The sequence below is a fragment of the Humulus lupulus genome, chromosome 7 (assembly GCF_963169125.1).
Source record: "Humulus lupulus chromosome 7, drHumLupu1.1, whole genome shotgun sequence".
NCBI classification, from domain to species: domain Eukaryota; kingdom Viridiplantae; phylum Streptophyta; class Magnoliopsida; order Rosales; family Cannabaceae; genus Humulus; species Humulus lupulus.
The window spans coordinates 38,487,358-38,559,446 of NC_084799.1; the positions used below are offsets into that span (position 1 = coordinate 38,487,358).

General features: G+C 38.3%; 2 protein-coding genes and 1 non-coding gene across 4 annotated transcripts; 2 read left to right on the top strand and 1 right to left on the bottom strand.

Moving 5' to 3' along the window:
* The first annotated feature begins 26,080 nt into the window (after positions 1–26,080).
* LOC133791193 (uncharacterized) lies at positions 26,081–43,273 on the top strand. 2 transcript variants are annotated; one of them, XM_062229114.1, is made up of 3 exons: positions 26,109–26,302; positions 42,121–42,564; positions 42,689–43,273. In XM_062229114.1, the coding sequence occupies exons 2-3, from the start codon at positions 42,244–42,246 to the stop codon at positions 42,851–42,853; spliced, it is 486 nt and encodes a 161-aa protein (XP_062085098.1). In that variant the 5' UTR covers positions 26,109–26,302; positions 42,121–42,243; the 3' UTR covers positions 42,854–43,273. The 2 variants fall into 2 exon arrangements, 1 of the variants encoding a protein (XP_062085098.1); XR_009874140.1 differs by lacking the exons at positions 42,121–42,564; positions 42,689–43,273 and adding an exon at positions 40,919–41,222 and having other exon boundaries at positions 26,081–26,302.
* Positions 43,274–47,190: 3,917 nt separating this feature from the next.
* LOC133793129 (small nucleolar RNA R71) lies at positions 47,191–47,297 on the bottom strand. Its single transcript, XR_009874589.1, has one exon. It is a non-coding gene; the product is annotated as a small nucleolar RNA R71 (small nucleolar RNA).
* A 7,740-nt stretch (positions 47,298–55,037) lies between these two features.
* LOC133791192 (uncharacterized) lies at positions 55,038–56,681 on the top strand. Its single transcript, XM_062229113.1, has 3 exons — positions 55,038–55,327; positions 55,430–56,155; positions 56,468–56,681. The coding sequence occupies exons 1-3, from the start codon at positions 55,130–55,132 to the stop codon at positions 56,528–56,530; spliced, it is 987 nt and encodes a 328-aa protein (XP_062085097.1). The 5' UTR covers positions 55,038–55,129; the 3' UTR covers positions 56,531–56,681.
* Positions 56,682–72,089: the final 15,408 nt, after the last annotated feature.

A 72,089-nucleotide genomic window follows, 5' to 3' on the forward strand; every position in this document is an offset into this window, starting at 1 on the left:
TTACATAATCATAATTAGCATGGCTAGAAGTAATTACCCTACTCATGTATGCATTCAATCCATATAAGTGACTATAGAGTCACACCGGAGCCAGTTGCCCTATGATAAGTGATTGTAGGGTCACCCTAGGGCCCATTTCCCTATCCTCTATATAACCAGCCTTAGAGCTGGCCAAGCGTACATGGCGCTTGATTTTATAAGTGACCATAGGGTCAGCCAAGCGTATACCACACTCCTGGATAGGCCTAACCATATCGGCTAGCGCTCAGGGTGCTATTGCCACCCTTGACTCATAAGTCAAGCCTTTTAATCAAGTAAAATTGATAAGCATACATTATATATTAAAAGTATGCACAACACAGTTAACATGTCTAATAAAATAGTCCAAGCATGGTCATAATCATGTTCAATAACTCGACCAAGCCCTAATCACATACTGGGTGTAATTTTCTTACCTCGGTTCCAAAGCACTAGATAAAAAAAAACGACCCTCGAGCATGATCCTGTTTTGAGCCCAGCAGTAACCTAGTCACAACCATAAATAATATCCTCATTATTGTAAATATGGAATTTTTTCCTTGTGGATTCTATTCACAAGTGAAGCTCTATGTTACGAGACATCCTGAAAGGGCATCACATGATGGTGAAGGAGTTGGGGTAAGAGAGTCACCCTCACTAGGCGAGGGACTTTGGCCACTCGCCGATCCAAACTTCACCCTCGCTATGCGCCCCATTCCAGCAGGCATCAAGCCTCGTCAACACTCGGAGGAAGAGCGTCAGCCTCGCTATGCGAAGGACCCTCGCTATGCGAGGGTGAGGGCTATGTGGAGGTGTCCGTGCTCCTAGCCTCGCGACGCCGCACCTCGGAGGAAGAACATCAGCCTCGCTATGCGAGGGACCCTCGCTATGCGAGGGTGAGGGCTGCGTTGAGGTATCCGTGTTCCTAGCCTCGCGACGCTATGCTCGGAAGGAGGAGAGGCAGCCTCGCTATGCGAGGGACCCTCGCTATGCGAGGGTGAGGGGTGTGTTGAGGTACCCGTGCTCCTAGCCTCGTGTCTATGCGATCCGCATAGGCCGGCCCTGACCCTCGGCACCTCGACTTCTCAAGAGCCTCCTTGGCACAGGCATGGGATCACTTAGGGGAATCTTGTTGATAGGCCAAACGAACGTGGAGCATTTAACGGGAATTGATGAGGACCACCGAGTACGGAACACGTGCGCTGACACGGGGTGTACGGTTATGGAGAGAACAGAGGCACGACCCTATGATCTGCATCTGAGGAGTAGTGGCGGTACGGACCTGTACGAAGAGTGGTGAGACCACTGGGACACCCTCGACCATGCGCCAGAGCCGACAATACTATGTCCAAGGCCACGACTCTGACACCATCAGGGTAGACTCCACTACGCCCTGAGCCACTACTTTATCAGAGTACCTATGTACCTCCCAGTGGTCTGGGACTCGTTTGTATCCTGGGCCAATAGAGCCTCCCCTATAAATAGGCTCCAACCCCTCAGGCTAAGGGGTTGGAAAACTGAATGTAAAAACGAGACTTATGAAATATATGCTTCTGGTTCTCATGCTTGCCTGAGTTTTCTCCTGTTGTTTAGAGTTCTTTCCATCTAACTCATAGCTTCCTATAGGATAGAGATTGTAGTTTTCTAACCATCAATCGTTGACGAGTTCTTACCGTCAACAGTTTGGCGCCGTCTGTGGGAACGTAAGCACCAAGCTACTGTTCTGCCATTACTTCTGGCAAGGAAAAATGCCGAGACGTTCGAAGCGTCTCAAGGAGCCTCGAGAGGTGGAGGTCCACCTTACCGGAGTCCAGCTGAAGGCCTCCATGAAGGATCCACCTCCACCCCGAGACATAGACCCCCCAAGGGACCCTGAGGTTCACCAGAATGACAAGGAGGCCTCGTCTCCGGCCATCCCGCCCGGTGAAAATCCTCCAAGGACAACTACTGCACCACACGGGAACGCCAACGAGTTCCCTCCTCCCAAACCACCGAAGGTACCGAACTCCGGCCGGCAAGACCCGGGCCCCTCAACGCACAGACGCGATAAACAACCCCGGGTCCATTCCGTGAGCTCATGTTCTAAATCTCGTTTCTATGAAGAGGAGATTCGTGAACTGCACCGTAAAAACCAAAGACTGGAGACTACCCTGGAGAACATGCAGGAGGTGCTGAATGGCCTGTTACAAGGTAAGTCGAACATGACCCTGCCCAAGAGGAAAGAGAAGGGTCGGGAAACCACTGTCCCAGTAGACGACGGAAGGACCAGACACTCCACCAGTAACACCCCCAGGGAAAAGCCACAAGAGCATCCTAGACCATCGAGGCCACCCCAGGAGCCAAAGCAAGGGAACAATGGTGGCTCTCGCAACGACGTCGAGGTCACCTCAAAGAGGACGCCCTCAGACCTACGAGAGGAGCTCAACAAGAAAAGGGCGAATAAGAGAACTACCCCTCCTACTGTCCCCTGGGACGGCAAAGGAAAGGAAGATGTCAACCCGTCCATGTTGAGGGACTCCCTGAAGAAGAGGAGGCAAGACCTCGATACGGAGATGAAGAGCCTGCGGAGTAAGATTGTCACCGTGTCTGGAGGGCAGAGCCTTGAGGAAGAGTTCGACTATGAATCGCCTTTCACCAAAGAGATCCAAGCCATTCGACTCCCAGCCAACTTCAAGGAGCCTCATATGACCCCGTATGAAGGAAGCACCGACCCCAAGTACCATCTAGACGCATTCAATGACTTAATGAAGCTGAGGGGGATAAGTAGCGGGGCTAGATGCCACTGTTTCGCAGTCACGTTGAAAGGGCCCGCATACAAATGGTTTAAGAGACTTCGACCGGGGTCCGTCAGGTCTTGGCAACAATTTTCAGACGAATTTCTCCAGCAGCATCATGCCGTGCGTGATTATACAATGCCAGGGACTAGCCTAGCCAATGTAAAACAGGGCGAAAATGAGAGCCTAAAAAACTATATCCATAGGTTCAATATGGAAGCAGCCAAAGTGGGGAGCCTGACCCGCAGAGAGTTAAAAATGGCCATCACCGCCGGGGTGCTTCCGGGAAGCAAGTTGTGGGATAATATGCTCAAGAGGGAAGTCACAGATCTAGATGACTTCTACGAGAGAGCACAGAAGTATATTCGTGTAGAGGACGGTCACGCGAACTTAAAGGCGGGAATGGTCGAGTCCCCTGCACAGCCCCCAACCAATGAAGGGTCGAATGGTGCGAAGAAGAAGAGGGCATACGAAGGATCGAGGGATGATCAACATAGAAAACCCAAGCGGGGAAGCGACCATAGGCAAACGGCTTATACTTTCTATACGGACCTGACGGATACAAGGGAGCATATCTACATCACCAACGAGAAGCGGGTTCCCTTCAAGAAGCCTCCACCAATGAGGAAGGATCGGTCCCAGAGGGATCCCAATAGGTACTGCCAATACCACAAGGATATTGGTCACACCACAGCAGAATGTATCCACCTGAAAGAAGAAATTGAGGAACTCATCCGCAGGGGGCACCTAGGTCGGTATGTCAGGAAGGAAAGGCTGAAAACGGAGGACGAACCAGTGCTATCTAGGACGCATAGAGAAGCTCCAGAGATACAGGGGGAAGTGAGAACTATTTTCGGAGGTCCAGGGCTTGGGGGAGATTCCTGGAAAGGACGAGATCGGTATGCTAGAGAAGCCAGGCGAAGTCCACCACCCTGCATTATGAGCTTGGAACAACGACCCCCAAAGAGCTTCAAGGGAGAAAATGACTCGATCACTTTCACCGAGGAGGACGCGCGGGGGGTACACTTCCCCCACAATGATCCGCTGGTGTTGACAGTTCAGTTGGTCAACCGGCGGGTGCATCGAGTCCTCGTAGACAATGGAAGTTCTGTGGACATCTTATATCGCCCCGCCCTGGAAAAGATGGGTTTGGGCATCAGGCACTTGAAGCCGTGTCAATCCTCCCTATACGGGTTCGCAGGGGACTCGATACAACCTCTAGGGGTGATCGAATTAGCACTCACTATGGGTGAACAACCCCGACAAACCACGATCATAGCAAACTTCGTCGTAGTAGATTGCGCCTCTGCTTTCAATGCGGTATTGGGGAGACCATCCCTAAGAGAATTGAAAACAATCACTTCAATATACCACCTCACCGTCAAGTTCCCAAATCCTGGTGGGGTAGCGAGTATGAAGGGAGAACAAAGAGAGGCAAGGGAGTGTTATAACACCTCCCTTCACAAGTCAGAGAAGCCATCAGAACCAACAGCGATGGTGATGCACGGAGGTACAGACCCATAGGGACAAGACCCCAGAATCACGAAAGGCCCAACCAGGTAATACTAGCAATGAGACTCCCGCGCCTGGTACAAGTAGTAGCTATGCTTAGTTTGTTGCAGGTTATGCTATTTTAGTAGATAAGAATCAAAGAGGTTACCTAGATAACCTCCCAAGTAGATGTAATCCTTTTACCTATCTATATATCGTTGTAATCCGACTACCATGAATGAAACTGTCTTCCACTTCGTGTGTAACTTACTTCTTTATGCGAATATCAACTAAAGTCCCCGCCGAGATAAATCTCACCAGGTACTTGTGGGGCAGGACGACAAAAGTAAACAAAAAAAAAAATTGTCTCTTATATTCACAAGGATTAGCTACCCTTATGAATATCAAGGGATTGGTTCAAAAGGATGACCCCCGACGAAAGGCCGACACCCCAAGAGGTGAGGCTGTAAGGAGGGAATCACCCAATAAGTCTAGACCGGCCATTAAGCCGGCTAGCCCAAAAAGGGTCTTACAAGGGACCCTTGGAAAAAAAATAGTACTATGTATAAGGACGAGAAGGACGCTTCTCGCAAAAAGTAACAAGCGCGCGCAAAGAATATAAAGGGACCCCAACAGCCCAACGGGTTAAAGTGTCCTTACAAGCATAACCAAGGTGCACCAGAAAGGTTATCTCCATCAAATAAATAAAAAAAAAAAAATGTAATCCACGAACAACAGTGATAAGAGGGACTCATCAGAGCCCCTTAAGCTTGACAAAAAAAAAAAAGAAAGAAGAAAGGGTACAAGGGATTACATAACAAAAGCATACATAGACAGAGTACAAGGGGATCTACGAATCTCCACCGTGATCTTTCCACTCAGAAATCTTCTCGACGGCATGGTCCCTGAAAGGAGATAGGTCAACGGTGGGGTTAGTCCTCCAAACAGCATGCAACGTTTTCCCGATTATGTGATCCTCCACGTTCACAAGCTCAGCCTCAAGCACAGCGATCCTCCCGTTCAGAGTTTGGATGGTAGCCTCCAACTGAATGTTGCTCTGAGAGGTTGAGGCAGCCCGGGCCAAGGCGGTATCCCTCTGGCATACCATCTCGGCCAGTTGGCTGGACAAGGCATCCTTCGCAGTCTGGGCCACCGAAAGGTTCCTCAGTGCCTCCTCAAGCTCGTGTTGCAACCGTTGAGCCGATGAAGAGTGGGAGGCAAGCAGCCGATGGTTCAAAATAGAGGCCTGATTGAGGACGAAGATATGAAACAAAGCCTTAGGGGTCAGATGATACACCATAAGTAATATAAAAGGTATTTATGTGGCTATCATAAATTAATAAACCAAATATCGCGACAGTTACCTGCAAGGAGGCTCGCATATAGGCATTCTCTAGCTCAGCCTCGGGAACATCGTGCAGCGTCCCCCATTCACCCTTAGGAAAGTTTCCCAAGTGATGGCTCATGGCTTCCCCATATTGGCTCGCCAGGGGATGATCTTCGGGAATAGAAACATGAGCTGAGCCGGGGGAGGCGCGAGTGCTTGTCGAGGCCCGTTTTGGCAAGGATGGGGACCAAGAAGGCCCTGACCCGTCCACAGTAGTGCGAGGAGCAGAAGAGTGCGGGGTCGCCTCCTGGGGTAAAGAGACGCCTGTGGATGCCCACCTGGAATGCCCCCTCGGGGGTGAAGGAACCCCATCAAAAGAGGGAATGACAAAATTCCTCCTAGGCATAGGGGGGCAAGGGGCAGGGGCGTCAAAGGCAAACTCACCGCCAGGCGCTAACGGCGACATCCGAGAGGTAGCACCGCTAGTATGACCGTCATCGGCTACACCCTTAGCAACAGAGTACAAGCAGGAGTAGTTCTCAGACACCACAGTCTCCTCAACATCCATATGGTCACCCGGGGAATAGACGTAATCCCTATCGGCTGCTTCATCGTAATTCCTTTCATCGTGACCATATACCCACGGACTCTCAAGTACGGGTGCCACTGGGGGTAAATCAACAGAGTCGGGTGACGTGGGGCGTGGATCCTCAGATTCAGGGGAAATGGAGCATAAGGTAACTTTCTGATCCGGGGTCAGCAGCCCACATAAGTGGAGATTGCTCTCCGTGAAAAGGGCGCTGGCTTGTTTGCGTTCCTTCGGCATAGCCAGGATTTGTATTACCCGGTCATGAGCTGCCCGTTTCAGATTAGGACCGACAACCCCTAAGAGACCTGCCATCGAACGAAAGGAAATTACCACAGTTACAAGAACTATAAAAAAAAAGAGGTCGATTAATAAGAGAAATTTCCGGTATATGGGATCAAAGTGATGATAGCCTTACGTGGGGCATTGAAGTTAGAGTATCGGGTCTGCCCACTATAAGTATAGAAGTAGTCTGACTTCCAAGCCCCCCTATTGGAAATAGATCCCTCCAAGAGGGAACTCCCTTTAAGGGCCGCGGCTTTCTGGAGCTGGTAGAACCCGGGGGCTGATGTATTCTCCCTCAGGGTGAAGAAGTAATGAACCTCACTTATGGAAGGCCCCCTGGAGTACACCTGATGGTACAACACATACAAACAGCTGAGCATCACCCAGGAATTGGGGGACAATTGTAGTGGCGCCAATTCAAAGTAGTCCAGCACTTTGATGAAGAAAGAGTGGAGTGGCAGAGCTCCACCAGATCGGATTATGGCATCGCTAAACGCCACGAATCCCTTTTGCGGTGCAGATGCGCGTTCCTTGCGCTCTGGTATAACAAACTTGAGGTTCAGGGGTAACTTATGGGCTTTCAGCATGTTGCCCAATTTCTTCAGGGTAACGGTAGACCTTCCAACTTCATCAGAAGTGTCCAAAACTCTCTTCGGCATCTCGGGTACCTGGACAAAGTAAGGAAATTTATGAGCAACCGACTTTCTAAGGGTCCTAGAAGATCCCCCACATGTCCTATGTCTACCAGCTTTTTGCTTAACCCTAGGGCGCAAGACAGGGGACAGGAGAGGGAACGCGGGCGGCACCATGGAAAGGAACTCCGGCTCAACCAATTCATGTCCACCTCCTTCAAAGGAGGAATCCACGTAATCGGGAGACTCGTCATGACAGAAGGAAAAGGGCTCGGGGGGCAAGTTTTCTTCTAGGCAGGCAATTTCGGAAAGGCAATCCTGGAGGGTGGATTGTAGCTGGGAAATGTAAGTCGCTTGCCGGGGGAAGAGATCAGAACCCGCGTCCCCGGGATGGGATTCTAGCTCCCTCTCTAGACAGTCCGCCTTATGTCTAAGGTAAGATAATCTCCTGAGGTAGAGCGCCCGCACACCCCCGCGGTTAGAAGGTTTACATGCGTCGACCTCCGATTCGGAGGAGGACAACTCAATAAATTCGACATTAGACGGACCTTCGGGACATCGCCTAGACGCCATGGACAAGCTAAGACTTGAGGGCGTGTGCGCATAAGGGCGACTCAATATCTACAACACGAGTGTGAGGGTATAAGAAAAGGGCCGGTGTATGGGTACTGGAAAGGCTATGCGAAGAAAATGCTAAACTCTGAAGGTTGAATGTCATGCAACCATCAATCTTACTCTCGTATAATCAATGCAAAACGAAAGGGAGAAGAGATGAAAGAGACATACCTGCGGGGATACGAAACTGAGGGGACGCAAGGACAGACTTACAAAGGAGCAGGAGCAAGATCGTAGGAGCGAGGTAATGCCCAGCTTTGCCACGAAGCTAAAAAGAAAAAAAAAATTTAAAACAAAAAAAAGAAAAGAAAGAAGAATGGAAATAAAAGAAGGGATACCTCAAAAATGCTTCTATTGAGAATAGAACCTTGGAGCTCTTGGAAGAGGCTTAGAGGGAATACCACTAGGCTAAGCAAGTTTTTGTGTAGAGAAGTGGTTTCAAGCCTTGGAGTATTTATAGGGAAAGTCAATGCTCCCTAGCCCTTGGATCTATTTCCCTATAAATGGTGGAGATCAAGAGTATGGGTAACCTTGGGATCCGCGATGGAGGATGATTGGTCCTTATGCAATCTTAGGATCTCTCATGGATGCCCTCAAGTGTTGGGTGACTTTTGTGTTTCTTTGAACGCTCAAAAAAAAGAAACACAACCCCAAGCCTCACCTCATGCTTCTTCAAGAGGCGTTGGAAAAATTGCCAAGGCAAAATCCCCCAAGATTGGCCGTGCATATCAAACAAGAGAAGTGGAGAGAGTCTACAAACACACTTAAAAGTGCACTTATAGACTCGGGGGGAAGTGTAAATATGGAATTTTTTCCTTGTGGATTCTATTCACAAGTGAAGCTCTATGTTACGAGACGTCCTGAAAGGGCATCACATGATGGTGAAGGAGTTGGGGTAAGAGAGTCACCCTCGCTAGGCGAGGGACTTTGGCCACTCGCCGATCCAAACTTCACCCTCGCTATGCGCCCCATTCCAGCAGGCATCAAGCCTCGTCCACACTCGGAGGAAGAGCGTCAGCCTCGCTATGCGAGGGACCCTCGCTATGCGAGGGTGAGGGCTATGTGGAGGTGTCCGTGCTCCTAGCCTCGCGACGCCGCACCTCGGAGGAAGAACATCAGCCTCGCTATCCGAGGGACCCTCGCTATGCGAGGGTGAGGGCTGCGTTGAGGTATCCGTGTTCCTAGCCTCGCGACGCTATGCTCGGAAGGAGGAGAGGGACCCTCGCTATGCGAGGGACCCTCGCTATGCGAGGGTGAGGGGTGTGTTGAGGTACCCGTGCTCCTAGCCTCGTGTCTATGCGATCCGCATAGGCCGGCCCTGACCCTCGGCACCTCGACTTCTCAAGAGCCTCCTTGGCACAGGCATGGGATCACTTAGGGGAATCTTGTTGATAGGCCAAACGAACGTGGAGCATTTAACGGGAATTGATGAGGACCACCGAGTACGGAACACGTGCGCTGACACGGGGTGTACGGTTATGGAGAGAACAGAGGCACGACCCTATGATCTGCGTCTGAGGAGTAGTGGCGGTACGGACCTGTACGAAGAGTGGTGAGACCACTGGGACACCCTCGACCATGCGCCAGAGCTGACAATACTATGTCCAAGGCCACGACTCTGACACCATCAGGGTAGACACCACTACGCCCTGAGCCACTACTTTATCAGAGTACCTATGTACGTCCCAGTGGTCTGGGACTCGTTTGTATCCTGGGCCAATAGAGCCTCCCCTATAAATAGGCTCCAACCCCTCAGGCTAAGGGGTTGGAAAACTGAATGTAAAAACGAGACTTATGAAATATATGCTTTTGGTTCTCATGCTTGCCTGAGTTTTCTCCTGTTGTTTAGAGTTCTTTCCATCTAACTCATAGCTTCCTATAGGATAGAGATTGAAGTTTTCTAACCATCAATCGTTGACGAGTTCTTACCGTCAACAATTATGATTCAATCCCATAAAAAAAACTCCGGGACCAACCTCGTGCCTTCGGGACCTCCAATCGTCCCTCGAGCCCTCAAGTTCTTCCAAAGCTCTAAAAATGAGGATTGTTGAAATTGACATAGGGCAGGGGCGCCCAAAGAAAGGGAAGGAGAGCCCAACCAAGTCAGATAGTTCCCAGGAACTCCACTGCATAGCGCAGGGGCGCCCAAGCAAGTCAGAGAGCCCCCAATCCCTTCCCTCCATAGCGCAGGGGCGCCCAAACCTAGGTCAGGGGCACTACAACGCGAATCCTGAATTCTTAGTTCCATTTTCTGTGATTCCTCCTACCTAAACTCGTCAAAATCTGACCTAAGACCCCCAAGAGTCATCAAACCACGCTTCTAACGAAACCTTGACCCCTAAGTAGGTTATCCAAGTGCTCAAGCACCCTCAAACAACCTCAAAGCACTCATAAAACCAGAAATGCCAACCTTTAAACAACACTAAGGGCACCAATTACGAATTTGAAAAAAATAAAAAAACCTACCTATACTCAAGAACATCAAGAAACCCCCAAGAACAACACTCAAGAACCATTAAAGGCTTACCTCAAAGGTGGAGTCCTAATTCCCTAAGAGTTAAGGTGGATTAGAAGTTGCTAACTCTCCCACTTGCAGCTCAATTCCTCAATTACTTCAATCTCCAAGCATTGTTTGCTACCCTCCACCAAATGGTCTTCAAGATAGTTCCAAAGGAGAAGAAAAGAAAACTTAGTGTATAGGTAATGACCCAAAAACGTGGCTGCCAAAGCGTAATCAAAATTTCCTACCATTTGCTCGAAAGACCAATTTGCCCTCACCCAAAGCCAATATCCCTTTAACCAAACCAAGGGCATTTTGGTCTTTTCCCGAGATTCCCACTAATCTCAAATATTACTCCAATTTCCCAGTTAATTCCAATATTCCCAAATGATGACCAAACAATTCCCATTACCCGATAAATCCTGGTAATGTACTAAATTATTAAAATACCCCTAGGCTCACCCCGAACTGGGTATTTAATCACATTGTGACCTTTCCGCTAATTTGCTCACTAAGATCGTCTCGTGCCGAGTAACCCAAATATATCCACAAAATAAAGTGGTCTCAATCACAAATCACATATATTTACAAATATACAATCAACTGGGTCAAAATTATGAAAATATCAATCTAATAAGAAACGGGCCCACACACATATTTAATACACTTAAACATGCATAAATAGTCATATCATAATATAACTCATATAGTTCACATAATCATACATATATAATCACAAAGTCACATAATATCCATTTATGCCCTCCTGGCACACTAATCAAGGCACTAAGCATGATTAGCAAATTCGGGATGTTACCGGTACTATCTTGGATAACGATAAGTCTAAAGACACTACTAATGGAAAACATGATCTGAAGAATATGGGAGTTAGGGACGCATTGTGGATATATCAACATCACAATAAAAAGTTAATGAAACTACATGCTTCTTACGTGTTGACTCTTGAAGATAGGAGATAATTTCCTCAATTTCTAAAAGGTGTTAAACAACCAGATAGTTTTTGTTCAAACTTGAAGATGAAAGTGACTAATAACAACTCAAGTATCATTGGGTTGAAGTCACAATACTGTTATGTGATAATGCAGTGATTACTTCCAGTGGGTATCCGCAAGTTTCTACCAGAATCTATATCAGGCGCCATAATGGAACTATGCAATTTCTTCAGACAATTATGTTCGCGAACTTTGAATGAAAATGATATGAATAAAGCTCAAAGGGAGGTCATTCACATCTTAAAAACAGGAAAAGTTGAAGTCAACTTGTAATGTCCCAAATTTGCTATTAAGGTCAGGTGCCTTGATTACTGTGCTTAGAGAGCATAATCGATATCATAGGTGGGATTACTGGAACATATGTATGATAATGCAATATAAATGATTTACATGGTAATGGAATATATATGCATGTTTAGGTGAATTAAATATGCACGTGGGCCCGTTTCTATTAATTGGGACGTGTTTGCAATCTTTGGCCCGTTGAGGGCATAAATATAATTGTTTATGTGTTGTGAGTGAGACCCCAGTGTTATGGGGATATATTTGAGATGTGTGGTCCAAGACAATCCTAGTGGGAAGATTAGCGGAATAGTCACAACGGGGTCAAATACCCGGCTCGAGGTGAGCCTAGGGGTATTTGGGGAATGTACTATGTATTTGAGGTTGAGCGGGAAATGGTTAATTATTTAACGATTATTTGGGTATGTCGGGATTAATTGAGAATTTATAGGACTACTTGAGGATTAGCGGGAAAATGGTGGCAAAAGATGATTTTTCCCTTGGTGGTGTTAGACATGCTAAGGATAAGTTAGGGGCATTTTGGTCTTTTGTATTAAGGGATATACTTAGGAAAATACATAGGAAGTGACCATAAACCACTTAGAGCAGTCTCAAACACTCAATCGCTCTTTCTCTCTCTCCATCACTCTCGTTTCTCTCTCTCTCTAGAGCTTTGGGAGATATTTGGAAACTTTGGTGAATTCTTGGGGAAATTGGCTGAAGATTTGAGGAGCTTGAAGCCTGTAATAATTGGGGTTCATCTCAGGGTTGGATCATCAACTGAGGTAAGGATTTTGGTGTTGAATTGTTAAGTTTTTCTACTGTGATTTAGAGGTTTTGTTTAGGTTCAAACTTAGAGTTTGATTTTGAGTTTTGATGAGTTTATGGGATAAGTTTTGGGGTGTTTATACTGTTGATGTTGCCTTGACATGAATTCTAGATTAAATTATGGGTTTATGGATTGATTTGGGTAGGCATTGGTGATGTTAGCTTGAGAAAATGCAAGGGATTTCTGGGTTCACAGGCCCAAGTTGCGGCCCTGTTCTTCAGGCGTCGCGACCCGTATGAACAAGGAGGCTAGGGAGCATCTAAAATCGTCCAGGCGCCGCGACACAGGCTGAGGTGCGTCGCGGCTCGTGTTCCCCAGAAGAGAGCCCCAAGGCTCTCTAACTTGTAGCGTGGTGTGGCCCTAAGGGGCTGGGCTACGACTCAAATAGAGAATAATGGGCAAAACAGGGTTTTAAGCTCGGGGACTCAAATCTAAGGGCTCGGGAAGGATTCTACTACCCGGTTTAGTAGAATTCGCGGTCGCGGAGGCTAGAATATTATTTAGAAGATTTTAAATTGGTTTAGATTTTAATGGTTATTCCTTATTGCGTTGTGACTAGGTTTTACCGCTCAGGCTCGGGTTTAGGGGATCGTGCTCGAGATCGCACTATTCGGTCAGCTCGGGACTCAGGTAAGAAAACGGTTTGTGCCCATAGAGCTATATTGTGCTTAGTGTTGTGTGTATTGTTTGTAACTATTACATCATACATGTGCATGTGACGGAATGGCAAAGGTCGGGAACGACGAAGGCTGGGAACGCCAAAGGATGGGAACGCCAAAGGCTGGGAATGGCAAAGGACGAGAGCGACAAAGGTCAGTTGCCACATTAAGCATGTTGAATTCAAGCCGTCACGGCAGGTCCCTATAAGGGTGTTGTACCCGCTCGCTTGGTTAAGACCGTAAACTTGGTGCCTGGTAGTGCACCCTGATTGGCGTAGGGCGATGTCGTGAACTTTGATAGGAACTTGTAGATTGTTTAACATATTTGATTAATTATGCATTTTTTGAAACACATTATTATATGTTGTGAAGTTTTCTTGCTGGGATTTGGCTCACAGGTGCTCTATGATGCAGGTAAGGGCAAAGGAAATGCCGACCAAGCATGAGTTAGAGGGCATGGAGCGGTGCGTACATGTTTGGCCTACTTGGCCGCCACGACTGGGGTAATTTTGAGGAACGTGTTTTAAATGTTTTATTTTGTCACCTAGGTCGGTTGTAAAGTAACTTTTGGAGTTGTAAATATGTTTTAAGAGATATTTTGGGATCCCAACGTAGCACTTTTATGATTTAGATGAATGCTCGACCTTTTATACTAAAATCTTATTTAAATAAGTCTTCATTTTAATTAATCACGCTTTTGGGCCTAAAACCTCGATTAACAAGTTAATTACACATTTTAAAATCACGTGGTAATGGCTCTAGGGTAGTAGGGCATTACAACTTAGTATTAGAGCGAGCCAAGGTTTATGGTTCTTGGAGATTGACTGAACATGTATGGTCGTTGCCAGAGACAAGCTTGTCTCAGGGTTGGTTAGTAGTAAGTGAAATACTTGTTAGCTGCTTATCTGAATTGCCTTATTTGCTTGTTAGTATAAGGACCATGAGCATTATACACTTGTGTCGTGGTACGCTTATTGTATGTGGCTATTGTGTTGTTTGGCCTTGCTAGTTGAGTAGTTTCGGATATGCGTATCATGCCTGATAGATTATGTCATTGACTAAAGAAAGATTCAGAAGCTATGTATCCAAGGCAGTCAACAGGACCATGCATTGTTAATAGTGGGGTTGTGGATGACAGTCGAGGCCAGAATCCTACATCTACCCTTGAGATTGGCAGCAGATGTTTGCTGGCATGCAAGCTAGATTGCAAAAGTAGGAGGACGAGATTAGGTGGTTGAGATAGCGAGTTCCATCAGGGAACGCTGCCTTGTGTGTTTTGGAAATAATGGCACAAATTTTGGCTCAACCTGAGGGAAGGAACATATGAGAATTACTGTATGAAAGCTTGCATGAGCATTATCCTCCAGTTTTCGAGGGAGAGTTGGACCCGTTCAGAGCTGAACGATGGATGGGCATGATTAGCTCCATCCTTGACTATATGGGAGTGGTAGACAATGATAGGGTAGCTTGTTCCACGTACATGCTGCGGGAGGATGCCTGAACATGGTGGGAAGTTGTATCCCAGACATGGAATGTTGTTATGATGGGTTGGGAGGAATTCAGAAAATTGTTCAACGAGAGGTACTACTATGACGCAGTTCGAATTGCGAAGACTAATGAGTTTATGAATTTGGTTCAAGGCAGTAAGACAGTGAAAAAATATGTCAACGAAATTGATGGGTTGGCCAAATTCACTTTTGATTTGGTACCAATGGATGTGGCTCAGAAGGAATGATTTATTCAAGGGCTGAACTCTGGGATAGCCTAGAGAGTTAGGATCGCTCCAGTCCATGAGATTTCTACCTACGCTCAGGAGGTAGGGAGGGCCCTCGCTATAGAGGACGTAGGAGGTGAGATATGGAGCGAGAGTGCTGTGGGGTAGGAAACTCAAACAATGGTACCCCCATTTGTGGGGGAAGGTAGGGGCGGAAGCCCCAATAACCAGAAAAGAAAGACCCCTGATAGTTCTACTACTCTTGGTCCTGACAGGAGGAGTCATAGTATTCAGGGTGGCCGCTAGCGCGACAACGAGGTCTAGAGAAGTTATCCAATGTGCGCCAGGTGCAGAAGAGGCAATCTCGGAGAATTCTGAGTGAAGGCATGTCTTTTGTGTGGAATAGTTGGGCACTTCAAGAGGGATTTCCCGAGATCGTGGAGGGGAGAACCAAGGAGTGCGGATAGCCCGACTCCGGTTTGAGTGTCCATCTTAACGAGGCTGGTTCCTCAGAGACGATAGGTTGGCTTTCTAGTTCTTGTTCTTTTATGCTGTGTTGATTGAGTCTGGCGCTACGTATCTCTTAGTGGAGACATAGATATGTGGTACATATTGTACAATTATACGTTATGGGGCTTGAGACCTTGTGTCTACTAGGGAAAGTTGGTAATTTCTAGGAAGTGGGCCAGAGTATTATGAGTAGGAAGTTAGCAGTGATAATTGATTGAGATGGTTATATGAGGATCTTGGTATGATCATAAGAATGGATTAGTTTTCTAATAAGGGACAACCATAGACTATAAGAGAGAATGGTGACTTCCGGGTTTAAATGGAAAGGACCCGACTGTGATTACGGGATGCCTAACCATTGTGGTAGGTACCACTAGGGTTATGTCAGATGGGTTTATAAGGATTCGCCGGGATTATTGTTGCGACTAGGAAATTTAGTGTGTTATGGGAATAAGGCATGAATAGAACTAGTATCAGAGACATCGTGAAGAATGATGCTAGCTGAGCAGACAACAATAAAGGTTCAGTCAAAGGAGTTACTTGACTTAAGGGTGATAAGACGGAGCATATTACCATGTGACATGTTGACGCCATGGGTTAAGGAGAAGGCCAAGTCTGCGAGAGTGCGTACTGTATATGGATAGCCAAATAAGGTAATCGTTAAGAATAGATATCCATTGCCAAGAATGAAGGATTTACCTGCTCGATTGCAAAGTAGGATAATGTTCTCAAGAATTGACCCTCGATCTGGTTATTACCAGCTGAGGATCAAGGAAAGAGACATCTCAAGATGTGATGTGATGGGTTATCAACAAAGGCTCTTGAACTGACCATGCTTTAGCGGCCAACGTGAATTCAACAAGTAGAGAATACAGGGATGATTTGGACAAGTGATATCTAGCTCAATCAAGAGTGTTTTGGACTACTTCAGGTTAAGAACAGAATATGAGTAATACCTGTATTGATACTACTAAGGTTGAGGAAGCGGGGATTACAGGTAAGGCTCTAGAACATATAAGTTTTGATTTCTCCATATGATTTTCAAGGTCACATTTTGGGAAGTGATTAGATTACATATGATTCAATTAAGATAGAAGCCACAAGGCAATTGTTAAATGAACACCTTAGGGGGTTAGAAACATGGTAAGACTAGTGAGACACCTCGACTTTTACTTGAAGCATCTTCGGGAATTGTTATACCACTGATTAAAGTAACATAGAAACTTAAAGTTTGTCTAAATGGATAGTTGGGTGCCTGATTCTCAGAGGTTGAAATAAGGGTTGATTCACACGCTATGGTATTATGATATTCATGTGATGGACTGGAACAAGAGGACAGTGCAATGCGCATTGTCCTTGCTTAGAACATGGGGTATTAGTGCGGTGCGTCAAGGATTAGGGTGCGCCAAGGTGGTTGTCTGTGCTTCATGATGGATAGAGAAATAAGCATAGATGCTCTGCATGGGACTTTAAGTTAACAATAATGGCTGCGGTAAAGCTAGGTGGGGTAACGACCGTGATTGGTGTGGAACCTGTGAAAGATAATTGACAACTATATCTCTATGAAGAATGAAACACAGACAAAAGATCTTGTAGGAATTGTTAAGAATCCTACCACTTTGGTATGGGTAGGTTAAGATATGCATATTGGATGAGTGATCCGATGGATCCTGGTGTCGAGGGGGAGATTCGGGGAGAGTCTTAGGTTACCCCTTATAATTGTTGTGTCCAGGAAGATTGATTGGGTGTTACAGCCAAAAATTTGTATACCGGGAGGCGCATTGCCTAACCTTTTAATAAGTGAGAAATGATAAACAAAAGCCAGAAGGGCTATTATGACTCTAAGGTATCCTAGAGTTAGTATGGACGGATATGATTATGGACCGTGGGTGGATCACCTCAGATTGCAGATGAGATGAATGGATGCGAAAAGTTGTGACTTGACATATTGGGTTAACACACTATGGTTTGTATGAGTGAGATATCAAAAGAGGGAGTGTGTACGAAAGGAGACCGTACTTCTCCACTGGACACCAAAATCAATAGTGTTTGATTGAGACCCTTAGGTTTTTGGCATCTGAAAAAGGGTCATAGAGGGCGATGAATATAAGATTGAGATTTGAAATTAATGATTACCTTCAAACAGACCGACAACTTGAAAGAACAACTCAGACTCTAAGTATTTTACCTCGAATGTGTAAGTTTTTGAGATATTGAGGTAGATACGATCCCTGGAGTGGATTGTCATGGTCATGAATACTGGTCGATGTCCAGAGTCACTCTGGATAAGATATTGTGAAATTAAAAATGAGAATTACTTATTCCGGGGAAATGATATGAGAGACAGGAAGTATCCTGGTTCAAAATCGGTTTGAAGGACCAATGAAATTATTAAGGATTGTTAAGGCATGAGTGTCAGCTTTATTGAAGGACATAAGCGTTAGCAAATTTAAGTATGAGAATGTAGGGTTCCAGGGTTGGAGACTTTGTACTTCTCCGAATATTGTGGACTAAGAAGAGTAAAAGAGTTTGGGAAAGAAAGAAGGAATATTGTACCCTAGATTTGGATAGATATGAAAGATCCTAATAACGATTAGGCCAAGGGACTATAGTTTAGCCTTACCCAAGCATGGGTAGAGGCTCATGAGGTGTTACTGATGCCAATGTTAAGGGAAGAACTGTTGAGTACTGTTGATAGTGAGAACTCGTCAACGATAGACAATAGGAAAACTTAAAGTGTGTTACAAAAACTATGTAGAAGGAAGATAGAAAGAACTTGAAGGAGAAAGATGTAGAACTGTAATGAAGTAAAAATCGTATCTTTCTTAATTGTTTGAGCATAAAAAGAATTTTCCAACCCCTTGGTTTGAGGGGTCGAAGCCTATTTATAGATGGGCTCTAATGGCCTCTGATACAAGGTGGTCCCAAGGGACAAGCTCGTACATAGGTACCTTGTTAGTATAGTGGTGCATGGTGTAGTGGAGGAGAGGGTCGTGGTGTCGATTGTTGTTACATGGTCAGAGATAGGCAGATCATGCCACCACTCCTCTTACAAATTTGTACCACTACTACTTGTCGGATATTGATGTCAGAATCACGCCTCTGCCTCCCTCAGGGTCGTACACCTCATACTTGTTCACGCGCCTAATGGTTCTTCTCACATTTCTAAAATATATCTTAGCTCATAGATTTCTAATATTTTGCTAAGTGCGGGACATCCTTTCTAATTCTCCTCGTATACTTGGGAGGCCTGGCATGGATAGTACGTGAGAGGCAATGAAGTCCTCATTAAGCGGGGCTCTCCTCAATGCCACGACACCAGGGCCACAAGGCCCTCGCATGGTCTTGTGCATAGGCGAGGTAGTTGCATTCGGAGCAACACGATGAGGTGTTGGGGCTCTGCGTGGTGCCTGGAGGTGTGTGAGCCTTCACTAAGCGAGCCTTCAATGGACTGAGCCTTCAACGTGCTGCCTAGCCTCGCTATGCGAGGCTCTCCCTCACCATGTGAGGCTCTTCCTCGCCATGCGAGGCTCTCTGCATGTTGCGACACTAAGGAATCAAGGCCCTCACATGGTCTTCCACATGGGCGTAATGTCCTCGGCACACAGCTTCGTGCATGGGCGGCGTAGCTACGTGAGGAGCTTGGACTCCGCGAGGCGCTACGCGAGGCCCTTATTCTCAGATGCTCTCCTTCTTCGGCATAAGGGATTTGACACATGGTTGGCATACGGCATGTTGGGCCTTGCTATGCAAGGCCCTTGGACTTTGCGAGGCGCTACGCGAGGCCCTCTACATAGCGAGGCCCTCTTCTCGGGTGCCTTACTTCTTTAACGATTTTCCCATATTCACAAGTGCTACCCCTGATTAGGCGAACAAGCCCTGGAATTTTCGTGGAGTTTATTATGCAAGGAAAAGCGAGTGGAATTCTGGAAAAATGAGATAAAGTCTTATGGAATAAGACTCACTCTAGTGATGGTGTTACAAATAGATAGAAAGGTAAAGGACTAGACTCTGAAGCTACAATCAGGTATGCGGGATTAGTATCCCGAGATGTTTGAATAAATTTCGATGATGAAATTTCTGTAAGGAAAGGATAGTTGTAACGTCTCGAATTTGCTATTAAGGCTGGGTGCCTTGATTACTCTGCCTGGAGGGCATAATCAGAATCATAGGTGGGATTAATGGAACATATGTGTGATTATGCGGTATAAATGATTTATACAGTAATGTGAATATATATATGCATGTTTAGGTGAGTTAAATATGCATGTGGGCCTGTTTCTGTTAATTGGGGCGTGTTTGCAATTTTGGCTCGTTGAGGGCATAAATGTAATTGTTTATGTGTTGTGAGTGAGACCCCAGTGTTATGGGGATATATTTGAGATTTTTGGTCCGAGACGATCCTAGTGGGCAGATTAGCGGAATAGTCACAACGGGGTCAAATACCAAGCTCGGGGTGAGCTTAGGGGTATGTAGTATGTATTTGAGGTTGAACGGGTAACGAGTAATTATTTAACGATTATTTGGGTATGTTGGGATTGATTGGGAATTTATAGGACTACATGAGGATTAGCGGGAAAATGGTGGCAAAAGACGATTTTGCCCTTGGTGGTGTTAGAAAGGCTAAGGATAAGTTAGGGGCATTTTGGTCTTTTGTATTAAGAGATATACTTAGGAAAATACATAGGAAGTGACCAGAAACCACTTAGATCATTCTCAAACACCCAGTTGCTCTTTCTCTCTCTCTCTCTCTCTCTCTCTCTCTCCACCACTCTCGTTTCTCTCTCTCTAGAGCTTTGGGAGATATTTTGAAACTTTGGTGAATTCTTGGGGAAATTGGCTCATGATTTGAGGAACTTGAAGCCTGTAGTAATTGGGGTTTAGCTCAGGGTTGGATCATCAACTGAGGTAAGGATTTTGGTGCTGAATTGTTAAGTTTTTCTGCTATGATTTAGAGGTTTTGTTTAAGTTCAAACTTAGGGTCTCATTTTGAGTTTTGATGAGTTTATGGGATAAGTTTTGGGGTGTTTATATTGCTGATGTTGCCTACACATGAATTCTAGATTAAATTCCAGGTTTAGGGATTGATTTAAGTAGGAATTAGTGATGTTAGCATGAGAAAATGTAGGGGATTTCTGGGTTCGCAGGCCCGAGCTGCGACCCTATTCTTCAGGCACCGCAATACCTATGAACTAGGAGGCTTGGGAGCCTCTGAAATCGTCTATGCGTCGCGGCACAGGCTGAAGTGCGTTGCGATCCATGTCCCCCAGAAGAGAGCCCCAAGACTCTCTGACTTGTAGCGCGCCGCGACCCTAAGGGGCTGGGTCACGACTGAAATAGAGAATAATGGGCAAAATAGGGTTTTAAGCTCGGGGACTCAAATCTAAGGGCTCAGGAAGGATTCTACTACCCAGTTTAGTAGAATTCGCGGTCGCGGAGGCTAGAATATTATTTAGAAGATTTTAAATTGGTTTAGATCTTAATGGTTATTCCTTATTGCGTTGTGACTAGGTTTTACCGCTCAGGCTCGGGTTTAGGGGATCGTGCTCGAGATCGCACTATTCGGTCAGCTCGGGACTCAGGTAAGAAAACGGTTTGTGCCCATAGAGCTATATTGTGCTTAGTGTTGTGTGTATTTTTTGTAACTATTACATCATACATGTGCATGTGACGGAATGGCAAAGGTCGGGAACGACGAAGGGCGAGATCGATGAAGGTAGGGAGCGACAAAGGCCAGGATCAGATTTAAGCATGTTGAATGCAGACCTTCAGGGAAGGTCCCTCTAAGGGTGTTGTACATGCCTGCTCAATTAAGACCGTAAACTTGGTGCTTTGTAGTGCACCCTGACTGGTGTAGGCAGCTGTTGTGAATTCTGATAGGAACTTGTAGATTGTTTGATGTATTTGATTAATTATGCATTTGTTGAAATACATTATTATATGCTGTGAAGTTTTCTTGTTGGGCTTTGGCTCATGGGTGCTCTATGATGCAGGTAAGTGCAAAGGAAATGTTGACCAAGCAGGAGTTAGAGGGCATGGAGCGACGCGTACATGTTTGGCCTACCTGGCCGCCATAGCTGGGGTAATTTTGAGGAACATGTTGTAAATGTTTGATTTTGTCACCTAGGTTGATTGTAAAGTAACTTTTGGAGTTGTAAATATATTTTAAACAATATTTTGGGATCCCAACGTAACATTTTTATGATTTAAATGAATGCCCGACCTTTTATACTCAAATATTATTTAAATGAGTCTTCATTTTAATTAATCATGCTTTTGGGACTAAGACCTCGATTATCGAATTAATTGCACATTTTAAAATCACGTGGTAACGACTCTATGGTAGTAGGGTGTTACACAACTCTTCAAGCACAGACTCAGCAGACAATTGAATCTGGTACCGATGATTCTTCCTCGGTAGATCAAATGAAGATACTATGTCAAGTTCTTGGTGAAAGGCAGGGCAACCAGTGAGGAGTTGGCCGCAAATTAAAGGGTAAAACGTCAACTCGTCCCTCTCAAAACACTCAGTCTCAGGCACCACCTCACCAGTCGACTGAGGATATACATGAATTGTTTGATATGGTGAAGACCATGAGTGGGAAGCTTCAGTACGTGTATCAACAACTTCCACCTAAAAAATGTCAATCAACAAACATGGAGATGCATAATACATGTCAACAATTTTACTAGAAGTATGTAGATTCGTCATCAAAACCTCAGACTCCTCACATGTCTCAAGGTTCAGCTTCTCAGCCTTCACCAGGCCATCCAGACATGCCTGCACCTGTGGCCATCTCAACCTCCGGCCCAGCCATATATGTATTAAAAGTCAATGCCTCCGTGCCCTCAGGCTTATCCTCCTCATATAAGTGGACCTTCGTCCCAACCCCCGCCTCCTCATATGAGTTGACTATCGTCTCAATATCTGCCCTATCCTTATCCATACATGTATGGACCTGGAGGATCATCGTTACATCCACAGCATCCATGGCCACCACAGACTTTGCAGGCACCGCAACCACCGCAAACACCAGAAGAAGGGGACGATACGAAGGACGCCCAGGGTTGAGATATTTTATATATTATTGTATTAAACAATAACTTTAAATTAATATACTATTGTATGCATATTTAATTTGGATAATATTGTATTAGTTGTCTAATTTGAACACATTATCAATTTATGCATATTTTATTTTGATATTATTATTTGTATGCATATTTAGTTTTGTTATTATGATATTTTTTATTTTAATAAATATTTTTTATTTTTTTAATTACATCAAACTATTAGCGACGACAAAAGAATAATATAAAGGTCGCCGCTAATATTATATATTAGGGTTGACTTTTTATTATTAGGGACAAAATTTGATCCAGGAGTCACGATTATTAGGGGCGACGTTCAATTTATTAGGGGCGAAACTATCATCGCTAATATTAATTATTAGGGATGGCTTTTTCGTCGCCGCTAATAATCAACATTAACGTCAAAATATCAGCGACGACTTTGGGTAGTCGCCCCTTAAATCCCTATATGTTGTAGTGTACTATATCCTCATTTTCTCTCTCATCACTTTCTTTCTCCTCACTTCTCTCTCTTCGCTTTATTTTTCATCACTTTCTCACTCATTTTTTCTTGCATCAGTTTCTCTCATCTCAATTTCCATTTCTTCAAATTTTATTTCCTTACTTTCTCACTTCTTATTTTTTTCATCATTTTTTCTTTCATATTACTTTATCTCATTATTTATTACAAAATCTTAAAATATTTTTCTCTTTGTAAATATATTTATTTATTTATTAAAAAAATAAAAATAAAACTAAAATATTATTTTTAGAAAACATTAACCAAACACTTCTTGTTTTTTTGAAAACTACAAAAACGAGTTAGGAAACACAACTTTGAAAAGAAAAAATAGAAAACAATGTCAAACAGACCCCAATATTTTTAAAGCCCCAATTCTTTTGATTTCATCAAGATCACAATTTTTATTTAGAGTAAATAACACTTGGAGTCCTCATACTTTACCAACTGTATCACTTAGGTCCCAACCCATTATTTTGTAGCAATTAAATCCCCAACATTTGCTTTATGGCTCACATAGGTCCCCAAAGTTATATTTTATTAAATAAATCCTAATTTATAAGGGTAAAATTAGATTTTTTTTTAAAAATAACACCTTTTTTTTTTTTTTTAATCTTTAAACCCTTCTTTATTACCAAATATTTTATTTTTTTGTAATTGACCTAAATATTCTCTTGAAATATTAAGAAATAATATAATTTTTTTTTCTATCATACCTTTAAAATATTTAATATATTACTTATATATTAATTAGTTTACTATTTTTAATAAAAACGTTTATATACTTTAAATTTTACAAACATGAAAATTATTAAGGGTGTCTCTATCTATATCTTGATTTTTTCTCACCACACACATTTCTATTTAAACTCCTCATAAATTGTTAAAAATTATTTACACCTTTATAATTTATTGTTTAATTTTTTTATTTGTGTGAAAAGATTTTTTTAACAATTTATGAGGAATTTAAATATGTATTTAGTGAGAAAAAAAGATGTTATAGATATAAGCACCTTTAATAAATTTCATGCTTCTAAATTTAAAGTATGCAAATTTTATTTATTAAAAATGATAAAATAATTAATATATAATTGATATATTATATATTTTAGAGGTATAATAGAAATTATTTTTATTATTATTTCTTAATATTTCAAAAGAATATTTAAGTCAATTACAAAAAATAATATAGTTTATAATAATTAATTAATAAAGAATGGTTTGAAGAAAAAAAATGTTTTTTTTTGTTAAAATCCTATTTTACCCTTACAAATTAAGATTTGTTTAATAAAATATAACTTTGGAGATCTAAGTGAGCCAAAAAAATAAAGGTTGGGGGATCTAATTGCTACAAAATAAATGTTAGAGACCTAAGTAATACAACTTGTAAAACTTAGAGACCCCAAGTGCCATTTACCCTTTTATTTATAATATTACTCAATCAATTTCAAAGCCTCTTTTTTCATGAAGACAATTTTTTTTAATATTACTTAATCAATTTGTTTTGTTAGGTGAGATAAGTATTCGAGATAGATACTTATTTATACATGTAATTTTGTGAAAATATGTTTTCAATGCATTTTATAACAAACATTAAAAAAGAAGGTGGAAATATATGTGTTAGATTACGAAATATAAATTGCCCACCTAATAAATTTGATGTTTTATAACTATTAGTTTTTATAATAAAAATATTAGCAAATTAATATAATTGATTGTGCAAATAATTTATAGGGTTTATACTTTTTTAGATTCTATATTTTTTTTATTACCTGTTTGGATCCTGTGTTTTGATAAATTATTTTTTGGACCCTGTGTTTTGTAAAATAGTTCAAATAAGTCCTTAAACCTGATTTTAATGAACACAAAATTAAATATAACAACACATTTTTTAGGCAGAATGACTATTTTTGTTATGAGTTGTTAGTTTAATGAATTATTTGTGATTTTAGTTCAAAAAACTTTGATCAAAATCGCATTTAGGAGTCTATTTGAACTATTTTAGAAAATATAAGGTCCAAAAAATAATTTGTCAAAACATAAAGTCCAAACAAGTAATAAAACAAAACACATGGTCTAAAAATGTATAAACCCTAATTTATATAATTTCTAATATAAATAAGTTTAATATTAGGTAACTTCATAATAAAAATAAAATCTAGATTAAAAGATTAAATTAATAACAAACATAAAAGTAGATGGTATAAGTGAACTAATTTTACTATTTTGGTGACATTTTTAATAAAAAGAAATATAAAAATTGGGAGGCAAATTTATACTAAAAAAAACTATTTAGAGGCAAAAGAAAATAATGATTCCATTTAAAAGATATTTGAAAAACAAAATAAAAATAAAAAAACAAAAACTGGAGAGGGACTAATGATTAAAATATGATAAACTCTCATTTTTTTTTCTTAAGACGGTTGCATGTAGTTTCTACTTTCCACCGTGTAATGGTAGGATAATTCTTCATAGGTAATTCATTCATTGATTTAAATAATCGATAGAAAAAGTTATTCCTTTTAAAATCTTGACAATAGTGGGATTAGTTTTGAAAATAAAATTTAAATATATTTTGTGTTCTAAAATCAAAAACAAGAAAATGAAGTTTTGTTTGATTCTAAATCATTGTATCTTAAAATACAAATCTATTATTTTTTATATTTTCAGTTTCCTATAAATTATATATTTAGTTTTTTAAAACTCAAAATTAATTTTTAAATATTAAAGTAATTAAATTTTCAAAAACATAATTTTAGAATATAAATTCAGATATTTATTTGAGAAACACACTTTTTACCATCAATAACAAATCAGATTCTAAGCATTTTGTTTTTTTAGATGCCTTGATAGTAAAAAAAAAAGTATTTTTCGTACCTCGAGGGATCCACCAGGGATAACTTGAAAAGTACTCAGATTTATGATTAGTTAACCAAAAATACTTACTAATAACATTTAGTTGAATATTACCCACTTTTTTAATCACATTTTCTATATTACCCTTAAAATACTACTAGAAGTCCAATATAAAAATCTCAATCTTTGCCTTTGTGTGCTATTTACTTCCCTCTTTAAATAATCTTCTACCAGTTCCACTAGTTCAATATGAAATGAGAGGGATATAATAGGTATGTTAATGAAATATTAGGTATTAAGGTCAAAATCTAAAATAATGTGTGAAAATGAAAGAAGTTTTTTTAAATTGGATACTACATCTAATTTCTACTTTTTTTTCGTACCTCGATGCTCTTAAATGGTGTAATGGGACTTTATAAAAAACTGGTATAATGGGATCCACCACCCACGACTCCTTGACTATCCTTTTTTTTGGGTCTTCTGCTTTTCTAAAACAGCAAGACTCAATTATTCTCTCTTTTAACTTTCCCATATTATGATTTTTTTGGGATTCTTATAAGGCAAGTTCTGAACTCGAAGGAAGGTTGTGGCTTACTTAAGTCTTATCTTTGTATGCTCAGGTAATTATATTCTTCCCATCACCACTCACTACTGGTTCTTCTAATTATGATTTGGCTTAAATTTGCGGACTTTGTTATTATACATAAAGCATTATTCAGCTAAACTTTTCTCATTTTGTCTTCAATGAAAGTATATAGGTGATTTTACTTATTCCTGTGTAGTTTGTTTATTGCGCATCTGTAGAATTTTACATGTATTCATGCGATGATTGAATTAATTCATCGTTTTCGTATCGTGTGGCTGCAACATCTTCCTATGATTTGTTTCAGAAAAAAAAATTACTGTATGCATAATTTCTATAATTTAAAAAAAAATCCATAATTTAAGTTTTTCCCACACTTAAAAATAAAATTATAACGTACCACTTATATTCGATATTCAAATAAATCCACTTTGGTTTTGAAGTAATGTTATAATAATTTATCTCATTTTGAACAATTTTTGTTTAAAAGACTAGTCACCCTTTTATCATAATTATTATAATTTGAAGTAAATTTTTATATTGTATTTGATATTGGTACTAAAACAATAATAAAAAAAATTAAACAAGTATCAAATACAAAAATTATTTAAGTTTTTTTAAAAACATATAATGAATGAATTAAATTTTTATTAATTACTTGCTACAAAAAAAATTATTAATTACTACAAAAGAAGCATAAAAATATTTTATCAAAAAGAGTTTGACTAAAATTAGGTAGACTCTAAATTTTATATGATTTTGTAAAATAAAAGCTTTTCATTAAAATTTTCTAAAACAAAAGGCGATGTCTTGTTATTTATTATATATTCATCTTTAAGTAATTGACTAAAATGAGAAATTATGGAAAATAATACTCTAGGTGGTAGTAAATAATCTTAATTTAAGTGGTCAAAAGTCACATTTTGACTTTTGTTAATAATACCCATGCCATAAATAATCCTTTAAAAATAACATAAATATATATTTTTAACACATAACATCTATAATTATAATCATTCACCATCATATATAAAGGAGCCATATCACTATAAAAATAATGATCAACATACATTTAATAATTTGCCATTCAAATAATGATATGTCTATCAAAATTATGCACAAAAATATTACATCAACTGGCGCGATATTGTTTTTTAAAATAGCGAGTCTCATATGAAATAAATTTGATTGGTTAAATGAAACTGTCACGTCAATTGGTGTAATATTTTGATACATATATCATAAGTAGTCAGTATTGAGACATCTAATTGCGTTCGGATCGGGCTACATTCTAACCCAATTTGGTGAAGATCATTTGTTAGCTACGATAAGCTACTATAGGATTGTAGAAAATATTACTCTTTGCCATTCATTTTTAAACACCAAAATTGCATAGTGGTACTAAGCTTCACAACCACCATAATCCAACTGAAGAATGACCCTAGAGTAGGAATGTTAGTGATGTAGATAACAAACCAAATGGTTAGCTGTTATAGCTAGTTGTTCGTATTGATATTTGTCTTGTAACAACTTTCAGTTGTGTTCTTTAGTTAGTTGTACTCTGTTGAAGTTAGTTAAACACTGTATTTTGTTGCTTTTATTCAATATAAAAGGAAGTCTTTCTATTATCAGAGTGTAGGCTTGATTCATTCATTCACTTTCATATTCTCTCATTGTTTCAACAAACACATTTCTTTTAGCTCTCAAGTTCTCAGTGCAAGTCTGCTTGCTCTACTCAAACAAGGAAGAAACCTTGGGGCTCATGTACACACGCGTGCATCGTCATATGGCCGCGAGACTTTAGCGGTAATGCTGTCTCTGATTGGTGGTGTTGTCTTAATACATTGCGGTTTTTGGAAGTAATGGGCATCACAGTGTAATCGATCGCTGAGAAAAGTTCACGAAAAAATCACAGAGAAAGAATTTCTTTTATTGCACTTTTTTCTAAAAAAACCGCAAAGAAAGAATTTCTTTCACTGAGCTTTTTTTTAAACCACAAAGAAAAGTATCTCGTTGTTTTAAAAAACACATCAAATCAAGTTGGATTGAATATATTTAGATAAAAAAATTGATTCATAAATGACGTCCAAAGTTCCATATAAATAAAAAATTGAACACTCATCATCATATTATTTTAGAGCAACAAATACATAGCCATAGCACAATCCAAAAAATCTGTGGAGGCCCAATCTCACGAAATTCAAAAAATTGCTCATGAGATTATCTCAGAAGGTATGGCCCTTGATGAACAGTTTCAAGTTGCTGTTTTAATTGACAAATTACCGCCTTCCTGGAAGGACTTTAAAAATGTTCTCAGGCATAAGACTAAGGAATTTTCCTTAGAAAGTTTGATCACCCGCCTTCGTATCGAGGAGGAAGCAAGGAAACAAGACCAGAAAGAAGAGGTGCTTGTTGTCTCTAACAGCATCCCTAAGAAGCCCACACCTGCGGTTCTGAAGCCAAATGGCAAAACCTTTAAGAATCAGAACCGCAACTCGAATTCAAATTCTAACCGAAACGCGAATTCAAATTCCAACCGCAACAACCAGCACAATCCTCGAAACAACAATCAGAATTGGAACCATAACAGGAACCAAAATGGAAGGCAGCAGCCTCCACCTAAACAGAATGACTCTGGACAATTCCTCTGTTACGTTTGTAACAAGCCAGGTCATATGGCACGTAAGTGTAGGAACAAGCCAAGCACTGCTCCGCAGGCTAACTTGACTGAAGAAGCTTTTATAGCTATGATTTCTGAGATCAACCTTATTGGTGGATCAGATGGGTGGTGGGTAGACACTGGCGCTTCTCACCATGTCTGCTATGATCGTGCTATGTTTAAAACATACACTGCTGCTGATGATAAGAAAGTGTTGTTGGGAGATTCCCACACCACTATTGTTGCTGGGATGGGAAATGTGGAGCTTAAGTTTACCTCAGGAAAGACTTTATTACTGAAAGATGTAATGCATACTCCTGAGATGAGAAAGAATCTGGTTTCTGGTTTTCTGCTTAATAAGGCTGGGTTTACTCAAACTATTGGGGCTGATTTGTACACCATCACTAAGAATGGTATTTTTGTTGGGAAGGGTTATGCTACTGATGGTATGTTTAAGTTAAATGTTGAATCCAATAAAGTTTCTCCTTCTGCTTATATGTTGTGTGATTTTAATGGTTGGCATGCTAGACTTTGTCATGTGAATAAGCGCATTATTAAGAACATGAGTAACATAGGACTAATTCCTAAAGTGTCAGAAAATGATTTTGAAAAATGTGATTTTTGTAGTCAAGCAAAAATAACTAAGACTCCTCATAAGTCTGTTACTAGAGAATCTGAGCCACTAGATTTAATTCATTCAGATATTTGTGAACTTGACGGAACGTTAACTAGGAATGGTAAACGTTATTTTATCACTTTTATTGATGATTGTTCTGACTTTACTTATGTGTACTTGATGAAAAATAAAAGTGATGCGCTTGACATGTTCAAATTATTTGTGACTGAAATTGAGAATCAATTCAATAAGAAAATTAAAAGGTTTCGTAGTGATAGAGGAACTGAATATGATTCAAACATGTTTGTTGAGTTTTATAATTCACATGGCATTGTACACGAAACCACTGCACCATATTCACTTGAAATGAACGGTAAAGCTGAAAGGAAGAATCGAACTTTTACTGAATCTGTTGTGGCTATTTTATTGAATTCTGGTGCTGCATCTCATTGGTGGGGTGAAATTCTTTTGACTGTTTGTTATGTGCTGAATAGAGTTCCTAAGTCTAAAGGTAAAGTTTCACCTTATGAGATCTTGAAAAATAGGCAACCTAACCTGTCTTATTTTAGAACTTGGGGTTGTCTGGCTTATGTTCGTATTCCTGATCCTAAGAGAATTAAACTAGCAAGTAGAGCCTATGAATGTGTATTTATCAGATATGCAATGAATAGTAAGGCATATAGGTTCTATGATTTAAATGCGCATGTTATTGTGGAATCAAATGATGCTGATTTTTATGAACATAGATTCCCTTTTAAATTGAGAAATAGTGGGGGCGCATCTACTAGCAACATTCCTGTGATTAGGAATAATGAACATATTGAGGATAGAGAATCAGAACCTAGGAGAAGTAAAAGAACTAGAGTTGCTAAAGATTATGGTTCTGATTTCTGTGTCTATACATTAGAGGAGGATCCTGCTAACCTCCAAGAAGCCTTGTGCTCTCTAGATGCTGACCTCTGGCAAGAAGCAATAAATGATGAGATGGAGTCTCTTGAGTCTAACAAAACGTGGCACTTAGTTGATTTACCTCCTGGTTGTAAGCCTATAGGTTGTAAGTGGATTTTGAAAAAGAAATTGAAACCCGATGGTACTGTTGAAAAATACAAGGCTCGTTTGGTAGCCAAGGGTTTTAGGCAGAGAGAAAACATAGATTTCTTTGACACCTTTTCACCTGTTACGAGAATAACATCCATTAGAGTTTTGATTTCCCTAGCTGCAATTCACAATCTAGTTGTTCACCAAATGGATGTTAAGACTGCTTTTTTGAATGGTGAATTAGAAGAAGAAATCTATATGGATCAACCGGAAGGGTTTGTGATCCATGGCCAGGAACATAAGGTTTGCAAGTTAGATAAATCTCTGTATGGTCTTAAGCAGGCACCTAAGCAATGGCATGAGAAATTTGACAATTTAGTTATCTCACATGGATTTAAAGTAAATGAAAGTGACAAATGCATCTATTATAAATCTGATAATGACATTTGCACTATTGTATGTCTATATGTGGATGACTTGCTCATATTTGGTTCGAATATCCATGCTGTGAATGTTGTGAAATCTCTGTTGTGTGCTAACTTTGATATGAAGGACCTCGGAGAAGCGAATGTAATCCTTGGTATTAAGATTACTAGGTTCGAAAAGGGAATTTCTTTGGATCAATCTCACTATATTGAGAAGATTCTAAAGAAATACAATTACTTTGATTGTAAACCTGCTTGCACACCATATGATCCAAGTGTAAAGTTATTTAAGAACACTGGTGACGGTGTAAGACAATCTGACTATGTGAGCATCATTGGCAGTCTTCGATATGCCACTGATTGTACTAGACCCGACATTGCCTATGTCGTGGGATTATTGTGCAGGTTTACTAGCAGACCTAGTATAGAGCATTGGCATGCTATTGAAAGGGTCATGAGATACCTAAAGAGAACCATGAACCTTGGATTACATTATCAGAAGTTTCCAGCTGTTCTCGAAGGTTATAGTGATGCAGACTGGAACTCTCTGTCTGATGACTCCAAAGCAACAAGTGGCTATATCTTTAGTATAGCTGGTGGAGCTGTCTCCTGGAAATCTAAGAAACAGACTATTTTGGCACAGTCCACCATGGAGTCTAAAATGATAGCACTAGCTACAGCTAGTGAAGAAGCAGGTTGGCTGAGAAGCCTGCTAGCTGAGATCCCTTTATGGGAAAAACCGATACCAGCTGTGTTGATCCACTACGATAGTACCGCGGCTATTGCAAAAATTCAGAACCGTTATTACAATGGTAAGAGACGACAGATACATCGTAAGCATAGTACTGTTAGAGAGTTTCTCTCAACAGGAGCTATTAGAGTGGATCATGTACGCACTGATGATAACCTAGCAGATCCTTTGACGAAAGGATTAGCTAGAGAGAAAGTCCTTAAAACATCGAAGGGAATGGGACTATTGCCCTTAGAATGATGAATCACTCATGATGGTAACCCAACCTAAAGACTGGAGATCCCAAGAACTAGGTTCAATGGGTAATAACAAGTTGTGAAGTGATATGAGTTGAATCATGCTATTTCCATTAAAGCAAATAGAAGCATGAATTCCTGAAGCGATGAGAGGATGAGTTAATAGAAACTCTTAATGAGATCTATACTCTATGTGGAGTGGAGTACCGAGCTACAGGAGTACTCTTGATAGACTCACCTACGTGAATGTGGAAGTGGGGCCGCTTCCTATGGAATTTGGGCAAAATTTCTAGAGCATTCACTATACTGGGATAGACGTGCATGGCCATTAACGCACGGGCTGTTTTGATTACACCCTTGAAAGGTTGGTGCGTGGTACGATGTTAGAAATAGAGTTCAAGACTACGTGTCACTCTAGTATAATCTAAATCATATTCACTACGCAAATGTTCAAATCGAAAGATACATTTGTTTATGCACAATCTTATAGATTCTGAAATTGCTCACGAAACTATTTTTAAAAATTCAAGTGGGGGATTGTTGGAACCTTTTGTTATGAATTATTAAAAATTGATACATTTGTGTGTGATATGGGAAAAGTCCCACATGGATTTGGAACACTCTTCTTGGAGTGTATATATATTGCAAATGCAATGACTTGGGGTGTGCCCCAAGGGGTACCCAGTTTTGTGCGAATGGGTGAGGACTCACACACTTGACCACCACACACGCGCGCGCGCCGCCGCCGCCGTCCGTCCGACCGAGCCGAGCTGAGCTGGCTGGCGGGTGGGTGGTGTGGTTTCGTATTAACGTTTTATTTTTTTAAAAAACAAAGGTATCTAAACGTTTATATCATTTTATTAATTAAATAAATTTTACAACGTTCATTTTAATAATACAAAAAACGGTTTTATTTTTATTAATTGAAGATAAACATTTTTTAGCCGTTTAATCCTTAATCCTCCTCTGATTTATTAAGAAAAAATGTTTTTGACCGTTTTGGGGATTTCTCTGTGTATAAATAAGATAGAACCATTTTGGAAAAATAGACAACAAACAGAGAGTTCCTTTTGGGTTCTGGATTCTGCGAGAATTTTCAGAGAGCAATTTTTTATATAGGGTGTACAAGAACGATCCTCTCGGTGTAGGGAGGATTCGTATCAGAGGCTGTTTTATCCTGGGGACGGCGTGGTTGATAGACTGCTGTGCACACTTGGGGCAGAGCCGCAAACGTCTTAAAGAGAGCGACTTTGTCCGTGACTCAGCCAGAAATTTTGTTCGGTAAATTCGTTCCATTTTATTTTTCTATTGTGGAATATCAGTTGTACTCTTATTATGAAGTTAGTTAAACACTATATTTTGTTGCTTTTATTCAATATAAAAGGAAGCCTTTCTATTATCAGAGTGTAGGCTTGATTTATACATTCACTTCCATACTCTCTGATAGTTTCAACAACACAGTTCTTTTAGCTCTCAAGTTCTCTGTGCAAGTCTCCTTGCTCTGCTCAAACAAAGGAAGAAACCTTGAGGCTCACGTACACACGCGTGCATCGTCAGATGGCCGTGAGACTTTAGTTGTAATGTTGTCTCCCATTGGTGGTGTTGCTTTGAGGGTGGCTGATCTGTGTGTTGGCCGTAATCTTTCTTGGACAGAAGAAGAGAAAGGAAGAAAGAAATAAAGGAGAAAGAAGGCTTTGTGTGGGAAGATAGAAATATTATCCAAGTTTGACCAGTCAAAACACTTTAAAATATTTAATATATAAAATTTGACTGGAATTACACGTTACACACGCTTAAAGATTAGACATATATCTTCAGTAGTATACTATGTTGTGTTTGCATGATTTATGATAATTTTCCTTTTTATTTGTTTTTTCTAAGAAAGAATAAACTTAATTATGCTTCTTGCCACTACAAAAAAAATGGCCTTTAGGGGCGACGGATGTCACCCCTAATAATATCCAAAGTCGCCGCTGACGTGTTGCCGCTAATATGTCGACGCTAATGTAGGTTATTAGCGGCGACTTTAATGTCGTCCCTAATAATTAACATTAGCGGCGATATTTTCGCCTCTAATAAATCGATCGTCGCCCCTAATAATCGTGATTTTCAGATCATATTTCGCCCCTGATAATAAAAAGTCGTCTCTAATAATTTAATATTAGCGGCGACATTGGATATTATTAGCGGTGACTTGAATATTATTAGCGGCGACATTTATATTATTAGTCGCGGCAGATGTCGCCCTTAATAATTTGATATAATAAAAAAATTTATTAAAATAAAAAATTTAAATAATATTTTTTAATATATAATATAAAAATAAATATGCAAAAAAAAATATTAAATTTAAATATGCATAAAATTAATAATTTGTTCAAATTACACAACTAATACAATATTATCCAAATTAAATATTCATGCAATAATATATTAATTAAAAGTTATTATTTAATACATCTCAACCATCAACGTCATCTGTATTGTCCCCTTCTTCTGGTGCTTGCGGTTGTGGCGGCAGTGGCTGCGGTGCTTGTGGTGTGTGCGGAGGCATCGACCATGGATACTGTGGAGGTAACGACGATCCTCCAGGTCCATATATGTATGGATAAGGATAAGGATATGGCAGTGGTTGAGACAACGATCCACTCATATGAGGAGGCGAGGGTTGGGAAGAAGGTCCACCCATATGAGGATGATAAGCCTGAGGGTACGGAGGCATCGACCATTGACACATATATGGATTAGCCAAAGGTTGAGATGGCAAATTTGGTGCAGACGTGTCAGGATGGCCTGGTGAAGGCCGAGATGCTGAAGCTTGAGACGTGTGCTGTGTCTGAGTTTCAGAAGATGAGCCGACATACTTCTCGAAAAATCGTTGATATGTATTCTGTATATCCACGTTTGTTGTTGGACGTTTTTTAGGCGGAAGCTGCTGACACACGTACTGAAGTTATTCATTCATGACCTTCACAATGTCAACCAATTCACGCATTTCCTCAGTCGGTTGTTGAGGTGGTGCCTGAGATTGAGATCTTTGAGATGGACGGGTTAACGATTTTCCCTTTAATGTGCGGCCAACTCCTCACTGGTGGCCTCGCCTTTCACCAAGAACTTGACTTAGTATCTTCATTTGATCGACCGAGGAAGAATCATCGGTACCAGATTCAACTGTCTGTTGAGTCTTAGCTTCAAGAGTTGACTTTAACTTAACCTGTTTTTAAAAAATATTATAAGACAAAAGAAAAATATAATTATTTGAATTGATAATAAAGTTAAACTTACATAATCTCGTTCAGCATCCTCGTTGACAAAACTCTTATTCTTTTTTGTCCAGTGATACTCCTTCCATTCCTCAATGAGGTTCGGGTTCAACTAATAAAGAAAATGAGAATGTTAGAAAACTTATAAATTCATACAACTTAATTAAGTCAATATTTTCACTTACTTTTTCGTGACGAGTGGCCGCTAATGATTTGATTCCTTGTGTTGTAGAGTACTTCATTTGGTCTCGATTTATTTTGTTCTTCACTGAGCGTGCAATAAACTCTGGACTCTTGAAAAACTCACAAATTTGTTTCCACTCATCGGCGTTGACATCTTTAGGTGGATTCTTTAGGACCTCATCCCAATCATCTGGTCCTTTGTAGAACTTTTTGAAGTGGGTGTGCCGCTTACTTTTCCTATCTCGGTATCTCTCAGACATCTCAGCATCGATACTGTCAATGAGAGTGGTATAATCTGGTCACCCATCTATTTGATAAATGTGCTACAATAAAGAAAAAACATGTTAGTAATGCTGGAATTATAATACAATTATTATTAAAGTAAATTCTAAAAAATTTACCTTCACTTTACTAATGACATTGTCCTTATACCGTTTTGGGATACTCGTCCAATCCTTGTAATATCCTGGAATCGCTGATGTGACTTGGGAGCCCAAAAGGCTTACTAAAGCAGCATGTTCCGTTCCCACCACCTTGTATGTGATAGGGTCAACCACTATGGGAAGTGGATGTCCAGCTTCTCGCCTTCTGTCATCTAAATTTTTCCCAGCGGCAGGCCCACAACCTTTTCTCTTTGGTGGAGCTACTGTATTTTTTTTTTTTAAATAAGTGCATCATATAACTTGGTAAGTTGTATAATAAAGTCTAATTAGAAATCAATTTTAAAATACCTGACTCGCAACTGGAGGGGATCGTAGTAGGATCCGGTAGATCTTGACCACCACCATCTCCGCCATGGTATGAAGATACATCTGCTGACATCTTTAAACTAAATATAACCAAATTTGTTTCTTAGTATGAATATCAGATATATATTATTTAGAGATATATAGTTGTAATGACCACATAAAATTCCAAAACATCATCAACATGACAAATCCATAAATCGTTCAACATTTCTGATATATAATTATTTAAATATAAAGTTTTTCTTACACAGATACAAGAACTAAGTACAATAGTCACTGTCATCACTTAACAAATTAACATCTAAAGGTGAAACAGGACAGGATTGGTGTTATCATCTTCACTAAGGCCAACAAGTAAATCATCCTCATCATTTGCTTCTTCTACGTCTTCGACTTCTTCATCATCATTAATAAAATCATCAGTATCTTGGGCAGTTGAATAAGGTCGAGCGACGTTGCCTATGAATGTTGCTGGTTGATTAGATTGTTGAACAACCAACTCCCCAAGCTCAACAGTCAATATGAAATTGGATGAGTTTGTGTCATGTACAACATCATTATCAGTAATTTGATCAGAATTGCTCAGAATATCCCAAACTTGCCTATGATTCACTTCTTCAACAACTTTCCAAGCTCGACCTCTAAGTAAATCATCGAGATAGAAAACCTGTTTAGCTTGGCTAGCAAGTATGTATGGTTCATCTTTATACCATTCTCCGCTCACATTTATACTGGTGACATTATTTTCAGTAATTGTTTTTTTTTTCGGGTCCGTGTTGAACCATTTACATCGAAACAATACCACTGAATATACACCAGTATAAGATACCTCCAATATCTCTTCAAGTTGTCCATAATAGTTAAAACCTTCTGTCCCAGCAACACACACTCCACTATTTTGTGTAATACGATTTTGATCTCGATTGTGTGTAACATATCGAACCCCATTCACTATACATGCCTGATAGGAGTACGCCAAAAGATCGGACCTAGATGCTAAAGCTAGCAACTCATCTCCATTCTCTAATGACCTGAGCTGGTGCAAGTCATATATCTAAATATAGAAAAATATATTATAATAAGAAACTTATATTTCAATCTATCAACAAAGAATGTCCTAGTTATAGATTACCTTCTCGTGAACGAAACCCTTTTTTGTGCAAAAGGTTATGATCGCCCAATGGATCCTTCTGTTTGATCTCACGAAGGTGTTCGCTGTTGATTAACATAGTGTTACCATTACAGGTGATATATGCTACATTAAAAACAACATAAAAAATAAAGATAGTTAAATTAACCTACTCCATATAGACTTTAATTTCCAAAGAATTCTCCAGTATGAATCACTCAGCTATATTCCGAGTCTTTTCATCGAGAGACACTTGAAGTCCCTTACTCAATGGACGACATTGAGATTGAAACACTGATAGGTGGCGTGGAACATAAATTATATCCGCATTTCGATTCGGACGATTAGATTTGGTTTCCACACCTTTGAAATACATGGAACAAAATGTTAAAGCCTCATCCGCCATATATCCTTCAGCTATGGACCCTTCAGGACGAGCTTTATTCCTGACATAGTTTTTTAATTTCTTCATGTATATTTCAAAAGGATACATCCATCTCATAAATACCGGCCCACCCAATAATGCCTCTTCTGGAAAATGCAAGACCAAATGTATCATTATGTCAAAAAAAGCTGGAGGAAAAATCAACTCCATTTTGCATAAGATGTGAATGACCTCCCTTTGATCTTTCTCCATATCATTTACATTCAAGGTTCGCGAACATAATTGTCTAAAGAAATTACATAGTTCCATTATGGTGCCTGATATAGATTTTGGAAGAAACTTGCGGATACCCACTGGAAGTAATCGTTGCATTATCACATGACAGTCGTGTGACTTCAACCCAATGATATTTGAGTCATTATCAGTAACTTTCTTCTTCAAGTTCGAACAAAAACCATCTGGTAGTTTAACACCTTTTAGAAATTGAAGAAATTCTTGCCTATCTTTAGGAGTCAACACATAGGGAGCATGTGGTTTCATTAACGTTTTATTATGATCTTCATATATCCACAGTGCGTCCCTAACTCCCATATTCTTTAGATCATGTCTTGCATTTGTAGTGTCTTTGGACTTATCGTTATCCAAGATAGTACCAAGGACACTGTCACAAACATTCTTCTCAACATGCATAACATCTATGTTGTGTTTTAACTCATTCGTACTCCAGTAGTCAAGTTCATAAAAAATGCTTTTTTTCCTCCAGTTACTATCCTCCACACCTCTTTTTCGTTTCAAACCTCCAAACCTCTCATGTTTCCCCGAGACTTGAGGTGGTAGAGCATTAACTTGATCTAAGATATCCTAACAAGTAAACTTTCTTGGAGGACATCTTCTCTCAACTTTTTCGTCGAATTGAGTATCCTTTCTCCACCGATGATTATTGGTCAAGAATCGTCTATGACCAACATAAGATGTCTTACCAATCACTCGGATAAAGGATGTGTCTTCGTTGCATGTAGGACAAGCCTTGTAACCCTGACCACTCCATCTAGACAAACTACTTCGAGCAGGAAAATCGTTTACAGTCCACAAAAGGGCCGCACACATCTTGAACATGCTATTGTTTCTACCATCCCTAGTTTCCACCCCGTTAATCCAAAGCTCTTTCAACTCTTCCACCAGTGGCCTAAAAAATACATCAATGTCTTTCCATGTGATTTTGGCCCAGGAATAAGAAGAGTCAGCATGAAATAATGATCCTTCATACAAAGCCAGGGTGGCAGATTATAGTTCGTCAAGACAACAGGCCACATGCTGTACGATAAACTCATGTTGCCAAATGGATTAAACCCATCGGCAGCCAAGCCCAGACGAACATTTCTAGGATCTCTTGCAAAATCTGGATGTCTGGCATCAAAATCCTTCCATGCTAACCCATAAACCAGATGACGCATCATCCTCTCTTCTTTCGATCTCCCAGTATGATGCCATAGCATCTCTTCCGCTGTATACCTTGAACTGTACAATCTTTTTAATCGGGGAATCAACGGAAAATAACGCATCACCTTATGCAGAACTTTTTTCCCTTTATTCTTCTCATTTATCCACCTGCTACTCTCGCACACTGGATATGAATCTTTAGATGCATGCTCATTAAAAAATAAACAGCAATCATATCTACACACATGTATTGATTGATATCCTAACCCTAATTTACTCAGTTTTTTTTAGCCTCATAGTGGGATGTTGGAATTTTGTTTTCCTTAGGAAATGCAAACTTTAATAACTTCAACAATTCATCAAATGTGTTGTTTGGTATCTTCCCCCTCACTTTCAAGTTCATCAACTTAGCTAAAAAGTTCAGCGATGATATCCAATCATAACCCGGATACAACTCAGCTTCAATCTTGTTGAATAACTCGTCATAGTACTGACCCATTCCACTATTAGCTTCTTCAGCATTGTTCGGTAAAAGGAAATCGTCAACGACATCTCGCATCTCATCTACGGGCTCATTCTCATCCACCCCTTCATCATCAACATCTTCCTCGACTTCCCCATGATAAATCCACTGTTCATAACTCTGTTGGAATCCCCAATCGAATATATGTGCTTGAACGACATCCAAAGTTTGCAGTCTAAGATTCATGCATCTGACACATGGACATCTTATTCTCCCGTCACAATCTTTGTGTTGTGATGCCATATTAATGAAATTTTGGAGACCAATCCAATAAGCATCACATGCACGATTTGAAGAAAGAATAAAAAATACTTACTACTTGTCCAAAAAGTTGAAGGATTCAAACTTCTCTTGTAAAGAAAGCTAGAAAATGCCAGATGGAGAGGGAAGTAGAGTGTCACCTTTGAGAGGGAAGAAAAATGGGTATGAGGGAGATCAGAGAAACTGCTTATTGTAGAATAAGCAGACTGCAGCAACTGAAACATTTTCTTTGTGTAAAGCTTTGCAAGATGTTCAGAAACCAACATTTAGGAGGACAACATGAAAAATGAAATAAAAATTATAATAATTGTTAAACTAATTCTGAAAAGCCTGTCAATTCAAGTTGCTTCCTTATGTTCAAGAGGAATACAACATAATAGTAGCAAAGACAATTTTACAAATATTTTAAAGTACAGACAAGATTGGTACGTTTCAAGATCATGCTAACATGCTATTATGCTCTTTATTTAGTACCATGATAAATATATTCTACTAAAACAATATTGGCACAATTTTCCTTGAACATGTTCATTGCCATAGTAGAGAAAATGTCATTATTAGACAGCAACATCAATAAGAATCCAAATGGCCTAATTCTCCCAGAACAAGATTAAATAATGAACTATGCTCTCTGTCCTCCAGAAAACATTAAAAAAAAGCTCTCAAGTAGAGGATCGCATGAAAAGATTAGAATTGAGCAAATATGTAAGAAACATGCTAGCAAAGAAAGGTGCCTGGCAACACAAATACTAGCTCAAAGAAAATCAAAATCATGACACACTTTGAAAACTGAAAGATTTGGTAACTTTCACTGCTTTTATTCTTTTTTAATATCATCATTTCTCATTTCTCAGTTCTTTATGTTTAATGTTTTTTATTCTTTTGAATATATTTTTGTTTTATAGTGAAAAATCAGCTTGTTTGAAGACACAAGTACAATGATCCTCATTTGTTTCATTAGTTTTACTGATACAATTTTGTTTTTGTTGTTTTAGGATGGAAATGGAGGCACTTAGCAAAGAAGCAAATCCTAGGGGGAGTTGGTGGACTTATCAAGGAAGGGGTATTGATTTGTAGTTAAATACTTATATATTTTTTCTAAACAAAACCAATAAATAATAATTATTTGTTTAAAAAAAATACAAGAGAAAGGGAACATACATAGTAAGCAACAGAAAGAGAACATACACGATGGGATTTTTTGTTTCTTACATTCCTCTCTTTTGCAACATCTCCCCTACATGTAATTACACATTTTCAAGGAGAATATTTTTTATAGACTGATTCGAAACTTAGGAATTTTTGGCTCATTTGGGATTTTTTTTAGAAACGAGGCTATGAGGTTCAACATTGAAAACATAGTTAAGAAAGAAGAAGACGAGGAAGGACAGAAGGGTAGGGAGTTCCCTTTGTTATCATATATTGAGTTTCATCTACAGAGTGTATATATATAAACAAAAAAAGAATATATATATATAAAAAAAGAATATATAAATAATAAGGAGTCTGCCGTGAGCTTACCATGACCGGTCCAAGATTGAAGCGACGAAAGCCCGTCTGAGTCTACCGTGAGCTTCGCCAGTCTCTTCTTGTGCTGCTGCGTACGTTCTTAGTGGAGAGGGAGAGATGGAAGACGTGAACGGCGGCCCAAAGATAAACAGATGAAATGGTTATGTTTTAGGGTTGGGACCTTGTAACGTGTCGACTATTAGCGGTGGCACGTGTCGACACGTGTCGTCGCTAATAGTCGCCGTAGATATTTTTTAATCAACGTGTCGAATATTAGCGGTGACACGTGTTGCCGCTATTACGTAATATGTCGTCGCTAATATCCCGTTGGAGGGAAATTTCCCACTTTTTTATAACATTTTAAAAATATTAGTGTAATAAAAATGTCGCCGCTAGTAATATTTTTAATAAAAAAATTTAACTGTCTTATATCAGCGACGACTAAGCTTTGGTCGCCGCTAATAATGTTATTATTAGCAGCGACTTTTGGTCGCCGCTATTAATGTCGCCGCTAAAGAGTGCATTTCTTGTAGTGTGCTAAGAGGATTATTCTATTTAAGTTTTGTAACACTTATTACCTGGGAATTTAATTGATCATTTGGTTAACTGTATAATTCATTTCGTCATCTTATTTGAGCTCACTAAAGCTCTAATTAATTTTCCAACAATGCTTTTACTTTTTACTCAGGAGAAGAGTGGACGTACGCCAGTATCAATAAATAAATTTCAATAGTTGCATTACCTGATTTTGATCAAGAAGAGGAGAGGAAAGGAACAATCCATTTTCATCATATACTTGTACATATTATCAATGGGTATTGGCTTGAAGGTCTTGGTAGACAAAGAGAAGAAGAGAGTTATTTTTGCTGAGTGTGATCATGATTTTGTTGATGTTCTCTTCAGTTTCTTGACAATGCCAATTGGCGCCATCTTGAGGCTCGGCTATATAAAATCATCAATTGTGGGGATAGGTTGCATGAACAATCTGTACAAAAGCGTTGAGAATGTTAAGGATTATTTTCAGGGTGGTTGTAAAGACATGCTGCTAAGTCCACGAAATGGGGTAGAAGCTCACTACACAAACCTGAAAATGAACATTAACAACAAAGATGCCAGAATAGTGCTCAAAAATGTAAATTCATTAGTTTTAAAGTGTAAAGTAAATTAAGTTTTAATTAATATTTTCATGAATTTATTGTAATATTTGTTTTAATTGAAAATATTAATTTTTGATTTAATTTATGTTTAATTTTCAGGAAATAATTTGCATTTGGACAATAATAAAAAGAGAGAAGAAAGAAATAGTTAAAATTGAAAAAAAGAGAAGAGCAAATGATATTCTTGAGATTAAAGCCCAACTAAAGGAGAAGCCCAAGCCCAATTTCCTCCCCAGCCTGGAGCCGAGCCTGCAAGCCGCCTGACGCTGCCAGCCTGCCAGCCACTCGCCTCGTGCCACCTGTCAGCTGTCCTTCAATCTCTCAGCATCTGAAGCCCAACGTGCCCAATCCGAAGCTTCAACTCTCCAATAGGCCCAATTCGGGTCTTCTCCTTCTACTCCTCTCCCATCAGCGCCAACCCCCTTCAACAAAAGCCCAACAGGCCCAGCGGCCCAATGCGCCCAGCAGCTTGCCTCCTTCAGCCGTCCATGTGTCGCCTCCCCATTGGCTGGGAGTGGGTCAAAACCCTCTTGTACCATCAGCCACCTTCAACCCATATTTTGTGGGTATTGGGCCTTGCAAAATTGCCATTTTGAGCTTTAAAGCTCATCTTTTTTGGTGTCTTTGAAAAAGAGCATATTGACCATGCCTCAAAATAACTAGGTTAATATTTATAATAAGTTTTGATTTTTTAAAATCATATTTTATTATTAATATTTCAGATTTATTTTGTAAACCCCAATTGTTGTTTAATTTCTTTTTAGTCCTTTTTTTCTCTATAAATATGGACTCTTTCTTCACACTATGTATGTAATTTTAGAGTAAAGAAACTATAACAAAATTTATACTCACTTTCTTCTTAGAATTTTGTGAGAATCATGAGCATAATGGCCTAATCTTACTAGGAAGGTTATGGATGATTCCATATGCTAGTGATGTTATTTTGCTACTTTGATTTACTATGTTCTTAATGTAAAAATTTTGAGTTATTTATGTTCTTTCATCTCCATTTTTATTTTGTTATCTTTATTTACTTATGCTAATAGTATATAGGATTAGTCATGCTCTTTCTATGTACTTCTAATTAGTAAAAGTAATATTGGTACCTAATTTTATGTCTAATCTTCTATTGCATTATTGCCTTTGGGTATTTTGTCATTTTTAGATTTTTCATAAGATTAACATTGTTGTTGACTGCATTTTTAGCCAACAACGTGAGAACGTCAAATACGACAAACCTTCAAGAGAATGTAAATGACAACAGACGGTATAAACAAGAAAAGTAAATAACACACAGTATTTTTATAGTGGTTCAGCCCCGATTGTCGGTAATAGCCTAATCCACTTAGAGTTGTGATTTATAGTTCTATACTCAAGATCAGATGGACTGAGCCAACTGAGTTTCTTCAGTACAGATTGTGAAAATACAAGGGTTCTCTCAAATATCAGCACTTTATCTCTCTAGAATACACAGACCCAATTTTCTCTCTCTAGAAAGAAGAAGCAGAAGAAGCCCCTCTCTTATCCCATAAGCTCTCTATTTATAGGCCTGGGATCCTCAATTGATATCCCCTTTCGATAGGGATATTTTATTATTCATCTTATATTTATATTACAATAAATGTTTAAAATACAACTGATTCCTCAATTTGAGTGAGGAGTGAGAGATTCCCGGGTGCCTAGACCAATTCTTGCTAGAGTCGTTCTGGGGACTTTGACGTAGTCTCACATGCATGTTGATTACTCCTTCAAGCTTTCCTTGGACCAAAGGTGGTATATGCATGGCTCTCCTCGGACCAAAGGTCATGCAAGCTTGGCTCCTCACCTTGGGTAGGTCCGAGGCAATTCTCTTGTTTCTCACCTCGGACAACTTTGAGCATACCTCCTCCATTCAAGGTCCCTTCGGACCTTGTGGCCTTCTCCTCGGACCAAGGTGGTCCGAGGCATCCTCCTCTTGCCTTCTCCTTGGACCAAGGTGGTCCAAGGCATCCTCCTTGACATCTCACCTTGGACAAGCATGAGGCATTCCCCTTTAGCATCTCCCAACTATGTCCGATCGGACATTGTGTAGGCTCTCCTGGGCAAAATCTAAGTCTCCATTCTTGGCTTGCATGGGACTCCTCCTCCTTAGCTACTTACCTTGGACACGTTCGAGCCAACACTTAGGAAACATTGGGAGGCTTACCTCAAACACACCCTTGGAGTCTCCTAGGACCACATCCTCCTTGGGGTCTCCTAGGACCACTTTCTCCTTGGGTCTCCTAAGACCACTTTCTTGAGTCTCCTAGGATGCATTCTCCTTAGCCTCCTAGGACCAAGGTGCACTTGGCTTGGTTATGACATCTTTCAAGCAGTCCGAATTCTTCGTCAGTCTACCGGGTCACTTTATCACAACTCTGAGGAGTCAATGTATTTATTGACTATTAACGTGTCTTTTACTGACCATGCACTGCTACTTGTCACATTTATTGCCACGTCCTTGATCTCCAATTTTTGGGTATAACAATTGTGCTTTTAAAGTAAAGAACTTTATAACTCAAATGAACTTTAGTTAGAAAATAATATGGACTTTAATGTTAGACTTTTCAAGTAAATGTTGGGATGTGAACTATTTACTTGTGTATTTTTGTAAATTAAGTAACCAAGTAACTAAACAAGCATATGGATGATTCTTGAAACCTTTCATTTTCTCAAACTCTTGATTACATCTTACCTTTATTTCACTTATCTCATTTTATCACTTTATCAAAAAGACAATACCAAAATCTCAAACCTCTTTTCATATACAATTTTATTTATTTCTTGTTACTAACTTTTTGTGTTATTTTCTACTAATATTTTGATTTTAGGTTACCTCCTTGTGGATCGACCGACCGATCTTACTACAACTACCGCTTATTGGTAGTCACATTTTGGGCGTTAAACAAATTTTGGTGCCGTTGCCGGGGAGGTAATTTTCAAAGGTTTAGTGAAATTTTTACAAAAATATTAGTAACTTTATTTGTGTTTTTGTTAGAATAAATATTGTGTTAGTATAATTTTTTTTAATTACTAATTTTTAATTAATTAGATTATTATTATAACAAAAATAAAAAGAAAAAAAACTAAAAAAAATATCATAAACAATTTTTTTTATTTATATATATATTTTCTTTTTTTTTTCTTCTTTTTACTCTTTTCTTTTTTCGGTAACAAAAAAAATATATATATATACATATCTATAAAATAAAACTAAATAAAAAAACCAAAAAAAAATATTTATTCTTATTTATATCTTTATTTCTTTTTTTTTTTCCAATTTCCTCTCTTTTGGTTTAAAAAAAAACCATATATATATTTATATAATTATCTTTTTTTAGCTAATTCTTACTCCATTTTTCTTTCTTAATTTCTATTCTATTTTTTAAAGTTTAATACATATGAAAGAAAAGATTAAGCTTGCTATTCTATCTCCACTTTAATTTTCTTTTCTTGATTTGATTCTTGTGTTGTTTTATTTTGTTGCTTAGTTTAGGATTTTCCTTTTTCTTTGCCTTAGTTTTCCTTAGAATTTAGGTTTTTCAAAAAAAAAAAAAACATAAAATTGTTCATAAAATTTAAATAATAAAACGCTTAGTATTGGGAACACTTGTGTAATATTACAAATGATAGAAATCGATATTGTTCTGTCTAGAAAGATTAGTTGTTAAATAAGGTTTGTGATAGCGTTACCCTCCACACTTACCTGGGAACCTCGGGGAGTTCTGTCTAGGCGAGTGTGGGTCTTAAGCGGTACCTTGGCAACCTTCCCAATCGGCCTGGGAACATTTCGAGCATCTACCTTTGCACTATTACATTGTTGAACTTATTACTATAAGAAAACCAAGTTTGTTCTGTCAAAATAAGCAATTTCACTCTGCTTAAATGTTGTTTGGTCGAAAATGTTGACTTGTGATCCACCATACTTACTCAGTAACCTCGGGGAGTTCTAGTAAGGTGTTAGAGATCACCCCAAAACCTCCAAATCTACCTGGGAACAAGTTTAACAAAAAAATCAAAAAATCAAAAAATAAAAAAAAAGCAAAGAAAGAAAAAAAAAATCTAATTCCGAATTCTGAGAGTGGATGAATCATCACGAAACTTCTAGTGACACTTCTTCCAATTCATCCACCACTCCTTCCGGAACTCCTTCCACCAATCCTGCTTCTCCACAAACTTTCGCTGATAATAATCCATTCGCAATGGCTCGCAATGATAAAATCCAACTAAGAACTCTCAATGACTACCTCCATCCTACTCGCACTTCCACGCCTTCATGCATTATATTCCCTCCTAATATGCCCGCATTAGTCTTTAAACCTGGCATGATTCAAATCTTGCCCACATTTCATGGAATGGAAAACGAAAGCCCATACGTGCATATCAAAGAATTCAAGGAGGTAGTAGCCACGTTCTATAACCGATCCAAAAATGTTGATGTTGTGCGACTGAAGTTCTTCCCTTTCTCCTTGAAGGACAAAGCCAAAAGTTGGTTGTACTCTTTGAGACCTAGGTCGATTGGAACATGGGATGAGATGACCAAATCCTTTTTTCTGAAACACTTCCCCAGCCATAAGACCAACAGTCTAAAATGACAGATTTCCATATTTTCCCAAAAGGACAATGAAACGTTCTATCAAGTCTGGGAAAGATTCAAAGATCTGTTAAATCAATGCCCGCACCATGGCTATGAGAACTGGCATTTGGTCAGTTACTTCTATGAAGGCCTCACGAGTCGTAAGCACCAGTTTGTAGAAATGCTATGCAATGGTGAATTCCTCGAAAAAGAGCCAGACGATGCTCTTGAATATCTCGAAGAAACCGCGAAAAAGTCTCACACCTGGACTGGTCCAAGTGCTACTGACAGCACCAACCGACACAAACCATCTGGGATCTATCAACTTCAAGAAGAAGATAGTGTTAAGGCCCAACTCGAAGCTTCGAAAAAGCAGTTTGAGGTCTTAATGACGAAGAATAGCCAAAAATCGCACATGATCGCTCAAGCGGAACCGCAAGAACCTTGCTTTGTTTGTGGAGGGATGGAGCACTTAGCTAAGGACTACTTAGCTTTGAATGAAATGAGGGGGGTTTACGAGGAGCAATGCAATGCCTTAGGGGCATATAACAAGCCATTCTCCCATACATACAACCCTGGTTGGAGAAACCACCCAAATTTCAGTTGGAGAGATTTCAACCAAGCTCAATTGTCTGGAGGCCAATGGAGAAATGAGCAACAAGTTCTACCATCAAAGGCGTATTCTGCACCTCAATATAATGCTCATCCACAACGAAATTCTCTCGAGAATACTCTTCATGCATTCGTGGAGGAATAATCCAAACTGAATTGCCAAATGATGGAAGAAATCAAGGAAATGAAATGTCAATTCTCAAAATTGACTGAATCCTTGGCCATTCCGGAAAAAGGCAAACTTTCTTCCCATCCGAAATTCAATGTGCAAGGCCACCACATGGCCCAATCTTCAAATTCTAATGATCAAAATGTCAAGGAAGTGAATGCCATCACGATGAGAAGCGGTAAAACTCTGCAAGACCCACCCATAAAATCCAACACTCCCAGTACTCCAAAAGTCATTTCCGAAAATCCACCACTCAATGCCACTCCAAAAGTACCATTTCCCCAGGCTTTGAAATCTGTTGGGAAACTTCCTGATAACCGAGCTGAACTCCTTGAGCACTTGACACAAGTGAAGATTAATCTTCCTTTGCTTCACATCATTAAACAAGTGCCCGTTTATGCCAAAATCATCAAGGATCTTTGCACTGCAAAAAGGAAGCACCATGTCAAGAAGACCGCCTTCTTGATCGAGCAAGTGAGTGCGGTGATTGAACAAAAGGCACCGTCGAAACACAAAGATCCCGGTTGTCCCACCATTTCTTGCCAAATTGAGACCCATGAAGTCAACCAAGCCTTACTTGATCTTGGCGCGAGTGTAAATCTCATGCCTTACTCTGTATACTCTCAACTCGGTCTTGGAGAAATGAAGCCAACATCTGTTGTGTTACAATTTGCTGACCATTCCACCAAAAAGCCTAGGGGTATTGTTGAGGACGTGTTAGTTCAGATTGAAAAATTCTATTACCTCGTGGATTTTCTTATTCTTGATACCCAAATTGTGGTAAACATGGAGTCTAAAATTCCTATTATCCTCGGAAGACCATTCCTTGCTACAGCAAATGCTTTGATCAAATGTCGGAATGGTCTAAAGATATCGTTTGGAAACATGACTCTTGAAGTCAATATCTTCTACATCGGGAAACAACCCTAAAAAGATGATGAATGCTATCAAACATTCATGATTGGCACTATAATTCTTGAGGAGGTTCAATTGCGAAGCAACTTTGATAATCTTGATGAACTCCTCCTTTTGTCTGACAACGAAAGTCCTAGTTCTATTGAGTCTACTCTTGCAATATCAGATCGCATAGACTCACGCAATAGAAGGACTCAGTTTTGGCAACCTTGCTTTGAAGAGCTACCTCACGAGAGGGCACAGCCAAAAACTTCAGCCGAAGAGGTTCCAATTGTTCAATTGACCCAACTTCCTGAGGGTTTGAAACATGCCTTCTTGGGAGACGGTGAAACCTTTCCAGTTATCATCTCGTCCAACCTTCAAAATTCTCAAGAATTGCAGTTACTCGAGCTACTGCGAACGCATAAATCCGCGATAGGTTGGACCCTTGCTGATATCAAAGGTATTAGCCCCTTAATTTGCTCCCATCGAATCAATTTGGAGGACGAGGCTATCCCTTGAAGAGACCCTCAGAGGCGACTGAATCCCACAATGAAGGAAGTTGTAAAAAATGAAGTTTTGAAATTGCTAGACGCTGGTATCATTTATCCCGTAGCTGATAGCAAGTGGGTTAGTCCAACTCAAGTTGTGCCCAAGAAATATGGTGTCACCATTATCCAAAACGAAAAATGGGTCCTTGCCCCCACAAAAATGGTGACGGGGTGGCGCATGTGCATTGATTATAGAAAATTAAATGCCGCCTCCTGCAAAGATCATTTTTCACTTCCATTCATTGATCAAATCCTTGAACGTGTAGCTGTTCATCCTTTCTATTGCTTTCTTGATGGCTATTCTGGCTATTATCAAATTGAGATTGCATTAGAGGATCAAGATAAGACCACTTTCACTTGTCCCTTTGGCACTTTTGCTTTCTGGCTAGTGGCATGATAGAAAAATCAATGGAAGTATTCATGGATGACCTAACCATTTTTGGAAACTCCTTTGAGACATGTCTTCTTCATCTTGAAGCTGTTTTAAAACCATGCATCGAGAAAAGACTTGTCCTCAATTGGGAGAAATGCCACTTCATTGTATCTTCTGGCATAGTCTTAGGCCACATTGTTTCTGAAAAAGGAATTGAGGTTGATTAATCCAAAGTCGACTTTATCTCCAATCTGCTGACTCCTAGGACTGTCAAAGACGTTAGGTCATTTCTTAGGTCATGCTGGTTTCTATAGGAGGTTCATACAAAATTTTTCAATGATTTCTCGTCCACTAAGCAACCTCCTAGCCAAATATGCCACTTTTGAATGGACACCTAAGTGTGAGGAATCATTCCGAACGCTTTTCAATTCACTCACTTCCGCTCCCATCATCCAGTCACCCGATTAGAGTCTTCCTTTCGAGATCATGTGTGATGCCAGCAACTTTGCTGTGGGAGCTGTGCTAGGACAATGAAGGGAGGGGAAACCCTTTGTTGTCTATTATGCAAGCCGAACTCTCAATAGTGCTCAAATGAACTATTCCACTACTGAAAAAGAGTTGCTTGCCGTTGTCTTTGCTCTTGACAAATTCCGCTCTTATTTGATTGGATCACCTATTACGATCTTCACAGATCACTCCACCCTTAAGTATCTCCTTTCCAAAAAGGATGCTAAGGCGTGATTAATACGGTGGATCCTTCTCCTGCAAGAATTTGACATAACGATCAAAGACAAGAAAGGTGTTGAAAATGTCGTCGCAGACCACTTGTCCTGACTTGAATTTAGCAATCCTGCTGATGGTCCACCTATTCATGATGATTTCCCCGATGAACAATTGCTTTATGTTATCAAGTTATCGTGGTATGCTCACATTGTGAACTACTTAGTAACAGGTGAACTCCCATCTGAATGGAGTACACAGGACAAACGCAAATTTCTGGCCGAGGTGCGCAATTTCCTTTTGGGATGACCCCTACTTATTCAAGTATTGCCCCGACCAAATCATGCGAAGATGCATCCACAACGATGAGGTGTCTAATGTGCTGAATTTTTTCCACAATGATGCTTGTGGTGGTCATTTCTCTGTGAGGAAAACCACTGCAAAAATCTTACAATGCAGTCTTTACTGGCCTACTCTGTTCAAAGACACCAATGATTTCTGTCGTTCTTGTGTAAGGTGCCAAAAGTTAGGATCCTTATCCCGTTGGCACATGATGCCCTTGAACCCAATTCTTGTTATCGAAATATTTGATTGTTGCGGGATAGACTTTATGGGACCATTTCCACCTTCTTTTGGCTACCTTTACATTCTCCTCGCTGTGGATTATGTTTCCAAATGGGTCGAGGCTGTACCATGTCGAACCAATGATAATGTTACAGTTGTCAAATTCTTGAAAGAAAATGTGTTATCAAGGTTCGGTACCCCTCGCGCTATCATCAGTGATCAAGGCACTCATTTTTGCAACCGATCCTTTGAGGCTCTTATGCGCAAGTACGGTGTACTTCATAAAGTTGCAAATGCCTATCATCCACAGACTAATGGTCAAGCTGAGTTAGCCAATAGGGAGATAAAAAACATTATGGAAAAGACGGTAAATCCCGACTGCAAAGATTGGTCTACACGTCTTCTAGACGCTCTTTGGGCTTACTGCACTGCTTTTAAGTCCCCTCTTGGGATGTCTCCCTATCGGTTGTCTTTGGAAAAGCCTGCCATTACCCTGTCGAGCTCGAGCATAAAGCGTATTGGGCTATCAAAGCCCTAAACTTTGATCTGAATGTCGCAGGTATCAATCGCAAACTCCAGAGGAGTTGAGAAACGATGCATATAAAAATTCCATGATTTATAAAGAAAAATTGAAAATCGCCCACGATAAACAAATCCTGCGAAAACACTTTGAGCCAAATCAGAAAGTGCATTTGTACGATTCTCGCTTGCACTTGCATCCCGGTAAACTGCGATCGTGATGGACTGGTCCATTTGTAGTGAAGCAAGTATTTCCCAACGGTTCGGTGGAGGTCGAGGACCCAACCGATGGGAGAATTTTTCACGTCAATGGCCAAAGACTGAAGCATTACATTGAGAGTGTGAGTTGTGTTGAAGAGGTCCTTCTTAAGGACCCAATTTATACACTCTGAAATTCTAAATGGTTTGTTGTTGTTCTTTTTATTTTTATTTTTCATTATCTTTATTTTTTGTCTGTCTTTTATTTTTGTATGCTTTTCGTTTTTGTATTTTGTTTTGGGGTATTGTTACCAGGCTATTTTCGCTCTCACCTCATGGACACGGTCATCATCCAGGTGTTCTCTTTCCTTATCTTTTTCATTGATTATTCATTTTGACATTGAGGACACTGTCTGATTTTTGGTTAGGGGTGGTGAGCATGCATTGGCTTTCATTTGGAAAATCATATTGTTACGTCATTAGCATTCATTTGGAAAACATTATTGTCTTGTTGATTATTTTTTAAGTCAAATTTTCTCAAAATTATCCAAGCATGAGTATAACTTGTTGGTTTGAGTCAGTTTTTACTATGTTTAGCTATTAAGAAGTGATTTTCAGAGTTCTTTTGTGCACTTTCCAAACATGTGATAAATTGGTTGTTAACACAAATAGTTGAGAGAAATTTCAAGTTTAAAGTTTTTCATTTCTTGGTGAGTTGTGAGAGTTGAGAAAATAACTTTTTGAACTTTTATTGATCATTTGAGTTGGTAAAGTCACATCTTTGGAATTTAAAACATGACATTTACTAGAGGGATGTTTTCATATAAGAGTGAGTCTTTGTAATAAATTTTAAATTTGTGTTCCATTTAGTGTATTTTATTTGTCTTTTTTTTCTTTTCATTTTTGTGTTGTCTCTTGTCAAAAAGAAGAGAAAAGAATGATGAAAAAAACAAAAGAAAAAGAAAAAAAATAATAGATAAATGAAAAAAATGAAAAAAAAAGAGAACAAGAGCAACACTTCCTTCTATTATTTTGTAGTTGTTGAAAAAAAAATATTTCTATTACTATTATTTTGTGTAATTGTATTAAAAAAACAATTTTATTATCATTACAGTTCATTTTCTTATTTATCGTTTCTAGTTAGTTGTCATTCTGTTCTTTGAGTTTTCTCATGTAAATCCCAAAGGTTGTTTGTCATTTGAATTCCAATAAGTTCATTTGCCTATCTTGTGATCAATACTTGTTCAAATTGCTTGTCCTAAAAAGTTTATATTTTCTCATTTGAGCGTACACTGCTACATTTCCAACTCCAAGAGTGTAATCCTTCCCATACAAATACTTTCAATGCCCGTGAGGAATTTGGAGTTGAGATCTTTTTACTTTTGAGATTTCTCGATACTATTTGTGTTAAGACTTGTGATAAAAATAATATGGTTTGGTGCACACACACACAGCTCTGAAATCGCAACTATAGTAGCTTAGATAGTAATTTTTGACTTCTTGCCGATACTTTGAAAAATGCTTAGATGATTTTGCTTGGTTTGACTTGATTATTCAACTTGACAATTTTCTTTTTCGCTTGAATTGCTAGGGACTAGCAATAAGCTAGTTAGGGGTTGTGATTAGTGTTCAAAAATGCAAATTCATTAATTTTAAAGTGTAAAATAAATTAAGTTTTAATTAATATTTTCATGAATTTATTGTAATATTTGTTTTAATTGAAAATATTAATTTTTGATTTAATTTATGTTTAATTTTCAGGAAATAATTTGCATTTGGACAATAATAAAAAGAGAGAAGAAAGAAATAGTTAAAATTGACAAAAAGAGAAGAGAAAATGATATTCTTGAGATTAAATCCCAACTAAAGGAGAAGCCCAAGCCCAACTTCCTCCCCAGCCTGGAGCCGAGCTTGCAAGCCGTCTGATGCTGCCAGCCTGCCAGCTACTTGCCTCGCGCCACCTGTCAGCTGCCCTTCAATCTCTTAGCATCTGAAGCCCAACGTGCCCAATCCGAAGCTTCAACTCTCCAGCAGGCCCAATTCGGGTCTTCTCCTTCCCCTCCTCTCCCATCAGCGCCAACCCCCTCCAGCAAAAGCCCAACAGGCCCAGCAACTTGCCTCCTTTAGCCGTCCACGTGTCGCCTCCCCATTGGCTGGGAGTGGGTCAAAACCCTCTTGTACCATTAGCCACCTTCAACCCATATTTTGTGGGTATTGGGCCTTGCAAAATTGCCATTTTGAGCTTTAAAGCTCATCTTTTTTGGTGTCTTTGAAAAAGAGCAGACCATGCCCCAAAATAACTAGGTTAATATTTATAATAAGATTTGATTTTTCAAAATCATATTTTATTATTAATATTTCAGATTTATTTTGTAAGCCCCATTTGTTGTTTAATTTCTTTTTACTTCTTTTTTTTTTCTCTATAAATAGAGACTCTTTCTTCATACTATGTATGTAATTTTAGAGTAAAGAAACTATAACAAAGTTTATACTCACTTTCTTCTTAGAATTTTGTGAGAATCATGAGCATAATGGCCTAATCTTCCTAGGAAGGTTAGGGATGATTCCATATGCTAGTGATGTTATTTTGCTACTTTGATTTACTATGTTCTTAATGTAAAATTTTTGAGTTATTTATGTTCTTTCATCTCCATCTTTATTTTGTTATCTTTATTTACTTATGCTAATAGTATATAGGATTAATCATGCTCTTTCTATGTACTTCTAATTAGTAAAAGTAATATTGATACATAATTTTATGTCTAATCTTCTATTGCATTATTGCCTTTGGGTATTTTGTCATTTTTAGATTTTTCATAAGATTAACATTGTGCTTTTAAAGTAAAGAACTTTATAACTCAAATGAACTTTAGTTAGAAAATAATGTGGACTTTAATATTAGATTTTCCAAGTAAATGTTGGGATGTGAACTATTTACTTGTGTATTTTTGTAAATCAAGTAACCAAGTAACTAAACAAGCATATGGATGATTCTTGAAACCTTTCCTTTTCTCAAACTCTTGATTACATCTTACATTTATTTCACTTATCTCATTTTATCACTTTATCAAAAAGACAATACCAAAATCTCAAACCTCTTTTCATTTACAATTTTATTTTTTTCTTGTTACTAACTTTTTGTGTTATTTTCTACTAATTGTTTGATTTTAGGTTACCTCCTTGTGGATGGACCGCCCGATCTTACTACAACTATCGCTTAGTGGTAGTCACATTTTGGGTGTTAAACAATGCCAGGTTGTTCTTCCGCTGCTCTATGGACTGCACGACTTCCAAGTTTAAGCTATTAAGTTCTTACTCTGGAGTCCCTTGAGATTGTGGATCTTCCATGTATAATTGGATAAGCATAAAAAAGACACAACGACAAAATGAAGTTTTTGTAGAAAGAGCAAACAGATACATTGTTAGTGATGATTTACAGGTGATGTTGTTGTGTACTGCAACAAGCTTTTCTTTATTGTCAAAGTGTGGAATCATGGATGGGAATGCAATTGAGGAGAGAGCATTCAATTTGGGAAAAGATGAGGTATGAAAAATAAAAATAAAAAGAACTATGTTGTTTTCTCTTTTCTTTAGCTACTCTTCTAGAGTATGATTGGCTTTCTAAATTATTGTGATATGTTTTCAGGTTCTGGATTTGCTCATGAACTCATTGGTATCAAGAACGCCTTTGACAGAAACTCTTCTGAAGCATAAACCAGTACCTATTGAGTTGAACAATGTCATTTCTTATCAACGTAAATCAGCAAAAGAGAGGACGAATCAGGAACAAGGTATTTATGTCAAACTTTTCGTTAGCAAATCCAAGAAGATGATTTGCTATACGGAAGCAAAGAAAGATTTTATTGATCTGCTCTTCAGCTTCTTAACTGTACCACTTGGTCATATAGTAAAACAAGAATATGATTATGGTTCCCTCAAAGGTTGCACGGACCAGTTGTACAAGAGTGTCAATGATTTTGGCGAACAAGGCTTCACCTCAAATGACCACAAGGAAATGCTAGTCAATCCGAGGGTAGCCCCTGGTTTTAGCTATGGCAATTATCTGTTGGGAATTGAGGAAGCCTCTCTTCCATCATGTCATTACTATTCTGGTGATTTGATTAGTGAGCCTTATTTTAATGAACTTAAGAACAAAGAAGAGTCAATTCCTCTTACATTAAAGTATTCCAGATCTCATGACAAGGAAGGAGAAAGCCGTGATGGATTCTTAAAAGGAATGAATTTGTTCACGGTGACGGACAATCTGATCATAAAACCAGTATCACCAATGTTAGGCCTGCCCATTCTCAATGAATTGAAGGTGCCTTTCAATGACATTGAGGAGCGAACTGTGCGTGTGAAAAAGGAAGAGGTAAATTCTTTATTTATTTTGGTTATTAACCATAGAATACAGTATTAGATTCATAACAGAAAATGCTCATAACGTACGCTATTGTCATCATAAACCCTTTTCATCTACTACTTAAACATCGCTATAGCTGCAAGAGAATTATTGCTAAATACACTTTTCTTGTCTCTTTTTCGCAGTATTTTACTTCATTGTTTGACTTGTGAACTACAATTATTTTAGTAGATTTTATATGGGAGAGTATAAAAGAATGAAAAAGGAAAAGAGTATTGCTATATATAACACTCATATTGCAAAGTTATTCTTTTTTTGCAGGCATTAAATCTTCTGATGTCTTCCTTTGTTTCGGAATCTGCACTTACCAACACATTTATCTAAGAACCAAAGCGAACACAGCGGTGAATGTGTATCTTTCACAAGAAAGTGGAGCCATATACGTTTTGCTTACTATGATTGGTGTTGTTTGTAAGAGACATATAGTTTAATGTGATACTATGGTGTTGCAATAATATTGTTTTCTTTTTTGGATTGTTGTCGTTAGACGTTGTCATTAAAATACATAGTTGTGTTCTTGTTTGTATGAAATTTATTATGTAGTTATAACTACATAATAAATTTCATACAAAAGGCTAAATTGGAATCAAGGCGTTTCCCCTAGCTCTACGAGGTATAATTAGTCTCGAGGGGCACCGAGTCATAAACCTCAACAATAACAATAAAAAACTTCATAAAATATTATAGAACTCATAAAATTCATGTAAATAACATTGTCAATGTTGAAATATTAAACTTGATTTAATTAGAATGGTTAAATCTTGAATTTTCATGTATTTAAGAGAGTTTCTATAGTCTCCATGTATTTACAAGAGTTTTTTAAGTACTTTAATATAGTCTCCATGTATTCTATAACTCTCATTTCTTAGTAAGTAGACGAGAATTATTTAGAATAATCTGCTAGCTAATTATTTAATTGTGCTTCTAGAATGATACATAGAGTCCTATATCAATAGAGATGTAGTCTTATCATTTTGTATCAAGTCAAAAATACAAGTTGAGTTCTATAATAAAAAGCATCTTCCATCATAATATTCTCTCCAAATATAGACTTTAACTTCGTTTTTTATGCATAAAATTACTGGGAAATACATAAAAAGCGAAGTTAAAGTTTTTAACAGACTTTTAACTTCGCTTTTTGGTTTAACACTCATAAAAATTAAGCTACTACTTTAGTTTTATTGTAGACAAGTAGAACAGAGCTTTTAACTTTGGTCTTTTCGTAATAACCAAAGCTAATTAAGAGTACTTTTTAACTTTGATTTTTTTTTTTAAAAAAGAAACCGAAGTTAAAGATCTTTAAAAATTTTTACACCTGCACGCCTCCTCATTCTGAAACACAAAAAAAAAACCCGAAAACCCCCATTACCACCATGAGAGAGAAAAGAGTTTTACCTATTTCCCATCATTTTTCTTGTTTTCTTCAAATTTCTTCCATCATTTTTGTTAAAAACTCATCTAGATCATATAAAACTGGTTATATTTAGTTTTGAGAGGAAAAAGTTGTTTATTTGATAATGTGTATGAGTGGTGGTCGAAAATACTCATTGTTTTGGGTTTCTAAATGGATTTTCAACATCCAAATACGTTTTTGAGCTTTGAAATTGATACGGATCATTAAATATTTGTTTGTATGCTTTTTTGTTCCTTATTATTTCAGATTTATTATATATTTTTTTATAAATATTGATAATGTATAGGTTTTAAATGTTGATAATCTTGATTTGGAATTGCATTTGACTATTTAAGAATGTATGAATCTTCCAAATATGTGTTTATGATAATTTTCTTTATTAATTCGAATTTAATATTATTATATTAATAAATTTATAATTTTTTGTAATTTTATTGTAGAGTCCAAGAACTTTACTTAGCTAAGATAGATAATAGTATGATAGTATTTATAGCATTATCTTTGTTACTGTGGATTTTTGGTTCAGACCGGGAATTATTTGGACACTCATAGTAGTACTTATAGATTTTTTAAGTTTAATCTATAGTTTAAGAATATTAAGTTTAACCTAAGGTTTGATTAATGTGACTGATATTAAGGATAATATTTATTATACTATAAGGTTTAGATATCAACCAATAGGAATTTAAGCACATGTTATTAATGGTGATTAAGGATTATGTATTTTTTAGGATTAAAAATAATAAGGAGTAAAGTTTGAATGTTATAGGGTCAGTCAGCAGCTTTGAATACGTTGAGGGCTTAGTCAAGGCTGTTTACCCCATTCAAACTTAGCTAAAAATGTGTAATTTCGTGTTTAATTAATCAGCTTATGCCGATATATCGCAGCTATAGGGGGCGATATATCGCAGCACGTAGATACGGAAAACACGAGACGATGCACGGGAGCCTCAGGCATACTGGCCCAGGCGATATATCTCCTACAGGGGGCGATATATCGCCTCCTTCAGCATATATTCAAACGTTTTTGAATTCTTTTCCTTTCAGCCATTCAAACTCCTCCATAAGTCCAGCATCTTTTGAACGAGTCTTCAGCCTCTACTGAACGATTATTCAAATGATTTTCACCTAAAAAGCCATTATTTTTATTCAAGTAAAATCAAGATACTTTCATTCCCAAACTCTATAAATAGGACCTAGTACCCAGCCATTATTCACCTTTTGCTCTAAGTTCAGAAGCTGCTAGTGTTAAGTGAGTGTGAGAGTGTAAACACCTGGTTTGGGAAAATCATAAGCTTAAACATCATAAGCTTATCAAAAACTTTGGGAAGTGACGTTCTATAGTATTTTGGTTGAGGTGTAGATTGGTCTTTCAAGTCTTTGAGGTAACCAAAACTCTAGTTCATTTCTGTATTATGTTATTTTCTTTCTCATAGTCTTCTACTCAATCTCTAACCTTAATCTTCATTTTGGTTAGGGAATCTAAGTTCTTGAGTACATAAGTTCCGGTAAGCATGTTTCTCAAATGGTTTAGTCTTCCCATTTCCTTTTCATCTCTTTCCTTCTTTCAACTCACTCTTGTTCATTATGGTTTTAGGAGTGTTCCAAAAATTCCCAACTCAATCCACATATCCCGGTAACTTTGGTAAGGAAAATAGGCTAGAATCTATATGTTTATGTTTATGTTATCTTATGTGTTATGTTTTGATATGTTATGAATGTGTATGTTTGTAGGCTTGGGCTTATGCCCTATTTGACTAACAAGACCCCAAAAAGATTGTGGGCATATGCCTATTTAGCTGGTAGGACCCCACTAATCTCATGGGCATAAGCTTGTTTAGTCTATGGGACCCCAAGTAATAATGGCCATTATAATAAGTGAATTATGTGTTATGATATGTCTTTACGTTTATTATGAAATTTATGTGTATGACTATGTGTTAGATTTTCCTTGCTGGGCATTAGGCTCATTCCTTTCTGTTTATGTGCAGGAAATAAGCTTTAGAGGCGGAAAGATTCGTGACGCTTAGAGGATGTGTATCGATGGTGAATGGAGTCAAGGGGCCGAGCGTTATTCGATTCGAGGATGTAGTCTTGTTTATGTTTTTATGGTTTTAAATGTATTTTCCGCATTTTCTATGTAACTCTTTTCACTTAAGTTATTTTTGTTATTAAGACAATGGGTACCCATATCCTACTTATTTTTATGAAAGTAACCTTTGTTTCTGCAAGTTTATAATAAATTATGGTATTTTCGCAAATGTATGTTTTAGTAAGAATTTGTATGTATAGTTTGATAATGGTCCAAGAGTCTAGATTAGTGGGTCATTACAGTTGGTATCAGAGCAACGGTTCCTTTGCATGAAGTTCTCCTCGATACACATGCTCAAAGCTCCGAATCGGACCGCCAAGTAAGTGTTTAAGTTACTAGTTATGTTACTTATGTGTATAGCTAACACCTTTAGTGTTTATGTTTTCAGTTAAGAATGAACGAAGCTTTAAGCAATGAGGATATCCGAGCCATTAAGGCTTTAAAAAGAATAAGGGAGCCAAGGAACACCATAGGAGCACTAGAAAAGATCACTCGGAGATTGATCTTGTTCCACAATGAGATAGGTCACTTTCAAGAATCTAGGCAAATCATGATGAGAGCTGCAGAATAATATGTCCTAGTAATTAGGCTTTTAAAAGATTTTCCTTCAGCAATTTTAACTTTAGAAGAAATATGGGAGAATATAAATAATGATGATGACTTACAAGCAGCCCTAAGATATTATTCTCTCATACTTAAGTTCACCTATGATTTAGAGTTTCAATTCACTAATGAGCAACAACATAGGATCTTCTTGAATCTTCCCCGAGGAAATTTTGAGTCTCAAGACAACGATGATTATAAGGAGATAGATGATGATATGCTAGATGAAGGATCGGATGTAGAAGATCCCGATTTTTAGAATAGCTAGTTTTTCATTGTTTGTTTTGTTTATTTCTTTATTTTATGATTGTAATAAGTGAAAATTATTTTTTTTCAAATTAATTTCATGTTATTTTATCATCATGTATGAGTTTGATTCTATTTTTCACAATCATAATAAGTAATAAATAAAATAAATAATGACTAAGTTCAGTGAGGGTGGATACAAATCAATGAACCAAGTTTCTTTATTGAGAGTTAGGGGGCCTTAGTAGTGGGAACGATTTTACTGATCCCAGCCCTCCCTCAATATAGTTAACTTTGGAACAAAGATAAGTTTCGAGCCTGAGAATTAAGTCATTTAGGATGATTAGAAACACACTTAGAAAATAAAGGTGACTTGTTTTTCTAAGTATAGAAACCCACTCTAATAATGAATAAAGACCTATATAATTTTTCATAAGAAGTCATAATAAATAGGTCCGAGATATGTTTGTTTTAGAATAAGTTTTTTCCTTAGAGCCTATTAGGGTAAGTTCTAACAAGTTCTCGACTGTTAGAACTTTTGGTGAAGATGTCGCTCCGAAGATCTGCACGCACCAACGGAAACGCCTCCAACGTTGTTCCAACGACCAATGATGCCCTCCAGTTCGCAGAAGAGGAGTGCGTGCTACTACTAGCCGCAACGCGCCGACACCGTCAGCTAACAACACCGCGGAAATCGCTAGACGGCGACAACAAGTCGAGGAACTCTTGCAGCAATAACGTCAACAGGCGCAGACTCAGCCTCAGCCTCCGCTGCAACCGCAGCTGCAGCTACAACAAATGGCCCTAGCACCCCAACAAGTTGGTCCATATGGGGGATGGCCAGTGACGAACTACGCGCCACATCCAGTACCGAATATGGAGTCAGTGTATGAGAGGTTCCGCAAGCAGCACGCTCCAAACTTCGAAGGGACTATAGAACCCTTTGAGGCAGAAGAGTGGCTAAGGAATGTGAAACCAATTCTTACGCACATGAACCTCAGTAATACGGACCGCATATCCTGCGTCTCGTCATTACTCAGGAAGGATGCCAGAATATGGTGGGACTTAGTTCAGCAGACTAACGATGTCGCCACCATGATATGGACAAGATTTGTGGAGCCGTTCCACAAGAAGTATTACACCTCGGCAGTCATCGCTAATGGTAGAAGAATATGCTCGTCAGTTCAACAGATTAGTCAAGTTTGCACCAGAGTTGGTCCCAACCGACTTTACGAGGTTGACCAAGTTCGTCAGAGGACTTAGACCAAAGATGGAATTAGGGGTTAAGTTAGCAAACCTGGGAACCACTACCTATGCCAATGTTCTAGAAATGACAATATAAGTAGAAAGGATTGATTTTAGTAAGGAGAAGAAGGATTAAACGATGGTTCCAGACCAAAGTCTTTGCCTTAACCCAAGGAGGAACCCATGCTAGTAACAAGCATTTACAGGTCAGATCCTATCCTCGATAGTATATGTTCTAGTATCGCTTGATTAGTAACAGTATACTAGTATATCTCGTTAGGAATGATAGAAAAACTAGACAAACCTAGTGAAAGATTTAGAACTAGGTTTGTAACCGAGTTGCCTTCAGGCAAAGTAGTTCTATCATCACGAATAGTACGAGGCGTATCGATCAAGATTGAGGACATAGAACTAGAAGGAGACCTGATAGAGCTAGTGATCAAGGACTTCGACGTAATACTAGGCATGGATCGGCTAGCACGACATGGCGCAATGATCGATAGCAAACGCAAGAAGGTGATGTTCGAGACTCCTGAACGGCCAGAGACGATGCTTCATGGGACAAGCTTCAGGATTATGCACCTCGTTAGTGTCATCTCTCAAAGCTCAACAAAGGATAGAGAAAGGATGTCAAGCGTTCTTAGTCAGCATCACGAACGTGGAAAGGGAGACGCCACTTAAGGATGGAGATGTTCGAGTTATACAAGTATTTCCAGAGGTATTTCCCGATGACTTGCCAGGATTGCCGCCAAATCGAGGAATAGACTTCACAATAGAATTAGTACTGGGCACCGAGCCTGTCTCTAAGGCACCATACCGGATGGCACCTACGGAACTCAAGGAGTTAAAGACGCAGCTACAAGAACTCCTAGACTTGGGTTCATTAGGTTAAGCCATTCACCATGGGGAGCTCCAGTACTATTCGTGAAGAAGAAGGACGGAAGTATGCGCATGTGCATAGACTATCATGAGCTGAACAAAGTAACGATTAAGAACAAGTACCCGCTACCTCAGATCGACGATTTGTTTGATCAACTCCGAGGTGCGACGGTATTCTCAAAGATCGATCTACGGTCCGGGTATCATCAGCTCAAAGTAAAGGGAGAAGATATTCCTAAGACAGCCTTTAGGACTCATTATGGACATTACGAGTTCTTGGTTATATCTTTTGGTCTTACTAACGCACCAGCCGCGTTTATGGACTTAATGAATAGGGTCTTCAAGGATTACTTAGATAAATTCGTCGTGGTATTCATCGACGATATCTTAGTATACTCCAAGGATGAAGTAGAGCACGAGGAACATTGAGGATGATTTTGACGTGTTTGAACGAGCATCAACTCTACGCCAAGTTCAAGAAATGCGAATTTTGGCTTTCGCAAGTGGCGTTCCTCGGGCACATCATATCGAAAGACAGAGTTGCAGTAGATCCATCAAAGGTAGAGGCCGTGAAGGATTGGCCTAGACCAAAGAACGCGTCGGAAGTAAGAAGCTTCTTAGGGCTAGCAGGTTATTATAGGAAGTTTGTAGAGGGCTTTTCTAAGATAGCCACTCCACTCACCAACCTGACCCGGAAGCAACAAAAGTTTAACTGGAATGATAGGTGTGAGGAAAGCTTCTAGTTGCTTAAAGATAAGCTTTGCTCAACACCAGTACTTAGTGTCCCAACACCCAACGACAAGTTCGTTGTCTACTGCGATGCAACAAAGCTAGGATTGGGATGCGTGTTGATGCAAAACGACAAGGTGATAGCCTACGCCTCACGTCAGTTGAAGGAGTATGAACAATGCTATCCAACTCACGATATGGAGTTGGTAGCGATGGTCTTTGCGTTGAAAATCTAGCGCCATTATCTTTACGGAGAACGGTGCGAGATTTATACGGACCACAAGAGTTTAAAATACTTCTTTATGCAGAAGGAGCTCAACATGAGGCAAGCGCATGTGGTTAGAGTTAGTAGAGGATTACGACTGCGAAATCCTATACCACCCAGGGAAGGCGAACGTAGTTGCCGATGCGCTTAGTAGGAAAAGCTATGGGAACTTAGCAGCCTTATCCAGAATAGAAAAGCCGCTACAGCGGGAGCTGATCAGTGCAGGAATTGAAGTGGTTGTAGGCAAGCTGGCTAACTTGTCTATCCAATCAAATCTGCTAGAAGACATACGGAATGGTCAGAGACATGATGACTCGCTAGCAGCACACACGGATGCAGTCAGAGAGGGCAAGACTACAGATTTCTCAATATCCAGTCAAGGTTTATTGAGATATAAGGATCGGGTATGCGTGCCAGACGATCAGAGTATTAAGAAGACGATCCTAGAAGAAGCGCACAACACCCCATACTCGGTTCATCCAGGGTCTACCAAGATGACTCATGACATCAAGGTCGTCTATTGGTGGCCAGGGATGAAGAAGGACATAGCGGAGTATGTATCTAAGTGCCTTGTATGCCAGCAAGTGAAGGCGGAGCATCAGCGGCCTGCAGGATTATTGCAACCGCTTAGCATACCGGAATGGAAGTGGGACGATATAGCCATGGACTTCGTGACGGGTCTGCCAAAGACGAATAAGCAGCATGATTCCGCTTGGATAGTCATAGATAGACTAACCAAGTCGGCTCATTTTCTGCCTGTTAAGACTTCATATACGGCAGACCAATATGCAGACATCTACATCCAAGAGACTGTACGATTGCATGGAATCCCCAAGACGATAGTGTCAGATAGAGGATCAGTATTTACGTCAAGATTTTGGAGAAGCTTACAGCAAGCTATGGGTACTAAGTTAAGCCTTAGTACAGCTTTCCATCCTCAGACAGATGGGCAGTCTGAGCGTACGATTCAGATCTTAGAGGATATGCTACGCGCATGTGTACTAGATTTCGAAGGATCATGGAACAAATACTTACCACTGATCGAGTTCTCGTACAACAACAGCTACCAGTCAACGATCGGAATGGCACCTTATGAGTTGCTATATGGACGAAGGTACCGATCACCGTTGCACTAGGACGAGGTAGGAGAAAGGCAGCTTCTAAGGCCCGAAGCTGTTAGACAAGCTCAAGAAGCAGTAACGCTTATTTGACAGCGTATGCTGGCTGCTCAAATCCCTCAGAAAAGATATGCGGATACCAAGCGACGCGATGTGGAATTCCAAGTTGGAGATCAAGATGTCTCCTATGAAAAGTGTCAAGCGGTTCGGAAAGAAAGGCAAGCTTAGTCCCCGATTCATAGGTCCTTTTAGATATTGGACAAAGTGGGAACAGTTGCGTATAGACTAGCCCTACCGCCAGCACTAGCCTATGGTCACAACGTCTTCCACATCTCGATGTTACGCAAATATGTGTCAGACCCATCTCACGTCCTCAAGTACGATACGATAGCGCTCCAGAAAGACTTAAGTTACGAGGAACGACCGGTTAGCATCCTAGATAGAGGGATGAAGTAGGTACGGTCTAAGAGCCTTCCTATAGTCAAAGTCCTATGGAGCAATAGTTCTGAACGCGAGGCAACGTGGGAGTTAGAGGAGGACATGCAAGGCTGGTATCCGGAGTTATGTGATAAGTAAATTTCGAGGACGAAATTCTTTTTAGTAGGGGAGAATTGTAGAGTCCAAGAACTTTACTTAGCTAAGATAGATAATAGTATGATAGTATTTATAGCATTATCTTTGTTACTGTGGATTTTTGGTTCAGACCGGGAATTATTTGGACACTCATAGTAGTACTTATAGATTTTCTAAGTTTAATCTATAGTTTAAGAATATTAAGTTTAACCTAAGGTTTGATTAATGTGACTGATATTAAGGATAATATTTATTATACTATAAGGTTTAGATATCAACCAATAGGAATTTAAGCACATGTTATGAATGGTGATTAAGGATTATGTATTTTTGAGGATTAAAAATAATGAGTAAAGTTTGAATGTTATAGGGTCAGTCAGCAGCTTTGAATACGTTGAGGGCTTAGTCAAGGCTGTTTACCCCATTCAAACTTAGCTAAAAATGTGTAATTTCGTGTTTAATTAATCAGCGTATGCCGATATATCGCAGCTATAGGGGGCGATATATCGCAGCACGTAGATACGGAAAACACGAGACGATGCACAGGAGCCTCGGGCATACTGGCCCAGGCGATATATCTCCTACAGGGGGCGATATATCGCCTCCTTCAGCATATATTCAAACGTTTTTGAATTCTTTTCCTTTCAGCCATTCAAACTCCTCCATAAGTCCAGCATCTTTTGAACGAGTCTTCAGCCTCTACTGAACGATTATTCAAATGATTTTCACCTAAAAAGCCATTATTTTTATTCAAGTAAAATCAAGATACTTTCATTCCCAAACTCTATAAATAGGACCTAGTACCCAGCCATTATTCACCTTTTGCTCTAAGTTCAGAAGCTGCTAGTGTTAAGTGAGTGTGAGAGTGTAAACACCTGGTTTGGGAAAATCATAAGCTTAAACATCATAAGCTTATCAAAAACTTTGGGAAGTGACGTTCTATAGTATTTTGGTTGAGGTGTAGATTGGTCTTTCAAGTCTTTGAGGTAACCAAAACTCTAGTTCATTTCTGTATTATGTTATTTTCTTTCTCATAGTCTTCTACTCAATCTCTAACCTTAATCTTCATTTTGGTTAGGGAATCTAAGTTCTTGAGTACATAAGTTCCGGTAAGCATGTTTCTCAAATGGTTTAGTCTTCCCATTTCCTTTTCATCTCTTTCCTTCTTTCAACTCACTCTTGTTCATTATGGTTTTAGGAGTGTTCCAAAAAGTCTCAACTCAATCCACATATCCCGGTAACTTTGGTAAGGAAAATAGGCTAGAATCTATATGTTTATGTTTATGTTATCTTATGTGTTATGTTTTGATATGTTATGAATATGTTATGAATGTGTATGTTTGTAGGCTTGGGCTTATGCCCTATTTGACTAACAAGACCCCAAAAAGATTGTGGGCATATGCCTATTTAGCTGGTAGGACCCCACTAATCTCATGGGCATAAGCTTGTTTAGTCTATGGGACCCCAAGTAATAATGGCCATTATAATAAGTGTATTATGTGTTATGGTATGTCTTTACGTTTATTATGAAATTTATGTGTATGACTATGTGTTAGATTTTCCTTGCTGGGCATTAGGCTCATTCCTTTCTGTTTATGTGCAGGAAATAAGCTTTAGAGGCGGAAAGATTCGTGACGCTTAGAGGATGTGTATCGATGGTGAATGGAGTCAAGGGGCCGAGCGTTATTCGATTCGAGGATGTAGTCTTGTTTATGTTTTTATGGTTTTAAATGTATTTTCCGCATTTTCTATGTAACTCTTTTCACTTAAGTTATTTTTGTTTTTAAGACAATGGGTACCCATATCCTACTTATTTTTATGAAAGTAACCTTTGTTTCTGCAAGTTTATAATAAATTATGGTATTTTCGCAAATGTATGTTTTAGTAAGAATTTGTATGTATAGTTTGATAATGGTCCAAGAGTCTAGATTAGTGGGTCATTACATTTATAAATTATTATTATTTATAATAATTATATGGTGTATTAATTAAGTTAATATTTTGATGTTGAAAAATAACAAATTAATATGTTGTTGTAAAAAAAATCAAGTTAATATTTTGTTCAAAGAGTCATTTGTATAAATATGTTTTAATGTTTAGTTTGTATTAAATATTAAATATGTTTGGTACTAGTTATATATAAACTCAATAGTTTTAATACTTTATTTTTGTTTAAGCTTTTTAGGAAGATTATTGTTTTGATGGTATTTTGGTTTTGAATTGGCAGTTACTAACTTAAAAATTAATTTGAAGGTGAGTAAGTATTTTAGTTTTATTTATTACTATTGCACATATTTATATAATTATAGTTAAATCATATTTAATTTAGTGGAAATTAAATTTGAAAATTAGTGAAGTAGTTTCTCGAAAATTTGTGTGTTGCGGTGCTATAATGATGGAATTATGTATGTTGATTGTTGTGTTTCTTTGTGTTGAATTAATAGGTACTTATGAAATTGAGATATGGTATAGAAATAGAGGAAACTCTGCCTATTTTTTTTTGGATTTATTAATTGAACGTGTTTTTAATATATAATATTTATTTACAAAGTTATAATTTAAACTTTGTAGGTTTTGAATAGGATGTTGGGAATTTGTCCCCTAGTTTGAAGTAACCTTATCATGCCTCTTGGCTTGATAATGTTAATTTGAACTACGGGGCTTATGGATACCGTCAATTCAAGGGAAGCATTCAAGATGGAAAATAGATTAACATGAGTTCTACTATAATTGGAGACTAAGCTTTTGCTTTTTGGTATGAGGTATCCCTTCAATTTCTTATAAACTTGACATTATTATGCTTATCTGATTTGTGAACTGTTGCAAATTTTAGTTGTAAATTGAATGTCAACATGTTTAGGTAATCCTATTTATAGGGGAAATTCTGCTAAATATTTTGAAAAATATTTAATACTTAAGAAATTTCAATATTTTAAATGACTACTTAGGTGAACTGCACATGTTTAGTTGTATGAACACTTTACATGTTTATGTGGTACTTAGTTTTTATTTATGTATGAATGTGTATATATATATGTACGTTAAGTCTATATAGTTTGTTACTTTTATTTAATTTCAAATTGATTGGAATGTTCAAATATATTTATTAATATTAAAATAATTACAAATTAGAATTGAAAAAATAATTATTAAAATATTTTATAAAAAACCAAAATAATAATACAAATAAAATAAAAATATATTTATTTAGGAAAAAATATATTTAACTTCGGTTATTATGTAATAACTGAAGTTAAAGGGTACCCTTAAACTTTAGTATAAATAACCAAACTTAAAGGGTACCCTTTAAATCCAATTTTTAAATACATTTAATTTGGATCAGATTAACTTCCGTTAATATTTCCGCGAGAGCCGAATAATAACAAGCGAAAAAACCGAAGTTGAAGCCTATTTTTGTAGTAGTGCTTTGTTTTTAACAAAGTCTTCAACTTCTCTCCCATATTCATCTTAGTTTTCCACAAAGTGGTACTAGAGCAAGGTTCTTGAAGAAAAATGACAAGTGGAGGAATGATGCCCTTCCAAGTTCCAATGTTCACCAAGAGCAACTATGAAAATTGGAGTATCAAGATGAAGGCGCTACTAGGAGCTCAAGATGTTTGAGAGATTGTTGAGAAAGGCCATAAGGAGCAAGAAGATGTTAATCTTTCTTAAGCCTAATGGGGAACCTTGAGGGATTCAAGAAAGCTCTCTACCTCATCTATCAAGCAGTGGATGAAGATGCATTCAAGAAGATCTAAAATGAAACTACAACAAAAGAGGCGTGGGAGAAGCTTCAAACTTTCAACAAAGAAGTGGAGCAAGTTGAAAAGATCCATCTTCAAACTCTTAGAGGTGAGTTTGAACTTTTTTTCATGGAAGAATTTGAATCAATTTTTTATTATTTTGCTAGAGTATTGGCAATTGTAAATCAATTAAGAAGAAATGGTGAAGACGTTAGTGAAGTGAAGGTTATTGAGAAAATTCTTCACACTGTAACTCCAACCTTTGGATATATTGAAAATAAAGATTTAGAAACTATGACTATTGAGCAACTCATGTGTTCTTTACAAGCCTATGAAAAGGAACAAAAGAGGAAAAATAAGGAAAAGGAGATTGTGGAGCAATTACTACAACTTAACTTGAAGGAAGAAATTTTTTGGAAATCATAGAGATCAAAGAGGAAGAGGACATGACCAAGGAAGAGGACGTGGGCGTGGTCGTGGACAAGGAATAGAAGGAAGGGGTTTAACAACAACAATCCCTACAATTTCAATAATGGTGAAAGAAGTCAAAATCCATAAGCAACAAGAGGGCGTGGAAGAGGCCACTCATGGTCAAGGAATGACCAATCCCACATCAAATGCTACGATTGCAAAAAGTTTGAGTTGGGTTTTATGTCCTTATAAAACCATGTCGGACATGTAATGCGATTTTATATGGTCAATATAAGTAGTAGAAATTATTTAGTTTGACAACTGTGTTGCTTGCTTGTTTTATTACATGATTATAGAAATAATACAAACATTTATAAAATCCTGAACATATAAATAGTTACAATTATAGTGACTAGGACACAATGGATTATAGTTGTAATTATATGTTCAAACGAACGTCCTAAGATTAGATTAATGCATTGGATTTTCATTGATCTCGTAATCTATGATATGATCTATTTACACATTTGGGGTGTGATGTCTTGTGCAAGACATTGACCAAGTAGATAAAATCAGATGTATTTGGTTAGATCAGACTAGGACCGATATTGATTATTGATAGATAAATAACTATCGTTGTTATCGAATCTAATCAATGTCACAAAGTTGACCATAGGTCAAGTCAATCTTAATTCTGAGTGATAATATTATGCTAATTATATTATTTAAATCTTTTAACTTGTTCGTTACCATCTTACCCTACAGTCTAGCCCATATTTACATCTTGGAGATTTAGTAGTGTAGTTGAGTTGGAGTATTATTCATAGATATGAAATCTATAACTTTTGTATGAGAAGTGAAAATATGATTTGCTTAATTGCATTGTTCAAATGGTTAAATGATTGAGATCTCATTTATGTGATTTAGTTCACAGAAATATCATTTATAAGGAACTTAGTGAGAGTTAAGGATAAAATACTGATGAGGGGTAAAACAGTAATTTGCACCAAACTCGTTAAGGAGTCATCGATAGAGTAATGGTTATAACAATGGATAACGTATTTTTTGTTTGGAAAAGACGTTCTATGAATTCAAGAGTTCAATTTTGAGTCTATAGTGGGGTCACGAAGAATTAATAAGGTAGTGAAATTCTTCATACATAAATTCACGATAACTTATTGGAGCTTAATTTCATGGATCCATGATCCCCGCATCACCTTTGAGTAAATCATATATATTGCCTCAATTAATTGATTTAATTATCAATTATGATTTTTAAAGTTGACTAGGTCAATTTTGAAAATTTTATAGAGATATGAAATTTAGAGAATAAAAGATAAACTTTAAGCAAATTTATTAATATTGATAAAAGGGTGTCAATATAAATAAATAATATAAAATAAAGTTTCAAATTATTATTAATTAATTTGAATAATCATTTAATTAATTAATTAAAAGATAAATAAATAAAAATGTTTTGAATTTAGGCCTAATTGAAATTTAAATTCGAAACAAAGAGATTGAGCCCAAGTCCATTTGTGGTGGCCCAATGCTTTTATTTTTTGTTATTATTTTTAATTAATTTAAATTTAAATATAAATAAAAACCATTAAGTTGCCTATATAAGGAATATGATATCTAGGGTTTTTAGAAGTTAGTCTCAATTGATTGGGTAAGTGAAAACCTAGACAGTCTAATCATTTCTTGGCCACTCACTCTCTTCTTCTTCTCTTCTAAATCTCTATCTCATGTGTTGAGAACGAGCTCACACTATTTCTAGGTTGATCAAAGGCTTGGTGAGGAAGACTGTGTTGTTGGCCTAGTTCAATCTCTTGATAATACTCTGCTACAGAAATGAATCAAGGGTTAGAGAGATTGATGGAATGAGTTGTTCCAATTCCGCTGCGTATATGTAAGTTTCTATACTTCACTCTATTTTGTATCAATTTCATAGGAGCATGTTCTAGGAATTTACATGTTTGTTTGATAATATGTAAATTACATGAAAATAAACAAAGATATTGTAACATGTATTTCCAACAACTGGCCTCAGTACTATAGGTTGCTAGTTTATTTTCATGAATGAACATGTATGAAATTGATTGATATGTTATGGTGTTAATTGGATGATACATATTATTGGTGCATGTTTATGTTTTGTTATGTAACTTTAGCAGTAATTTGATTGTTTTTTTTCTTCTTATTTTGGGATTGAAAAATTACACAGATTAATTTTTTTTACTGGTTGGGTAGTGTGCGTGCTAGGCATGCACAAAGTCACCACCGGGACCTCAGCCTTACGAACGTTCATATGGATCCATACGGCATCAGTGCCGGGACCCCACGATGGCACTTTTCACAAAAAAAGAAATTAAAATTTTTGTTTTTTTAAATGGATATTTTGTGCAGTTAAAACTACTAGAAATATAGGTTTTTCCTTCAGTTTTTATACTAAAAAACTGAAGTAAAAACCTTTTTAAACTCTTTTACTTCGTTTTTTAATTTGGCACTTAAAAAAAATTAGATACTATTTCGCTTTTAAAAAAAACGAAGTCAAAAATTCAA

Coding starts and splice junctions, on each gene's coding strand:
- LOC133791192 (XM_062229113.1), top strand. CDS start 55,130: ATGTATAATTGGATAAGCATAAAAAAGACACAACGACAAAATGAAGTT. Junction 55,328..55,429: donor TCAATTTGGGAAAAGATGAG/GTATGAAAAATA, acceptor ATATGTTTTCAG/GTTCTGGATTTGCTCATGAA. Junction 56,156..56,467: donor TGCGTGTGAAAAAGGAAGAG/GTAAATTCTTTA, acceptor CTTTTTTTGCAG/GCATTAAATCTTCTGATGTC.
- LOC133791193 (XM_062229114.1), top strand. CDS start 42,244: ATGGGTATTGGCTTGAAGGTCTTGGTAGACAAAGAGAAGAAGAGAGTT. Junction 42,565..42,688: donor CCAGAATAGTGCTCAAAAAT/GTAAATTCATTA, acceptor TTTAATTTTCAG/GAAATAATTTGCATTTGGAC.